The sequence below is a fragment of the Hyaena hyaena genome, unplaced genomic scaffold (assembly GCF_003009895.1).
Source record: "Hyaena hyaena isolate Hyena2069 unplaced genomic scaffold, ASM300989v1 scaffold_175, whole genome shotgun sequence".
NCBI lineage: Eukaryota > Metazoa > Chordata > Mammalia > Carnivora > Hyaenidae > Hyaena > Hyaena hyaena.
In genome coordinates, this window is record NW_024080808.1 from 24,944 (window position 1) to 97,032 (window position 72,089).

The following is a 72,089-nucleotide window of genomic DNA, read 5'->3' on the forward strand; positions in this document are numbered from 1 at the left end:
GACATGAACAGACACTTCTCCAAAGAGGACATCCAGATGGCCAACAGACACATGAAACGATGCTCAGCATCCCTCCTCATCAGGGAAATACAAATCAAAACCACACTGAGATACCACCTCACGCCAGTCAGAGTGGCTAAAATGAGCAAATCAGAGAACTCTAGATGCTGGCGAGGATGTGGAGAAACGGGCACCCTCCTACACTGTTGGTGGGAATGTAAACTGGTACAGCCCCTCTGGAAAACAGTGTGGAGGTTCCTCAGGAAACTAACAATAGAACTCCCTTATGACCCAGCAATAGCACTGCTAGGAATTTACCCAAGGGATACAGAAATGCTGAGGCATAGGAGCACATGTACCCCAATGTTCATAGCAGCACTCTCCACAATAGCTAAAACATGGAAAGAGCCTAAGTGTCCATCAACTGATGAATGGGTCAAGAAGCTGTGGTTTATCTATACCATGGAATACTACATGGCAATGAGAAACAATGAAATCTGGCCATGTGTAGTAACATGGATGAACCTTGAGGGGGTTATGCTGAGCGAAATAAGTCAGGCAGGGAAGGACAAATATCATATGTTTGCACATATAGGAGGATTAGGAGGAACTTGACGGAGGAACAAGGTGGAGAAGAAGGAGAGAAATGGTGGGGGAAAGGGAGAAAGGCAAACCATGAAAGACTCTTGAATGCTGACAAAAACTGAGGACTGATGGATGTGGGGGGGAGGAGGGATGGGCATGGAGGAGGGCACTTGTGGGGATGAGCACTGAGTGTTATGTGGAAACTAATATGACAATAAACTATTTGTAAATAATAATAATAATAATAAAGTCCAATTAAAACAGACCAGAAGTTTTGAGTTCGCCCCTGGCCTCACCCTTCTTTGCTGAGCACCAGGGACAGAAAGCTCAGACATGCAGACAGGTATGCTTTGCCATTTCATTCACAAACAGGGGATCCTGGAATAGGCCCACACCCTTTGGTTAGATTGTCCCAATCCATTCAGTGAAATATTTCCTTTGTGTTTCATTCAACTTTGTATCCACTTGGAATGCTGCACTGAATCCATCTTGGAAAGTTATTGTGGGATATAGCCATTAGAAGTATTCTTGGGTCTTTGTCTCTGAAATTCCATTCCAATTTAGTTCAAACAGAACCAACTCTGCCCAGCCTTCTGGATGCAATATGCAAGGTATTCTTTCTGTGACCTTGACGGAGGGTAGAAACCCTGCAAATGTTTTAGAGGCTTTCTTCCAAAAGATGATGCTTTTCTTTCTGCTCCGTATGAAACATTTTTTACCTACCTCACTGAGTTCCTATGAAGACTAGGATTTAAATAAAAGTTAAGCACTTTGAGCTTTGGATCAAAGAAGTTTTGATAAGTGTGTTATTATTGACTGCTGTCTTAATGGAAATCTACTTTTGTCTTCTAGGAACTTTTAGTACCTTTCACTAGACTCTAAATATGATTAAATGCTACCGTCTGTCATTTTATAGACCAGCCTCCCTGGCCACAGTGATTGTCTAGAGATGGCTCCTGACCCAAGTGAGAACAGTCATCGTAACCTGCCCCCTGGACCATAATAGCAAGAGTCTAAGTTTTGAGGCTGCATATTTCAGAAAGGCCTTTACAAATAAAATAAGTCTGAGCTGCACAGGATGTTCTACCTGGAAGCAACCAGGTATGAGTTCTAGTCTGGATATATAGAATACTTTTTGTAACAACTCAGATCTTCTTCTCACCTCTTAAGCATCCGCAGCCGTTGCAAGCAGTTATGCATAGGTTCTGAATAGCTCACACAAGTACTGTTTGACAGCAGCACCTCAACACAAGCTTCTCACATCCCACCCTGGGGTTTGTCTGACCAGGAAACACGGGCTCAGACAAGAATAACCTGGAAGTGCAAGAGAATTAATACCCATGGAGCAACACCTGACCACAGGGAAATAAGACAAAAGACAGATGTTTCCTCTTTCCCAGGAAGCTAGGTCTCTATCTCTGATGGGCTTCTGAGCTAAAGCACTCAGTTACCCCTAGAAGTGGCCAATCAGCTTTGTGATCTTAGGGAAGTTACCCGAAGTCTCTAAGCCTCTATCACCCTTTCAAAAACAGTGATACTATTACTTGCCTTGAAGGTCTTTAAAGCCACCAATTTCACACATGGTTACCTCTTGTGAATATCAGCTATAACCCTTTATAACCCACTTGCCATAACAATAAGCAAAGATACCCTTTGATCTAATTCTTCCTTTAGAATGCCTAACAGGCCATGCTCACTTTATGTTGTTACTTCCAACTCTCTTATTTAATTTTGTTCAATGTTTATTTTTGAGAGAAAGAGACTCAGAGACAGAGTGTGAGCAGGGGAGGGGCAAAGAGAGAGAGAGAGAAAGAGAGAATCCAAAGAGGTTCCAGGCTCTGTGCTGTCAGCACAGAGCCTGAATTGGGGCTCAAACCCATGGACTGTTACATTGGGACCTGAGCCGAAGTCAGACACTTAACCGACTGAGCCACCCAGGCACCTGGTTAATTCCAACTCTTAATGATGATCGTGATCACTCACACTTGGTTCTTCTCTTGTCTAAATAATTTCTGCTTTTTTCTTCCCTCAAAGCTCTCACTTTCCCACCTCTACATGAACATGTTTAAGTAAAATTTTTCCAAATCCATCACACTCCTCTAAGACTTTGAGACAGTGTTTAGTGGAAGAGTAGAAAGAGCTCTGGACAAAGAATCAGGAATCCTGGGTTCTAGGCCTGACCTGCCAGTGTCGGCCTCAGTGACTTTGGGCAAGAAACTCTACCTTTTGGTACAGTGCCCCCAAAGGTAAAAGGACGTGGCCATTTCTGAAGTTCATTTCTGAAGTTCCTTCTTGTCCTAACTTATAATGTCTGAGCCAGATGTCAAAGGTTGGTGAGGTGATCTCAGGTCGGCCATTTAAACCTGGGTGTCATCATCTGCCTCCTCATCCCCATCTTGCCCACTCAGTGGGATGCCAAAACAACATCAGACAACTGTTCATATGACCACTCTACATGCAAAATGGTGTGGAGGAAAACTGTTCAATAACATGAAATATATTATATATATCAGAATGTATACAGAATACGATCTTTTTTTTTTTTTTATCTTATTTTGTTTTTGAGAGAGACAGAGTGTGAGTGGGGGAGGGACAGCGAGAGAGGGAGACACAGAATCCGAAGCAGGCTCCAGGCTCCAAGGTGTCAGCACAGAGCCTGATGTGGGGCTCAAACCCATGGACTATGAGATCATGACCTGAGTGGAAGTTGGATGCTCAACTGACTCAGCCACCCAGACAGCTGCAATCTTATTTTTATAAAAGGAAAAATGCGCAGGGGAGAGGTATATTCATAGAAAAATGTTTTAAGGTGCATACACCACAACAGGATTAAAAGTGATATTTTCTTCTTGTGGTTGCCCAATTTTTAAGTATCCTACAATTAGCATGTATTCGTTTTTAGAATAAATTTAAATAGGATTATGAATTGAACCTGCTCTGTTCAGAGCAAATAGCCTCTGACACTGCCTGAGCCTCCAACATCCTCAAATATCTAAGCAGCAGCTTCTTTGTAGCCTTAAACCTTCCTCCCCATTCCCATCATTCATCTTACCCCTCTGTACAGAACAACTAAGTGGTGACCCCTGGAGATCCCCAGTGTTCTTTTGGAGGAAAGCAAGAGACCTGAGAGCCTTGTCTGGACCTTTCCTTTGGTACATAGGAGATTTCCTTCTCAGATTAGTTCATTCTCACCTTAGATGCCAATAACAAGTGACTCTTCAATGGCCTGAGGATGCTCGGGACTACTTGAGGGATGAGGCATCGTGAATCAAAAAGCGTAGGCCCCAATGGTGAGCTGCTCAAAACCAGCCTCTGGGCAAAGAGTTAAAGAGGAGAGACATCAAGGGAGGTCAAGGATAGTGAGGAAGATATGTGATCCCAAAAAATTATTAGGAGGAAAAAGTTGCCTCCAAATGAATGGAAAAAAAAGGCTGAATTCTAAAGTAAAATAATACTGGTTCTAATCCTACCTACTATCTACTGCTCTTAAGAAAAGTTACTCCAAGGGTACCTGGGTGGCTCAGTTGATTAAGAGTCCAACTCTTGGTTTCAGTTCAGGTCACAATCTCATGGTTCATGAGATCAGGCCCCACAACAGGCTCTGCACTGACAGCACAGAACCTGCTTGGGATTCTCTCTCTCCCTTTCTCTGGTCCTCCCCCACTCATCACATGCTCTCTCTGTCTCTCTCAAAATAAATAAATAAACATTTTTTAAAAATTACTCAATCTCTTTCAATCTTTGCTTCCTCCATCATAAGATGGCTAGAGAAAAGCCTATCTTGATAGGTTCCTTTTAAGACTAGCATAAAAAATGCCTTTTGAAGGGCCTATAATAATATCTAAATAAAGCAAGTCTTCTATAACTTCTACCAGTAATAATTTGAATTTATTGTTTTAATGTATATTAAAAATAAGCAAGCTTGCCCTGGGCTGCATTCTAAATGGAATCTGCAGGTAACCACAAGTAGTCACAAACCACCACTCACAGTATCTTTCATGAGTTTATCCAACAAATATTTATGAGGCATCTGCTAAGTACCAGGCTCTGGGGAAGTAAGTCCATGCCCTTAATAAGTGACCAGTTGGGAGAGTGAAGGAGACATGTACACAGAAAGGGAATCACGGTGTGATGAGTGGGTGAAAGGTGGGAAGGGGGCGCTGCAGGTGCACAGCAAAGGGGATTCACTGCCTGGGAGAATCAGGGAAGGCTTTACAAAGGAAGTGAGACTTTATCTCAGTGTCTGAGGGGGCTGCTTTTGGTTTAAAAAAGAGAGAACAGAAAGGGCATTTTAGTGAGCGCAGTCTGTGCAGAGTTAGAGTTGTGGAAGCATCCTGGTATACTTGGGAGATGGAATGACTTTCACCATGACTGGGGGCACTTGTATCAGAGGAGGTGAGAACTTCAACAGGAGGACAGAACCAGGTTGGGATGGCCTTGTATAGCATGGTTAAGGGGGTTGGCAAGGTAGTACCAGCACAAACCTTTAAGCAGATGAATAACAAGATCAGGTTTATGTTTTCGCTCTAACAGAAGAATGGAGGCTGATGGAAGTAAGGAAGGCCTTGAGACAGAATGACCAGAAAGGAAGCCACTTAATAATCCAGAAAAGAGATTCATAAGGTCCCTAATACAGAAAAGCCAGTGGCAATAAGAAGTGGGATTGTATTTAGAAACTATTGCAGTGATAAAATTGAAAAGATTTGGAGAGCGATGGAGGCAATGAGGGAGAGGGATAAGTTCTAGATCAGGGATGAATTCCAAATTATAGCTCAAAAGACTAGATGGCTGACTTCATGAGAAAACAAGCAAGGAGGACTCAGTTATGAAGGGAGGCTGAATCCAACTTGAGTTTGACATGACTGTGGGGCCTGTGGATGATGTATTGGGCATAGGGCTAGAAATACAGATCAAGAACTCAAGATAGAAGTTGGATGAAAATTTGGGAATCATTAACATAGAGATTGCAGTGGATAAAATGGCAATATATAAGATCACAAAGGGGAAAAAATTGCAAATTGGAAAGGGCCAATGACTAGGGAGACCATATAGCCCAGTTTGCCCATAACAGTACTGGTTTACACCTGTTGTCCTAGCGTAATTATCCATAGCAACCTGCTTAATCGCAAAAGTGTCCTAATTTAAACAATAAATTCTATAGTACCCCTAACTAATAACCCAACTCTGGGGACCATCAAACAAAGAATAAAGGAGACAAAGAGGACTATTGAGAAGTAGAGGGAAACCAAAAAAGTGGGCATCTTTAACCATACACAGAATAGACCACTAATTAAATGTATAAATTTCATGCTATCAAATAAAAAACAACAAAATTTTTATTGGAACTTGATCATTTGAACTAAAGTTGTCTATTAAAAAATAAATGTTAAGAGATAAACCATGAAAATTCCCAAATAAAGGCAAGAGGAAAAAGAATGAATTTTACCATGCTCTTCTTTGTTTGTTTATTTTTGATTCTTTTAGGTAGGCTCTACACCCAACATGGGGCTTGATCTCACAACCCTGAGAGCAAGAATTGGATGCTCTACCAACTTAGCCACCCAGGCACCCCCTAACTATATGGTGTTTTAAACTGATTATAAAGCTACAACAATAAAAGAGGTTGATGAATGAAGTGACAGAAACATCAGTGGAACAGAGTAAAGGGTATAAACCTAGAATAAAACACATATGGGCATTTAATACATGATAGAAGTGACTTTGCCATAGATGAAGTGAAAATATATTAATTATTAAATGATGTTGGGACAGTTGGCCAACCATCTAAAGAAAACAGACTAGATTTTTATACATTATTCTCAGTCCAAACAGATAAAACATTAAACACTTTTTTAAATTTATCTTTATGCTGAGAGAGAAAGATAGAAAGCAAGTGGGAGTGGGGTAGACAGAGAGGAAGTCAGAATCCCAAGCAGGCTCCCTGCTGTCAGCATTAGAACCCAAACCGGGGCTCGAACTCACAAACCATGAGATTATGACCTCAGCTGAAATCTAAAGCCAGATGCTTAACTGACTGAGCCACTCAGGCGCCCCAAAACATTAAACATTTTTTGAATGAATCATAAATATACTAGAAGAAAGTATGATGCCTTTTAAAACATCATCTTGAGGGAGATTTTAGGATTAAAATGGCCTTTATAGCCATAATGTAAAACCCCAAACAAATAAAGAAAAGATTGATAAACTTCTCTCGATCAAAATTAGCATTTTCTGCTGGACAAAAGAACATGAATAAATTCAAAAGTCAAACAGCAATGTGGAAAAACATTTGCAACGTATGTGACAGACCAAACTTGACCTCTTATGAATCAGTAAGTAAAAGACCAATAACTCCATTTTTAAGTGAATGAAAGACACGAAAAGAAAAATAAGAATTTCCACTCTGCGAAAGAAAAGATGCTTAACTTCATTAATAATTTTAATTGCTTCTGCCTCAGGTCGATAAAAAAGATTAACAGCTTTATTGAGATATAATTCACATACCATAAAATTCTCCCATTTAAAAGTTATAATTCAGTGGTTTTTAGTGTATTCACAGAGTTGTGAAGCCATCATAGGATATCTTTCTGAGCGCTGGTAAGTCTGGAGGTGATTATGGTCCTGTCCTCATGAAGTTGTTTTAAGAGGTGATTAGAAATATGCATATGGCAGACTTGGCACAGTGCTTAGCCAATAGGAAGTCATTGGACCAGAAGGAACAGTTATGGTTATTACCTAGGGTGATACAGAGAATCTGGGGTGAAGCTCATGGTGGCACAAGACCCACTCTTCATACCTCTGCCATAGATACTTCCTGACAGTCATGTAAGGAAATATAGGTGAAAGAGAATCAATGACTGTAATTGTTTAAAAAGCTCTGAGATAGCTAATATAATTGAGTCAGCCACAACAACTTCCATCAGTAAGCCACTGATTCTCAAAGTTAAGATTGAACACCATTTGGTACACTTTTAGGAATATTATCCTACAAGTATATTTCCGTAAGTACTCAAAGACATGTCTAACATAATATTAAAATAAATATTCTGATGATGACAAGATTCAATTAGACACTGCTTTTCAAAATAGGATACTAAACAGAATATAGCAGTTTTCAAAGTAGGTGGCTGATAACCACTTAATCAACTAATTAACCCCTTGTGAACACTGAGAGTATAAAAGGAGTTTAGAACTGGGAGATTCTACTGAAAGATTTCAAGAAAGAGCTGTTGGTATACCAAGTCTCCTTTCTTACTAAGGGTTGGTATGGACCCCACTTGCCCCTCACCTCAGAAAGCTCAGTTTGTATCCCCTGCAGCAGCGGACTGGCTTTTGGCACATATCACTAGGTACACAAATCCTCAAGTCAGCCATCTCATTTGAGGAAAGGATCTGTTTGGAAAACTTTCCTACACAGCTACAGAGGAAGTTCACATCAGCCTCCTTTAATACAAGCTAGTCCTGCATTCATAAATGAAAGGGACGTCCAAAACGCTAGAACTTTTTAGGAAAATCAGCATATGAGACAGAAGAACCAAAATAAACCAACTGAACCATTCAGGAAGCAGAAAATTCAAGGAATAGAAAAAAACTTCAGAGAAAAATTCTAAACTGATATCCTAAGATTCAAGAGGATATTGCATTCATAAAATAAGAACACTGTTATGAAAAGGAAACATCAGAAAAAAATAGAGCACATGGAAATTTAACATGATTGGCAACATAAAATTACTTAACAGAGGAGGTGGAATATTCACACAGATGTGGCCAAGGCTGAATTGGTAATGTATAATATAGAGCCAAGGAAATTTCCCAGAACTTCAACCGAAAGACAAAGAGAAAGTTTGAGCAGAATACTGTCAAGACAGAAATGACCATCCAAGAGGCACAACACTTGCTTAGTAGGAGTTCAAAAGAGAGAGAGAACAGAAATTGACATGAGGGAATAATAATAAGATAACCAAATATAAGAATTTTCTAAGCTGCATACTCTGGTCTTTAGGTTAGAGGAGCCACAGAGTCTCAAACAGGCAAATCAGAAAAAAAGTTGACATACAGACACACTCTGATGAAATTTCAGAATTCCAAAAATAAAAAGAAAATTCCTTACAGAAAGGAAGAAACAGGTCACCCACAAAGGAACAATGGTTAGGATAGCATCAAACTTCTCATGTGCACCCCAATGAGTGGCAATGGAGCAAAGCCTTCAACACTCTGATGGCATGTCTGAACCTAGTCGTGCCAGTTACTGATTTATTTCCTCCTGGCTCCAAATTCTCCTCTTTTGCTTGCTCTGTGAAAATGGATCTGGACCCTTTATTTTTCTTTGCCTGCCATCACCAAAGCTTTGCCAGCAGATGATACCAAAGAGAGCCGGGTGGGCAGGTTCTGTGTCCTGGATTTGGTGTGCTTACTCAGCAGGTCGCTGCAGCACAAGCAGCCGCTCTAGCAGCTACCTCCTGGAGGACAACACTGGCAACAGCACCCAGCGGTCAGAACGACTTCTGGAGTCCTCTGAGCAGTGTTACAGGGTGGCATCCCTGGCGAGACACTCACCCATGAACAGTTTTCCCTAGCACCTTACAGGGTAGATTTCTAGCAAGTTCCAGGGGGTGGATTCCCAACTGGCATGGCACCACAGCACCCTCTCTGCTATTCAGTGAGTCACGGCTGGGCTTTCTCCAAAAAGATCTGGATTTCAGCTCTGGGCTCAGGGTGGCTCTTCCTGGGCACTATGTCTCCGCTGTGGGGGTGGAACTGCTCTGTATACCTGCTATTTCCATATTCTTTAAAGAGTTTTCTTTACTTCTTACTAGATAATTCCTCATTGCTCCAATATACCATTAGAATTAACAAGTCTTTATGTTATTTTCCTGTTTAAGTTACTGTGTAGTTTCCATCTCCTGATTGGACCCAGAGTGATACACTAGATGGGATCTTGATGAGCATCAATTGTGTACGAGAGTGAAAGAAAGACATTTGCAGATACCTAGCAATACGGAGAATTATTCTGTGCATTATTTGACAATGGCCTTTAGCAAAACAACGGAAGAATTTAAGAAAGAATAATAAATGGTTTCTGGGAGCGGGGGGAAGAAACTATCACAGGAACCCAATGAGTAGAAAACTGAAGAAGACAACTTTGTAAGCAACTGAGTCCAAATTAAAACAAAAGGTCAGAGGGTTCCATGAAGGTCTTTAAGAACAAGATGGTTCCATTTATGATTAAGAACCTGGACGCTCTTATGGGCATGTTTTTCAGTCAATGAATAGAAAGAAAAATAATTAGCATCTCCAGGGGAGGAAAAACAAAGCCTGTGGAGGGGACAAAATGACTTCAGATATAATGCAAACTAAAATGTGAAAAAAAAAAATGACCCATTATTACAAGGTAAAAAATAATAATAATTCATTTATTTCACTTGAAACATTCTCCAGATGATGGCATAGCATGGCATATCCATCTCTAAAGGTTCATTTATGCTAGTTGGTTCTACTGGGACTAACAGTTACATAATTATAATATTATAAATGTTATTCACTGCATTTAAACTTTTAGGATCTACCTCCAGACAAAGCAGAAAGCGTGACTGCAGTTATGCAACAGAACATACGTGCAACTAACAAATGTAAATCTTGACAATGTGAAAGTAACATTACGACTGACCAAAGCGAGGAGGGAGGAAAGGTGATGGAAGTGGAGGAAATACTATACGTGGAGGATATTCCATTTGTCTCATTTTACACAGTAGGGAATTATTATGTACTGTCTAAAGTTAGTAACTCAAGAAATAATGTATAAGTGTGTATACAAATATGTGTGTATTGTTTAAATGATGGTAGTAGCCAAAATGATTTACCAACTGTGAGATTTCTTCTACTTACCCACTTCTCCCACTCATGAGTAGAGAAACCATATAATTTATCATCCAAATAGGACACCTAGGAGAGTGGGACTAGGAGCTAAAAATAATTAACAATCATTAATCCATCAACAAGCATTAGCCAGGACTGTCTGCAAACCAAAACGTATGGTCATTCTATTCATAAATCTGTAGAACCTCTTCCATGAGGCTAGCTCAGGGTACAAAAAGGGAAATTACTTTTAAAGCTCGCCAAGTTCTTCATTATCTGGCTGGCAAACACAATAAGGATAGATGTGAGTAAAATCTGGGAAGATAAATACAGCCAAATTTAAATGGGTATTCAAGTTGTTATAATGTACACTTTCTCTAATCCCACATGTAGGCAAGGGGATTTGCATTTGAATTCATCTGCTTTTCCAATCAGTGTAAGATATCTTCCCTTCTCCAAGCACAAAGCAGAAATAATCTCTCACTGGTGTGCCTGGTTATTATGATTCTGTGATGTCCTTTAAATTTTTTGGCTAGTTCCAGATCCATGTAGAACAAACCAAAATAATACTTTTAGCAAAACACTGGTAGTTGCGATTTTGGTGATCCTGGGTTAGGATGTGTACAGTTTGCATGAATCACAAAGTTGAATAAACAAAATAAAATAATAAGTTTATCTAGATTTAGAGGGGATAACCCATGGGACCTCAATATGTAGGTGAGTGGGAGGCTTCGCAGCTCCCTTCCTGATCTACGGACTCCTGGGAAACCTGCTCATCTTCAGCTTTCTAGATGCAGTAACGGTCTACAAAACACATTCTCAAATTCCACTCTGAACTGGACACTAAGCTGGCCCCTTCATCAGCTGCGGCCAGTGGAGCATAAATCTGTGCCAGAGAGGACAGGACCAACTTGGGAGCCGGATCCTTTCACCCATTAGGGCCACAAGGAGATTTGCGGTCCATCAGTCTGAACAGAATCTCCTTAGTCCTTCACAAACTTCCCTTGGTCTTATAGAGACTCTAGTAAGGTTCATGGGAAAGCAACAGAGAAGCACAGAATATCCTTTTGGTTTGTTCGTTTGCTTGTTGGTGAGGGAGGAGGTGGGGCATAGACATTTCTCCATATTTGCAAGACTCATGTCAAAGAAGTCATCAGATATTTTCTGGATGACTCCTTATTGCTAATGAACTTAAAACCTGTGGATTTTTAAGAATAAATTCCTTCCTCTACTACCTCTTCTTATTATCTTTTTTGAAAAACAGCACCAAAAATTTTTGGCTCTCCAGGGACCATTTTGGTTATTGATGCTTGAAAAATCCCACCCATGGAGAATAACAGGGATAAGTGGCTGTTAAACCCCAATTATCCATCCAAGAAGATGTCCTTCCACATGCTAAATGCTTTGTGCACCCTCAAATATTTCATCACCGCTTATAGAAAAGTATGCTGTTTCCTTCACCAAGGAGGCCATGACTCCACTAGGAAGTCAAGGCAGTTGGCTGACATTAATGCTAGTCCCCCAGTTGATAAAACAATGACATGTTTCCAGAGCAATCCTCTCCTGAATGAAAATCTAGCATATGAAACATGGATCATTTAAAACAGTGTTACATGTGTTCACAGAACATTAGTCCTCTTAGATGTTTCCATGACCATATACATTTGGGAAACTCTGCTCACCTCAATTACCTCTCAGAGATTCGTAATCCACATCACATATGAAATGCTCTTAGAAATACTACTATTCAAAGAAATCTGTTTAAACCAGCATTTCCCAAACTTATTTTACCACTGAACCCTTGTTTTACATATCAGCTATCAATTTCCCAGGAGACATGTGGAGAAGTGCTCTAAGAGAAAGAAAAAAAGAAGGGAGAGGGAGAAGGTATACAGAAGGGAAATATGAGAAACAATTTTGTATGACAAGGACTCACACAATAACTGCTTTCTGGGAATTAGAAACAGGTAATCTGCTAGAAGAACCTATTTTTAAAATGTGTCCCTCCTTTGGGCTGACACAGCTGTATACCAGGTTTTGTCAACAGTGCTGGCTGGATTTTGGCCCCCACGTGTACCCCTTGCCAAGCATCTTTGTGCAGGATACAACCTGCATCACTGTGCATGAAGGCCCTACTTGACCTTATACAAATCTGTGACACGTTCTCTGTCCTTTCCGTCATCAGAAACATGAACACTAAGAAAGCCCATTCCACTGACACCCTAACTCCCTCCCAGACTGCACTGGCTTTGTCAGAACGTCAACTCTTACTTGAGCATAAAGTCAAGTCCAAGCTTATGCTGTGACTGGTGTGAACGTAACGATTGTCGGGACCCACTTTTAAAGTACCCAAGGCAGATGAGGTTTGGTTAACAGCTCTTCACATTCCCTCCACCCCCAGGTATGTCCCTCACTTTTCTCGGGCATTTGTTTTTCTAAATAATTCACCCACTTCTTTCTGCCTCTTCTGGAACAGGTGTCCCATCTAAGCACCCTGGATATTGTTGACTTAACTTGCCACACATTCCCACCCTCCACAGCATGGAATTCTAGCTCAGGACCTGGACAGTAAGCTCTGCCTTGGCTGTGCAATCTATATACACCATCAGAAGTATCTTTCTTAATGTGTGAAAAGTGCTGCTTGTAATGGCTGCAAACCCCCTCCTCAAGCAGCTTGCTTCACTATGACTGGTACCTCGGCAGTTCAGAAGCTTTGGCCCCAAAGATCACAGGGAGGAGAAGGGTTAGAGAGTGAAAAGAAATAAGCATACGGCATGTGGAATTCATCCAGAACTACCCAGATGTAGTTACAGACTTAGTGCTCTCCTGCTTGCTCGGGCTCTCTCACCTGCGGGATTAATTTGCCCTTCTGTTATTATTATTATTTGTTCTGGGAGGTTTTCCTTTCAATACAACATCTGGCACTACAGTTTCATACCCTACGGTTTCCTGGAAACATTCTCAGAGGAGTTTGAACCCTCGCTATTAAAACTGGCCCAGGCCTGAAATGTTGTGAGCTGTAATCTCGGCCCACGTCATGTTCTCTCCCTGGCTTCCTTTGCAAAACATCACTGCAATCAGTCCCACTGTTTTTCAATAAGAGGTGTTGGCACCAACCCCAGAGGTGGCTGCACAGGCCTTGTCCTGCCAGGGAAGGGAGATAGTGCCGACCTGACGCAAAGCCCTCCCACCGCGTCTCTGGGGGGCTCCCACCCTACAGCACTGCCTAGCTTCCGGGATGAGGTCAGAGTGCACACAGCCCGGATGCAGGCTGGGTGTGCCTGCAGCTCCCACTCTGGTCCTAGGCACATTGTTACCCGTATGGCTGGCATTATGAGCTGAAAAGGCCCCCTTGGACCTCTAATTCCCACAGGGGAGCCACAGAGCCCCTCTGAGTTTTGAAAGACCTGATCCAATGAAGAATGGCAACTAGGAGGCTCCAGAAGGGGTCCTCCTGCCTCTCCTTCCTCTCACAGACATTACTCTTCTTCCTCTCCTTTCTGTTCTTGTCTTGACTATTTTGTCACCCCCAGCTGTTTACCTGCAGAACTTTTCTTCCCCATAGTCTTTGGAGTCTGGCTCCTTGTCCTTCAGATAGCAGCTTAAACATCACCTCCTCTAAGAAACCTTCCCTGACCACCCAGGTTAAAGTGGCCACCCAGTAGCTCCACCATATCAGCTTATTTTATTTTAATTCTCTGCATGGAACTAATGACTCAGAGTCTATGGAAGGAGATCAGGGGTGTTGCCTGTCTCATTCACCTGGAATAAGTAGCTGGTACATAGTAGGTGCTAAATAAATACATGTTTGAAACATGGAGTTTGTCTACTGGCCCCAGTACTTACTGATTTCATGACCTTGGGAAGATTACTTAACCTAGTTATGTCTTGGTTTCTTATCTTAAAAACAGGGATGATTAGTGCCTCGTTTCTGAGATTGGTAAAAGGATTAGACAAGATAATCCTTGTACTGCCCTTAGCAGAGTGCCTGGCACAGAGTGGGCACTCAGGAAACACTAGCTATTATCATTATCAGTATGTTATCCCATTCGCTCTCTGGTCACCTCCCAGTATTCACTAGCTTCCCAGCTTAGCCAGGGCCTGAAAGAATGCAGAGGAGTCATGGCCACAGAGAAGGACAGATGTAGGGAGACACTACAGGAAAGTATGCCAGGAAAAGAAATGTCACAGAAGAGCTCATGGGATCAGGCCAAGAAAGTAACACCTTCTATTTCCCAAATAAGAACTATTCCTTTCAGAAGGGCTCTTTCCTTCCCCCTCGTCTTCTCCCCCTATCCCTGCCAACTCCAAAAGAACTGAGCCTGGCTTTATACTTGTTACCAAGCACCAGGGGCCAGAGGTCAAAGTGATGATCTACAGACAGGGCAGCTTCAACCCAGGCTGTTTCACTACCTTGCCTGAGGCTAAGGGACAAGTGACCATCCCCTCCGAGCTGTGCCACCTAAAAATAAGGCAATCAGAAACATCTGATAAGTCACAATAATGTTAGCTATGACACTAAGAGGAAAAAGGTGAGTCTCTGGTTGTGACCACAGTTTGGTATGGGCTCAAGCCTATGACACCATCAACATTCTTTGCACTAGAGAAACAATGCAACTGTGCACTGGGATTTGGCATTTCCTGGGTTAATCTGGTACCCAAAGGGAATGAAGACACGTATTGTCACAAGGAAAAGGGATTGTGTACTCCTGGTCTGGACCAGAGTTATCTCTATCATACCCACCACACCCCACCTCTTAGCACTGCAGGCACCTCACCTTCCCAAACCCAGCCACTTTGAACCTGCCATCAAAACCCAGCTGATGCTCTCAGGCTATGATCCACAGACAGTGCCTGGTATTTCAGTGAACAGCATGGGGTCATTCCCATGGCCTGAGACCCAGCACTTTCATTAGTGCCAAGTCATATGCTGTGCCTAGTAATAATGTAATTTCTCCAGATCATTCTGATTTCCCCAAAGTGATTCTTACTTTGTTTACATTGTGGTGTTGTGTCTCACCATAGAGAAGACAAACCCCCAGCTGGACAAACATTCATCTACCTGCCAACAGAGGTAGAGAACCGCAGAAGAGGCTGCATCTTCAGTAAGCTCTTGCAGCTCAGCCAGAATAACCAGTTATAGACCCCCACCCCCTCCACCTTCTAGATATTCCTCAAGATGTTCCTACTCAAGCAACAAAAGACACGGAGGTCTGTCAGATCTTATTTGGGTTTCCTCATAAGCCCGAGACCAGGATTTGGGGACAAGTGTTTATTTGGAGGTAGCCAGACTCATGGTGACAAAGCTAGAAATTGAGACAGTGAAAAGAGGCAAGCCAGTGAAGGGGCATCAATGACAGACTTCTGGCTACAGATAGATGGGGCTCTGTCCCATTGAGATGTCTTAGGAACCATGAGGAACCCACCTCAGAACTGATCGTTGTGGGGGAAGGAAGCTAGAGGATTTACCCACCAACTTCTGTCCCTTATTGGCTGAGAGTTGCTCCTGGGGTGTTAACTCCCCAGCTCTCTGCCCAGGAAGCACTGCCAGAGAATGTTCTCAGGCAGAGAGCTTTTTCTGAGCTCTCTGAGCTCACTGGGCTCATACAGGATCTGTCTGCAGGTGATGTTCAGGGTAGGCTAAAGGGATTTGAGCCAGGCCGGACAAATCCTGCTACATCAGGCTTTCTAATAAGATTCTTAAAAACAGTGCCCCATGGGGGCACCTCAGTGCGTCAGTTGGTTAAGTGTCCAACTTCAGCTCAGGTCATGATCTCACAGTTTGTGGGTTCAAGCCCTGTGTCAGTCTCTGTGCTGATAGCTCAGAACCTGGAACCTGCTTTGGATTCTGTGTCTCCCCTTCTCTCTGCCCCTCTCCTGCTCATGCTCTGTGTCTCTCTGTTTCTAAATAATAAACAAAAACAAAAATAAAAACAGCGCCCCATGGATAGAGGCATTTTAGAACATCTATTTCAGATTTGTCTTAACTTCCTAGAAATCCCTTCAACAATGCTTAAATAGACACAGTTATATAAATCAGCCTATGATTTCTTTGCAAGAAAGATTCATGGGCAAACAAAGCCTCCCCCACTAGTGGCCTGAGTTCTGTCTCCCTGGAATTGCAATAAGAGCCCGCAGAGTTCTGAGTAGACACTTTGCTTTGGACATTTTGGGAGGAGGTCAGATCTCACCAGTTTTCCATGGAAACCAAGCAGGAAAAGAGACAGAGTAGCCTGTTTTGAAACAGTTTGAAGTTCAGATTAAAATCATAGCAGGGATGCACACACCCCTTCCCTAAGTACAGGGTAAAGTGAGCTCAGGAACTGGTGAAATAAACTGGATCCTAATGAAAAAATAATAATAATAATCTCTTCCCAAGTACCTCTCCACCCACCCCTCTGAACATGCCTACTCTCATAAGCTCTGGGCAGGAACAGCTTACTTTGAACAACAGAGCCATATCAGGGATCATTTTCCTGGAATTCAGCCATGGAAAAATTCACCGAACTACCATTTGATACTTTTCAAGTCCATGGAGCTCCCAGCCCCCTCGGGCACTCTGTAACCACTATAGGGTCTTTGGATAATATCCTGCTTTAACTAAATACCACACTGATAACTGCCAACAGAGAAGAATTTTCCACAGGCATTGCTGCCTCTGTTATATTCTCAAAAGGGGCAGGTGATTCCACATGGAAGTTTCCAAGAAAGAAGGAAACGTCTCCTTACTCCTGGGCTGCAGTCCAAGTTGAAGGCCAACCCTTTATCAAAGAGATGTTAAGGTCAAGAATTTTTCGACAACTCTAAGTTGCTTAGAATGAAAATACTTATAATTAGCTTACCCATTTAACGGTGAGAGGGTCATAGGATGGATGATTAGGAAGTCAAGAGCCCTATGTTCTGGTTGACACTCTTCTGACTAGTTTTGTGGCCCCAGATGAATCATTTGACTTATCTAGACCTGTAAAATAAGGGGACAATCAGGGTTACAAAGAGTCAGCTCCTAGAACAGTGCACCTACACTTACAATAGAGACTACAAACATACACAATGCCCTCACCCCCTAGAACAGTGCCAGGCATGTAACAGGCATTCCTTCGTCAGTGGCTCAGTGAATGGATGTGGCAAACATGTCATTGCTTCTGATTTCTGTATCACTGGCAGGCCCTGCTAATCAACTATGAAAACTTTTCATACTGAAACTGGATACAGAATCAAATTCTCAGCATAACTCTCCAGACAGGTACAACCAATCCATTGGTGCCCACATGTGAAATGATACCTCACTGCCATACGTAGATAAACTAAGACTCTCCCAATATTCAACTTCTATGATAAGAGAAATACTAAAAGGTAGACTGTCACTCAGGAAAGATAAATATAATCATGACTGAATCTTTCCATCTACTCTACATAAGGATCTGGATTTTTATCATTCTGACTAGGGCAAGAAATACTTTTGATTACTGAAGACTCCATAACACCAGTCCACTTAGAGTCCTTCCAGGTAAATCTATATTTCTAGACCCCTATGGAAGTCATTACATTTCTAATCCCAACCATGTAGAAGAGGTTCATCCAGCTCTGAGGCACATCCCCACCCCAGCAAGTAGACACCTTTCATCAGTGCTAACTCAAGGCGTGTCCAGCGTCTGGAATCTGGTTCATCATCTGGGGGGTCATGCTTTCCCCACACAGGTGAAATATTATATTACAAAGGTTTCCCAAGGGAAACAGATCCAAATGGGACATTAAATATCATGAGAGATTATTTTTTTCTTTTCTTTTATATCTTTAATAGTTTAAGAAAGATTTATTATATAGAACTGACTCACATGATTATAGAGGCTGAGATGTCCCATGATTTGCTATCTGCAAGCAGGAAACCCAGCAGAGCCAGTCACACAGTTCAATGGCCTGAGAACTCTCCAGTAGTAGTAGTAGTTGTTGTTGTTGTTGTCGTCGTATAATAGTAGTAGATGGTGTAGATTCCAGTCAGACCCTGAAGGCCTGAGAACCGGGAGCCCCACAGCAGGAAAAGACTGCCAGCTCAGACAGACAGTGCCGGTTCAAACTTCCTCCACCTTTTTGTTCTATGTAAGCCCTCAACGGGCTGGATGAGGCCCACCTGATATACTGGGGGAAGGCAACCAACTTTACTCAGTCTATTGATTCAAATGCTAACCTCTGCCAGAAACACTCTCACAGACATATCCAGAGAACTGTTTAATCAGATATCTGAGCATCCTGTGACCTGGTCAGGTTGACATATAAAATTAACCATCACAAAATATCAAGGACAACAATGAAAAGAAAGAAAGAAAAAAAATAAAAAGCCACAGGAAGACAAAAGAGAGTGAAACAGAAAGAGTGGGTTTCCAGGACGGAAACCTTCAACGTTTTTACCTCCACTGCCTGAGCTCCCTGTAAATACACATCATGGCACTAATCTATGATCTCCCTTTGGGAAGCCTAAAAGACTGTCTCAATGCACAAAGATTAAAGCTTACCAAATGGCTTTCAGAATATCATCAAAGGAACCTGTAGGGTGCGAAGTTACTTATCTTCACATTTGAATACAGAGCTACTGACCTTCTTGGGCAGCTCAAGAGTCCTGTCCACCCCAACTGTCTCATGCTAAATTAACTCTCTGCTTTTCTGTAAAATGTAAACACGTGAAGTGGATCACGTTCCACTATATATGCAAAGCACTGGGGCACAGATGTTCTCTCTGGCCAAAAAAAAAGCCAGTTTTCAATGTTTCAATGTGTTCATCTACTGTTCATTGTCTCTTAAAGTATGAACCTAGAGAAATAAATTTTCTAGAAATATCTGGGTATGAAAAGAAATGGTTAAGGTTTGAATTCTTAGTAAGTAGCTTTAGTTGTTGGAATGGTTACTTTATTGGCCCCAATAATTACCATGAGACTTTAACTGTTACTCATGTTGGCTTCAATTAAAATCCCCAGGGCAGTAAATTAGTAAATTGGTGGATTTAACAAGAGCTAGCCTAGGGATCAAAGAAGAAGAAGTTGCTAAAGCAGAAAGGGCAGGAGGCCTTCATTTAATGGCTCCCCCAGGGCTGAAAGGTCACGCCTTCAAGAACTGTAGCACTTGGGGGAACACAGACCAAATACATTGCTTGGTGCCCTATCAGCCTAACATCGTACCATGCTTGCTTAAATAATACAAGTTTCCTATGGAAAGGAAACACAGGAGACAAAATGCTAACATGCCTAATCTGCAAGTAAAGATACTCTTAACAAAAGGACATTCTTGGTCAGCACAACTTTGACCACAGAATTGTTCCTGCCTCTGGCAAACAGAACATGCTGCCCACCAAAGATTTTGCTCCCCTCCACAATACACAGTGGTTCTTGAGCAGTAGAAGCCCAGCCAGGACCTACTCAGTGATCTAAAAATCAAAGAACTTATCATAAAGGCAGAGAGTCTTGAATAAATGCTCACCTAGTTCCAGATACTGTTTCTAATGTAAAGGGGGCTCATCAAAGAATGAGAGCGGAATGGATGTGGTTGAAAAGCAAATATGCTTTGTCTATTTATTTGTCCTTCTCCCGTTTCCTGGCTGGGTTCTGATAGCAGGGAAACTCTAGGAGCCATGCACTGACAAGAGAGCAGAGCCTCTCCCAGGCTGAACTCATGAATGCCTGTGAGAGGTAGAGCCAACCTACTTTCAGCCAACCAGAAGAAAGTCCTAAGAAATAGCATGCTTGTATTAAATCACCGGAGTTTGCTACAGCAGTTAGGTTGCTCTAACTGACCCACTGTCCCTCATTAGAAGAGTACGAACCCAGCCATTACTCTCACACCAAAAAACAGCATACTCCCCGCACCAACACGGAGCATCCCATAAACTCTAAACAGCCCCAGAATTCAAGATTATTTCCGTAATCACCTTCATCAATATTGCTTTGCTTCCAGGAATATATTAATCAGGAACCTGCTACCCAATAGGGGATGGGTCACCCCCTGGAGGAGTGGGGGTTTCATTAGTTGGGTTTGCATAGCTTCTGTTTGTAAGGCTGCCAACTTGCCAGATACCTTTGCCTTTCTCCTTAACATGCACCCTATAATCCTGAGACGTCAGTTGTGTGACTCTGACCTTGTCAAATACGCATGCACTCAATTCCGTCAGGCTACCAGTGCTAGTGTATGAGGCTTTCTGAGCGGCCCGGATGTGCTGACTCCAAAACAACTTCACACATGGTCAAAAAAGTACACCTTCCAGACAGACTTCATCTGGACTCCTTACCACCCCAACCCCAACTCTGCAGTAAGTTCCTGTGCAGATTCCTAACTGTCCCTTCAAGCTCACGGTGTTGTCCCTTACAAGCTGAGTCCTCAGGAGGCAGGAGGCACCACAGACGTGTCATGCTGTGAATATTCATGGGAGGAAACCCCTTCCCTCCTGGGAGGTCATGTGGAGAAGCTGCCTGGAGCCGCGATGGTGGAACTGCCCTGTAAAGGCAGTGATACCCTGGAGCCCATCCCCCCAACCTCAGCACACTGATGAGGTGCCTCTCCTCCCAATTCCACATTCACTGATAGCACATTGGTAGCTTGAAGTCATTCCTGAAGAAAGTATTTACACCACGGAAATGGGCACACACTACAATTCGGTACTTTTGTATGTCCCAGAGAACCGATGGCTAACATTTACCAGCCCCCCTGCGTGAAGGGGAGATGCTGGCAAACCACCAGGCAAATAGGAATCCGTGTGGAATGAGCTCTGTCTCCCTGCCTCTTTCCTTCTCAGAAAGGACAGGGACAGCACCTATCTCCAGAGCAGTGAAGAGGCCCTGTTGGGAATGCTCACTGACACTGACAGAACTTTTGCTCTGAATTTGATGAGAAAAGAGACTGAGGGACAGTGATTTTCCAGGGCACATAATGTGCATAACAATGCTGAACCCACCACAGACAAATGGGTTTCAAAAGGCAGATTCATCATTTTGGATGCGACAAAATGGATCCTATCTCAGTAATCAGATTCTAATTACTTGCTCTGCCACTCACCTGGGCACTTTGAAGGACTTCTGAGGGAGGAGAAAGGAAAAAGAACCAAGCTCATTGTCAGGCTGTCAAGGCCAGTGCTGGACATTTTTCATGGGTTAATGCAGTTGACCTTCACACAGTCCTATGTCTGTGTGTTAGTATACCCACTTTTCAAAGAAGGGAAATGAGGCTACAGAGGTCAGAACAGTAACTCACCTAAGGTTATACAGTGGTAAGTAGTCAGACACTGATCTGGGTGTGTCTGACTCCCATATCCACACCATTTGTATCACACTGCACTGTTCATTAGTCTTGTTTTATTTATCTGTGGAAATGCAATAAAAGAACAGCCACCCCTGCCTCATGGGAAATTAATTTTTTAAACAGCAGCTTTGCTGAGATAAAACTCCCATGCCACTTTTAAAGTGTACAATTTGGTGGGTTTCAGTATATTCACAAAGTTGTATAACTATAACCACTATCTAATTCCAGAACATTTTTATCACCGTAAAAGAGAAACCCCACACCCATTAACACTCACTCCCTGTTGTCTCCTCCCTGCAGCCCCTGGCAGCCGCTAAGCTACTTTCTGTCTCTGTGGACTTCCCTACCCTGGACATTTCACATAAATGGAATCATGCACTGTGTGGCCTTTTGTGTCTGGCTTCTTTCAGTTGGCATGATATTGGTAGATCTGCATTAAAGTTCACGGAGTTCGACAGATAAAATCCACTAAGTTGAAAGGCAAACACATGCAGTTTTTATTTAAATACCACTACGCAATAGAAGCAAGGCAGAGAACATGAAGTACTAGCATCGCTGTGTTTTTGTATTCAATTCTACTACATTTACTGAGTGCTTGTACATGCCAGACACAAAACAAACAAGATCCCTGCCCTCACAGAGCTTACATTATGGTGGAAAGAAACATACCAAATAATAATGATGGTGATGATGATGATGATGATGATGATGATGATATCATACTAGAATATCTTAATTAACATGTGTGAAAAAGAGCAGATTTGGGGGATCATGTATGCTAGAGGAGGCCTCCGAGTAGTCTCCAGAATACATTTCTACAATCGTACATCTCTCTCTCTCTCTTTCTCTCTCTCTCTCTCTCTCTCTCACTAAATGCCTATTCATGCCCCAGGTGCTGTCCTAATGGGCTTCTGGGTGGCTGACAGCAGTGGTAACACTGGATCCCCATGAGATTGCCTACCTCAGATTATTGGGCATCTTTGGGTATCAGACCAGCAGAGGACTCTCACTCATTCTGTGATAGGTTCACCTCCCCCAGGCCTCCCTTCCTCTCTGAATTCCTGAGCTCAGAAGAGGGAAGACGTTCCCTTCTTCTCTTCACACCAGAGCAGCAGTGAGAACACTTAGCCCCCAGCCTAAGGGGAAAGTGCCCTGCTCCATCCTCCACACGCCCCTTCACCCTGCCCCTACATTTCATGCATTTGCCAAAGACCTGCAGGGTTTCTTGCCAGACATTTAAGGCATAATACTGGCCTTGGTCTGAAGCTTCCTGGAGCCTGGTGAGGCTTCCCCCTAGCCTCCACATCCTGCCACTTCACAAACAAATTATTGTCCACTTGAGTTCTCCTGCCACTGCTGTTTCTAAAACACTAAACTTTTTTTCAATACTACATTTATTCTTATAAATATAACTAGAAACATTTTCCTCCCAGGTAACTTCACCATCTCAAACATCAACAAGATTTATTAGGCCATAAGAATCCATACTATGAGTATGGATGGGCCTATAGAAATCCCAGTTTTCTTCCACCAAGAAATACACTTCTTCCACCAGTAGTACATACTGCTGCATATATAATTCATCACATTTTTCAAATAGTGTTTTCTTATTATAAAAATACTAATGCCCTTAGAGAGAAAATAGAAAATAGCAAAAGGGAAAGCAAAGTCACCCCTTGCAAGGGAGGAGTCTCTAAGATGGTCCCCAATGATCTTTCCCCCTGATAGTCATGTCTGTGTGAAATCCCCTCCTTTTGCCTGTGGGCTAGACTTAGGGACTCACACCCATTGAACAAAATACAGAAAAGTCATGGATATCACTTCTGAGATTAGGTGTGCAAAAAAGAGTTATCATAGCAGGGTTGAGACTTAGGAAGGCCTGCTTATAAAGGTTGTCCCTTGGCTGGCATCTGGGAACTTGGATTTCAGGAGTTTTCCAATCATTCCCTGATAAGAAGGGCTCACTGTGCCTAAACTGTTTGTGCAAACAACATGGCTTATGCTAAGCACCAGCCTCCCCTCTAGGAGTCTGGAATTTTGATTCGAGGGTGCCTATGCCACCAGCCCCTGCTAAAATCTCTGAGTCATTAATGAGGGTCCCTGGTCGACAATACTTCATACATGTTATCACAACTCACTGCTGGGGGAATTTAGTTTTCCCTGATGACTCTGCTAGGAGAGGACTCTTGGAAGCTTGTACCTGGTTTCCTCCAGACTCCACCTCATACACCTTTTCCCTTTGCTGGTTTTGCTTTGCATCCTTTCACTATAATAAATCATAGTCTATATGCTATGACTATAAAGAATACAACTATGTGCTGAGTTCTGTGAGCCCTCCTAGTGAATCATCAAACCTAGGGATGGGATGGGGTCTTAGGGACCCTTGACATATTAAGCTACCAAAAGACTATGACTTCTTCTCTCTCTCTCTCTCTCTCTCGTTCTCTTGCACATCCTTCTCCAGTTGAGCCTTGAGATAATTAAGGCCCTGCCATCACCTAGACTGTAGCCTTGTGAGAGACCCTGAACCAGAAGACACCCAACAAAATCACATCTAGATTCCTAATCCACAGAAATGGTGAGATAATAAGTGTTTGCTGTTTAAAGCTAAGTTTTATAGTACTTTGTAACACAGCAATAGATAATTAATATACCCTTACCTAAAGATCATTACTGTTTATATTTTAGGTTAATCATTTCAAGGGCTTTCTATACATATACATATATATATATATATATATATATATATATATATATTCTAAATTATATATGTATTCTCGTAGAAACTGAATTTCTTTTTTTAAGCACTGCTGGTAAAAAGCAAAGGCATAAGGCAGAAGTACAATATTTCCTTTTATTACTATAAGAAATGTTTCCATTCCAGAGTGACAGCTGGTATTTTTTGAGCCAAACTGTCCCCTTTTTGGTGGGGGGTGGGGGGAAGAAGGGAGAATAGAGGGAAGGGTCCCTTTCATAGCATTTTCAGTCATGCAATTATAAGAGCCCATCTGACATGGGAGGCTTCAGACACTAAGTTAAATCACTAAGCATAATAATTTAAATGTTATTATGCTCCATGTGAGTGGAATTAATTGTACAAATTATGTTTCCTTTTAGGAAAATAGTTTTCCCCTCTCCAGAGTCTCAGAGGTATTGGTGGCAAAAGTTCCTGGGAGGGGACATAAGTTTAAGAACACAAACTGAAGAACACTCTGGAGAGAGGAATGAAAGTTAATCCTTGCAAAATGGTGACTAGCAGGACAAGGAGAGACAAAACCAATATAGGACACAAGACAACCTGGGTGAGACTGACCCAAGAGTAAGTTTTCTGGAAGCAAACATACTTTTAAGCACTCAGGAAAATTGTACTGAGCATCATAGCTTAGTCTTACCTGTGTTTGGGGAATTACAGGGAACTCATTGTTGTCCACGATTCTGCAAAGCTTCATAAGGAGAGAGATATTAACCTGGAGAAGCTGGCTTCAAGAGAGCAACAGGTAACCTGCAAAGGAGTGAAATGCCAGACAAAGTGATGAGAGAACAAACAGGGGAATCTTCTAGAAGAAAGAACAACCTCTTGCAGTCAAGCTGGATGGGGGCTTCAGACACAGGATATAAATATTAAAAGCAAGTATAGCCTCTGGGTACCTGCATGGCTCAGTCAGCTATGCACCTGACTTCAGCTCAGGTCATGATCTCAGAGTTCATGAGTTTGAGTCCCATATTGGGTGAGCACAAGCCCCACTTCCGGGTGAGCCCCCTTCTCTCTATCTCCCTCTCCTCTCTCTCTCTTTGTCCCTCATGGCATTCTTTCTCTCTCTCTCCTTCTCTCTCTCTGTCCTCGCTCATTTGCTCCCCCCCTCTCTCTCAATTAAAAAAAAAAGCAAGTGTAGCTTCTTGATGCAAGAAGAAGCTCAGAAATCAAAGTTACACACATTTTTTATAAAAAATTGTAATCAAACTGAACGTATTGTTTACAGCCTGCTTAATTCACTTAGCAATATGTCGTATCTTAAAAATTCATCTACAATTCAACTTGTACTGGCCTCTATTTCATCATATGGGAAAACCATAATTTGTTTTACCCATTTCCTATTATTGGACACGCAGGTCATTTCCAAATTTTTATCACTAGTATAAACAATGCTGCAATGAACATACTTGTATTAAATCTTTGTCCAAAACTGAAATAATATCTTTAGAATACATTGCTAAGAATGGAATTGTTAGATCAAAGGATATGCACATTTTATGAGCTTCTGATCCATTTTGCCAAACTGCTTTCCAGAAACATTATACAAATCCAAATTCCTGCCAACAGGAGATGAGGGCATAATTTGTTCCACCACTTAGCCAAAACTGAGTATTATTTTATTATTTTTATATGATACTTATGTATGTTCTTATACTTGCTTAAACATACTATAAGAGATGGTTGAAAATTACCTTTTTGTCTGGTTTTTATGTGCACTGCAAGTATAAACAATAAATGTCATTCTAGACAGCCTTCAGAACTACTGAAGTAGACAGAAAAGAAAGCCATATGACAAGCGGTCACACACTGCTCACCGCAGTAGCCATTTCTTAGATGAGTCTAAACATAAGTTCTATTGACTACAAAAGTTCATTCCTTTTGCACTTAACATTTGCAACTTATTCATACCCAGTTAAAGAAAAGCTTTTCTTTTGCCAAAAAAAAAAAAAATAATAAGAAAGCTAAAAATGGATGAAATATATATGAGACTTAGAGAACTGGGAAAAAAAGGAAAGAAAACTATTTTCTAGTTAAGGGAAGTGACTATTGCTATTGGCAAGTAGGGAAACACTGCTCTTAAACCAGGTTTTTGTAACAAAGGACCAGAATGGAAAATATTCCATTTCTATTCCGCTGTCCCATCTGAGACCCTGTGCCCTGCCCTTCTGCCATGTTCAGGCACTGTGAAAACTTACCTACTAACGGTTCTGGGGAGAAAGAGGGAGGTCTCAGATTAGAAACAGCATTCTAACTGCTGGATTTTATCATTTCCTCCCTTACTAATGATTTCCAATTTTTGTACAGGAAATGTAGACCATGCTCAAATATAAAATGTCATTAATTTGAGAATTTTGAAATAACAAGTCAATACTGGAAAAAATGTATCGAACAAATATTAAGTGCCTTACTGGAATAGAGGAGGGGAGATGTGGGTGACCAAGAATGAGGGACAGTCACTGGCTCCATCCTCAGGGATCTTCCCAGCTAGTACAGGGTGGAGACATACACACACACACACACACAAACATACACAGAGCCAACAACAACACCTGTCCGAGTGGAGAAGCTGAACAGTGATGTGAAAAACCACATGAGTGAGAGTACAGGAGGAGTCACACATGACTGAGTGACTGAAGATACAGACAGACTCAGGGAGGAGATGAGATTGACCTCACCTTGGAGAGAAGGGAAGAGCTGCAGGAGAGTGAACCATGAGAAGGGGCTCTGTCAACAGAGAAGACAGCCAAAGCCAAGGAACCAAGTGTGTAAATGGATGCCTGGGGCATAGGCTGCACTGGCACAGAGGGAAACAGTGAAGACAAGGTTGAAAAAAAGGTCGAAGGCTACATACTATGCCACTCTGACTCCATGACATTCTGGAAAAAGTGAAACTGTGGCGACAGTAAAAGGAGCAGTGGTTGTCAGGGGTTGAAAGGAGTGAGGAATGATTAAGTGAAGCACAGAGGATTTTAGGGCAGTGACATTACTCTGTACCATTTGGAAATCGTAGAGACGTGCCACTACGCATTAGTGCAAACCCACAGAGCACGTACGACAGCGCGCTAAGGTAAACTGTGGGCTCTGGTTGATAATAAGGTGGGTCAGTGCAGGTTCAGCAGTTGCAATAAATGTACCATTGTGGTGTGGGATGTTGATGAGGGGGGAATATATGCATGTGTATGGGCAGAGTCTGAAGGAAATCTGTTACCTTTCTCTCAGTTCTGCTATGAATCTAAAACTGCTCCAAAAAAAAAAAAATCGTGCAAAAAAAAAAAAATAATATAGCAGCTGTAACTGAAGGTCTTGCTAAGGAAAATGAACCCAACTCTGCTGACTGTTGTTGCCCAAACCCTTGATCACATACTCCATTCATTAAAAAAATCTCTGAGCACACACTCTAACACAGGTATATGCATTTAACTACTTGTAAATTATATACCTGATCTGCTATATTAATGCATTATACCATATATATAATATATATTATATATAACTGCACATATATATGCATTGATACTCATATAAAATGAAATGTACAGGAAAATATTAACTAAAAAGGATGAGATTATAATATCCAAATGTCTTACAATGTGTGATAGCTTCATACTGGTAGAAACACAACCTCAAAGCACAATGTGCATTTACTTCAAAATTGCATGTAAAATTTAAATTTCAAGTTTTTCTTGATAACATTGGATTTATTTGGCCACTTCTTGCCAGAGCTCCTTAGAGGACTGGTAAGGTGATGACCTCATTTTTTGACATGTTAAGTCAAAGACCCCAGTGGTACATCCACAAAGAAATGTCTAAAAGAGAAGTGACAATATGGAACTACAGCAGTGTACCAGACTGAACAGTGTCCTCCCCCAGTGCATGTTCACCTGGTACCCTGGTATGTGACCTTATTTGGAAATACAGTCTTTACAGATATATTTATCAAGTTAAGGTCAAGTCATACCGGGTTAAGGTGGGCTCTATTCCAATGTCTGGTGACCTTACAAAAAGAGAGAAATTTGGACACAGACACACGAAGAGGAGACCGTGTGAAGGCAGAGGAGTCCTGCAGGTACAAACCAAGAAACACCAAGGACTGCCAGCAAGCACCAAAAACCAGAAGAGGCAAGGAAGGATTTCTCCCCTAGAGCCATCAAAGAAAATATAAGCCTGCTGACACTTGATTTCAGACTTCTGGCCCCCAGAACTAATAACAAGTAAGTTTTTGTGGCTTTAAACTATCTGGTTTGTGGTACTCTATTACAAGAGTCCTACAAAATGAATATAAGCAGATTCCTCATTAGGGATCATTATAAGAGCTGTAATTGGAGGAGGTATGCAGTCATCCTTCTAGAAGCCTCAGAGATGGTAGGAAAAAACTAAACCAGAATGAGGGCAAAGAGAAGGGGAGAAGCAAACTGAGAAGCCAGAGTGGGACACTGGATGAGAGATCGGGAAACGGGATGGATCTTTCAGTTCAAAGAGAGTGTGTGCAGAATGGAGGGAGTTGGCTAGTTCGGTGACAGGATGGATGGCAGTGTCATGACGTCAAAGCAGGAGAATTTTGGGGGCATCTGGGTGGCTCAGTCAGTTAGGTGTCTGACTTCAGCCCAGGTCATGATCTCATGTTCGTGAGTTCGAGTCCCCGAGTGGGGCTTGTGTTGACAGTTCAGGGCTTTTAGCCTGCTTCAGTTTCTGTGTCTCTCCCTCTCTCTACTGCTCCCCTGCTCACGTTCTCTGTCTCTCAAAAATAAATAAATGTTAAAAAAAAATTTTTTTTAAAGGAGAATTTTAAAGAGGGTTGGAGTAATCAGTGGAGACATATGCCTCCAAAATATTGTACAAGATGCAAAATGAAAGAAATGCTTACAAAACAGGTGATCAATGAACATCTTTGACCTCAATAATCCAAAGAAAAGAAACTTTGTATATCAAAAAGGTCATGACCCCACTAACATCAGTTAGAAAGTTACTCAGTCCAAGATACATTAAGTGAAAACACTAGATTCCAAGACAGTATAGAGAAAATCAGACAGAGCATACACCGAACTATTAAAATGGTGTTCCCTGGAGACTTCCACATCCTGCCTCACATATTCTGAAGCATTTGCATCTCTTTTTACATAAGAATTTAATAATTTTAAGCATAAAAAGAGACTAAAAAAGAACAGGATATAAATCAGCATGGGCAGTATCTCATCTTCATAGGATAACATACCTCTAAGTGGGTATATGGATAAAAAAGAGATCTTAAATGATGCCAAATGCTGCAAAGTGTTTGATCCAGAAATTTCTCACCTCCTTTTTTCTGTATATTTTATCCTTTTCTCTCTTATTTTATTCTCTTAAATAGACAAATATGATCTTCTCTAAAAACAAGGTCATTGACATTAAAGTGTAAAAACAAAGGCCTATTTTCTGGGTACTTTTCTTCTCCATTCAGGCCAACAGCACCAAATGGACAAACAAGTACTCAACTGAAGTTCATCCTTGGGGCACCTGGGTGGCTCAGTCGATTAAGTGTCTAGCTCTTGATTTTGGCGCAGGTCATAATTTCATGATTGTCTCTCTCAAAAATAATATATATATATAACATAAACTAAAGTATATAGTTATAAATATATATATATAACATAAACTAAAGTATATAGTTATATATATATAACATAAACTGAAGTTCATTCCTGATGTTCTTAATACTTTACTTCTGTTAAAGCTCTTAATTTATTCCAAAAGGACCCAAGCAAGGCAAAAATAGATCAATGTTCACAAGCAAACAAGCACATTCTGGATATTGTCACCCTAGCAAAGGTCATCCTAAAATTATATGACCTCTAGCCGGACAGGGTAGGCAAAAAAAATATCGCTCTCACTCGTGATTCTACTCAGCTTCCTCTCTCTCTACCTATAGTACTTGGAAATATTTCTCTCCAACACCCCCCCCCCCCGGCCACTGGAACACGAGCTATTTTTGTACCAACAATTATATTTTCTGCAGTTTAATTTTTTCCTTACTGGCAAATCTTGTGCACATACAAGCACAAATATCTGTTTCTTTAACCACATTCATTTCTTTTTATTACATCCAATTTTCTTCCCAAAGAAAACTTTGCTTAACTAGAGGTATTAGCTACATTTTTATGACTTTGGGACCTATTTTCATAAGATATTGTATGAATCTTTCTCAAAGAATTTTGCCTCGCTAAGAGGAGGCCTCACACACCAGGAGGACAAGCTGGAGGAAGGAAGCGTCTGGAAGGAGATGCTGGTAAGGAGGTGATGCAGGGCAGCAGAAAAGGGTCCCATAAAGTACCAGTTCAGGATGGAGCTTCACCTCATCTTTGTTATCACAAAATAGATGGTTAACTGCTAAATAGGTATCTTTTCTTCTAACATGCTTTTCTGGGGGAAAAATACAAAAGCAAACAAATGAAACAAAACAAAACAAAAAAACCTTGCACCACCTCTTATAATACCCTAAAGGAAAAATATCATCTTTTGTGATATTCTTACCAAAATTAATAACCTTAATTTAATCATGAAAAGGCACCAGACAAATCCAAACGGGTGGGACATTCTACAAAATAATTCTTTTTTTTTTTTTCACTCTTCAAAAGCAGTCACGAAAGACAAAGACAGACTGAGGAACTATTCTGTGCTCAAGGAGGCTAAGGAAATGCAACTAAATCAATGGGATCCTGGATTAGATCCCAGTCCAGAAAAAGGACATCTGTACGATGGTTAGAGAAATCTGAATGATTTCATTTGAATTTAATTCCACAGAATTAAACTGTAGTAATAACAGCACCATAACAATGTGAACATCCTGGTTTTGATCATTTGACTAGAGTTTTTAAGAAGTTAATATTTGAAGATGCTGAGTAAAGGGTATAGGGAATCTTTGTACTATTTTTTCACCTTCTTTTGTTAAGTCTGAAATTATATCAAAATAAAAAGGTTTTAAAAAATTAATGATATAAATATTTATTAAGCGAGGCGTGACTGTCTTTCTTCCCCATTCCCTTTTTCTTCCTCAAGACACCACCTCTCGCTGGCTCTCCTCTGGCTGCTCAGGGCCATGTCTGGTCTCCTAAACAGGATTCCCAGCTTTGGAGCCATTCTCATCCTATTGCTCATCAGAAGGAATGCCAGTCCCATTCCTCAGGGACCTGTGAGGATGATGGGGGCTAATCTAATAAACCAGTCTGTGCTGGAGTGTTAGCAGCCCATCAGGGCTCTCTGCAACCACCTTTTGAAGTTACTTAGCCTTTTAGGCAAAGGTGAGAACCTCATGGGAACTTCATGCATTTGTTAGAAACAAGTAATATTTAAACAACGGGTAGGTGGCACCCTGGTCAAACTATCCAGAAGGCAATAACAATCAGAATTTTCACCTAGGTAGCTCAGTAGGTTAAGCATCTGACTCTTGATTTCGACTCAGGTCATGATCTCACGGTTCATGGGTTCAAGCCCCACGCTGGGCTCTGCACTGGTGGCACACAGCCTCCTTGGGATCGTCTCTCTCTGCCCCTCCCCTGCTTGTGCTCTCTCTCTCTCTCTCTCAAAATAAATAAACTTAACCAAAAAAAGAAAAGAAATTTTCAAGTATAGCCTGACACAGGAGCGCTCATACCTGGCTATGAATCAGAATTACCCAGGAAGCTTTTAAAACTTCTGAAGTCCACTTCCACACTAGGCTACTGGGTGAGCAGTGCCTTGAGTGGGCTTACAACACTCCTGAAGACTCTTATAATCATCAGCCCAGAAAGAGAGGGCTATAATCCACAGGACAGGGTGTCCAGGGGATTCCTCAGGACAGAACAGACTCAGAGAAAGGAGGCAAGAGAAATGATGAAAGAAAGGTCACAGGAAACAGACTCCACACCACATTCTGTGTGTCCCAAGTGAGCCAGGCCTGTGAGACGCAGCCTGTGCTGGTCTCAGTGAAGCTTCACAAATTCTTGGTGGGAGGAGGAGGTGGCAAGTCCTGTGTCCATTTTGTAGATGGCAACAGTGAGGACACAGCGGATGTCAACAACTTGCTTAACGTCTCTAAGTTAAGGTTTTTTGTTTTGCAGCTTTTGTTTTTACCTGCCCAGATAACTTTTAAGAATGAACGAAGAAGAAAAGCTTTAAGGATATTTTTACTACCCTCCAAGGGCTGCAGAGAACAAGACAGGATGGGAGCTGCTCCCTTCTTTTTCCAGGGACTCTGCCCCACAATCCCAGTGTCACTGGCACCAGAACTTTAGCGGGCCTTCTGTCTTCAGAACTGTCTTGGCCCATGTGAGAATCAGTCTTAATATCCGCATTTGCTCAACTTCAGGGGACCCAGTTGGCCTTTCCAAGAAGTCCCTCAACGTTCTGAACTTTGATGACAGCACAGGGTAAACCTGTGGGTTCTGTAGATCAGCAAACCTCCAGCAGCTAGTTTCCCTGTTCATGGGTCCCCGATCTTTGCACACTGAAGGAATGGAAGCACCCCTTCCTTATGGTGAGATACTAGCCCTTTATCACACACATGGCCTGAGTGCTGGGAAGACCACCTTCCCAACCCTCTTCCCATAGGACCTGGGGAGGAGCTGAGGGGATGACAGCGGGTGGAGGCAGACCCTGTCCTGCCTTGAGAAGCCTGGCTAGAGCATCCAGCTGAGATCCACAGGATAGGTTGCTTAGCTTCCTGTTGTAGACTTGGGCCTTAGCCACCATTCAAGACCACAGCACAGGATCCCCCCCAAAAAAGAACAAATGCATGAGTCAGCTTTGGCATCAGATAAACCTAGGTTCAAATCCTAGCTCCTCTACCTACTATATAAGTTGTTTAACTTTTCTAACTATAAATTGTTATTCCTTCTGTCTTGGCTTCTAAATTTATGGCCTGGCTACCTCTAACTCTCTACTAGTGTGGTGTGCATTTCTGGGTGGCTTATTATCCCTTCCATGCATTGCCTTCATTCCACCTCTCTGCATCAAGTCTTTACTGTTTTCCTTTTGACTTCCAAGTGCTTTTGTTAACTACCTCAAATCCTTCAAAGAACAGTAGGGAGCAAAATGAATAATAAGTCTAACTTCTCTGAGACTGTGTCTCCTCATCTAAAACAGAAGATGATAATAATTCATACTTCACAGGATGGCAGGGAGGATAGAGTAAGTCAGCTTGCATAATGGCCCAGCGGAGGGAGTGGGCGGGGAGGGGTTTGCCAGGCACTGGGACCCTCCCCACCAACCTTGTCTCCCTGTGCCAAGCCTAATAAGGACCTCAGGGAACTCAGATCACATTTCACAAAGAAACATTTCTTACTGGTTACTTTTGCCCAGAATAGACCTTGGGGGTATGGGCTTGCTGGACAACACTAGGCCAATGGTCCCTGAAAGACAGGAACTGGTGGGAGAGGGGAGAGGAGACCCAGGAGGAGAGGCCCATGCTGGGACTGTGGAGCTAGGGTGAGCTCCATGGGAGTGCACAACTTCTCAGTAGAGATCTTCCCATTTAGTCAAGTCATGAAAAGCTGTCACATATCTTACTTATTCTTGTTTACTGACCGGGTCCCCCACCCCATTTGCAATAATAGTTAACCTTTTTACCATAGGCCTGTGGGCACAAGGCCCAAAATTTCTTCCAATACAGGTCACAAGGCCCTGTAAAGCATGTTGCCCTGGAATTCTTGAAGCTGGCCTTCGCATTCTTTCCGGAAAGTGCTCTAGTGATGATGTGGAGGGAGGTGGTGGGAAAGAATTTCTGCTGGGTTTTGCTTATAAGTAAATTGGGGCCATTCGGGGTAGGGGTGGTGGTGGTGTGCAGGGCATGGGGCAGGGTAGAGGGGGGGAGGGGAGGAAACAGAGCCACCTTCATTCTAGGCCAGCGGTGTGGTTTGGGAGTCAGAAGATTTCCCTGACTTCCTTTTCTCATAAAGCTGCACAAAGCCTTGAAATGAAAACATTCCTTCCTCTCCATGACTCTGAGCTAAGGGACATTGTCTTAAAACACAGTGGCACACACGTCACCTACGAGGCCCTTACATCACACCCAACCATGTCAGTTGTCATTCCAGCTTCAGGAAAAGCCTGAATAAACAGGTGGACCAAGCCTCACGGTAACAGGAAAGCTTTATAGGTTTTTCACTAGGCTTGTTTAGGTGGGCAGGGGTAAGATAAGTTTTTCTTTCATCTATAATGGAGCTAAACTCCTTCCCTTTATGATGTCATCTCCTTATTCTTGTCACACTACAAATACAAACTAGAGGGGTCGTCAATGACATGAGCAACAAGAGGCCCCCAAAGACGTGATTCAGCTGCCAGTGGTTTTCCCATATGTTCATCAAGTCCCTTCTGGGCTTCATGGTAGAAAAACATTCCTCACATTTAAAGAATTATCACTTAATCATGTCAGCATATTGAGGCTTTATAAATGTGTAGGGTCAGTTCTGGGCAATTCTAAACTGTCTCAACATGGAGAGTAAGCCAAAACACGTGTTGGCCCTGAGGACTGGCCATCCAGGAGATAGCCTCATAGGAGCACACTCCATGTAACTGACAGAGGAGAATTCCTAGGCAGATGTGTGCTATAACACTGGTAGGGGTCCTGGTAACATTATAAAACTTAGACAGGTCTCAAATGGCTTGTGGAGTCAGCAGAAGGGTCAAGGAGAGTTACGGCCCTTCATTCAAAGCCCAGCAGGGTGGCAGTTTGTTATTGCCCTTAGCCACAGGGGGCCCAAAGGCTGAGATTTTTAAAAATCGCATTCACCTAGGTCTTCCATTTTGCACATAATCTTTTTAGCACTTGGCATTTTTTAAAACCACGAGGCAGTTTAACATTCCCATGGGCTCTGCTTTCACGTGAAGGAAACCTAAAAGCTAAAAAGAGCTAGCCACTTTGCTGGGCTTATATCGTAACCATCAAATTCTAGTTCTATGCCTAGAATATAGGAAGCTCCGAGTCTTTGGAGAAATCTAAGAGCAATGAAAATAAGCCTAGGGCAGGCTTACAGGACAGGAAAGGCAACCTCTAAGAGATATGCTGAATCACTATGGAAGGAAGTTGAGACCAACTCATTTGGTGGATGTACAAGTGCTACTGATATGAAGAACAGGTGGCAAGGGCTGTTAGGCCCAATCAGGTGATTGAAGGAGTCAAAAGGACCTTTAAGAAAGATAGGGAGGGGGCACCTGGGTGGCTCAGTTGGTTAAGCACCCAACTCTTGATTTCAGTTCAGGTCATGATTTCATGGTTCTGACAGGGCAGAGCCTGCATGGGATTCTCACTCTCTCTCTCTTCTCTGCCCCTCCCCTGTGTGTACACTCTCTCTCTCCAAAAATGAATAAACACTTAAAAATAAATTAATTGATTAATCAAAAAGAGGAGTGGAGTGATGATACACACTACGATATGAATGAAGCTTGAAAAAAATTATACTAAGTATAAGAATCCAAACACAAAAGGCTGCGTATTACATGATTCCTTTTATATGAGATATCCAGACTAGGTAAATCCATAGACACGGAAACCAGATTAATGGCTGCCAGGGGCTGGGAGGTAGGGGCAGAAGGGAGAATGAGGAGTAACTGCTGGATGTAAGGTAAGGGGTTCTGTTCAGGTGATGAAAATGTTTTGGAACTCGACAGAAGTAATGGTTGTACAACAGTGCAAATGTATAAATGCCACTGAATTGTTCACTTTAAAGTGGGTTTCACCTTAATTTTTAACAAAGTCATGGCATCACTCAAATGGATGCTCTCCATGCTCGTATGGTGGGTAGAGAGAGGGGTAGTGAGAGCAGAAGCAGGTAAAGCAACTGTTGCCCCTTAAATGCATCAGAGGGTGGACTTCTGGGAAGAGGGGAGCTCAGGACAAATTTTCCGGACTCTATAGTTCAGAAGAGGGCCTGGCAAAAGCCCATGAAAAGATCTTTAGCAAGTCTATGCTCACTGGGGAAGGGCTTGAGAAAACATATTTTTGCTGAAGTCCAGATCCCTTCTTGGTGATCCAGACAAAGAAGGGTGGCCTTGTCAGTCACCTAGGACAGTATGGCTAAATAGAGACCTCATCTGCATAACATCACTGAGGAGAGAGAAAGACTGCATTGGCTGCAGTGCAGTCCCATGGCTTCAGATGAAGCTCAAATTCATGATGTGGGGGGCAGAGCCCTGCATGAATTGGGCCTCTCCCAGTATATAAAAGCACACAGCTCAGTGGAGCCAGCCTCCTCTGACCCACCACATGTCTTCTCTTATTGGGTTAGACATGAGCCACGTGTCTTCTCCCCACAGTTCATGAGCACCCATCAGAAAGCACTATAGAACAGCCATGTTGACCAAAAAATTATTACAATAACTTCAAAATAATTCTATCTCAGTGTGCTTTATGATCTTTGATACCTTTTAATGATGTCCTTTTACAGATTTTAGGTAGAAAATGTCATGCTCATCTTCTGGGAAGTGTACTTTCCATTGAAAGAAAAAGTTGGAGGGGTACCTGGATGGCTCAGTCAGTTAAGCATCTGACTTCAGCTCAGCTCACCATCTCATGGTTTGTGAGTTCAAGCCCTGCATCAAGCTCTCTGCTGACAGCTCAGAGACTGGAGCCTGCTTTGGATTCTCTGTCTCTCTCTGTCCCTCCCCTGCTCATGCTCTCTGTCTCTCTCTCAAATATGGATGATAAACATTAAAAAAAAAAAACTTTTTAAAAAAAAATGAAAAAGTCAAACTAAGTGGATTCAGTTACTTTAAGAATGTTATATAACATTTATAGCTCTAAAAGGTATCTTAAATATTTATAAAATTTGACATAAACATAGTCCCAAAATGTCTAAAATGAGTAACCTGACTTTTCTATGTGTTCTCCATGGCCAAATCTGGGGGGGGAATGTTTAAATAATGAATACAAATTTGTAAAATCAATTTTATGACTCCAGTAGACTAAATTTCATAAATGATTAGAGTTACTTAACAATCCCCATGAGTATGGAGTTTAGTAACTATATGGTGTTACTGCCGCTTAGATTTCTGTCTGAGGGCTTTCCCAATATTTGCCGGTTGAGTGGCTGTGGTTTTCTTTCTACTGCTATTACAGCAAGGAAAGAGGTAGACGCATAAATGGATGGATTGATGATGATGTTAATGATGGTGATGATTTTTAATTTTTTTATGTTCTTTGAAGCTTCCAGTTTGTCCCCTTTTCTACTCATTTGCTTTTCTTAAATTATTATTCTTATTCTCTAACATTGAAAGGATACAAGTTCTCTTTGGACTGAATTAAATGCTAAATGCAAACAAGAAAGCAGAGTAGCTAAGGTTGTCATGTTCCAGTCAGCCCAGCCACTTGACTTCACAGGGTTCAAGAATTAGGCTGAATTGTGTCCCCACCACCACCAAAATTCTTAGGTTGAAGTCTTAAACCTTAGTGTACCAGAAAGTGACCTTATTTGGGAATAGGATCATCACTGATATAATTAATTAATATGCAGCCATATTAAAGTAGAGGGGCTCCTAATCCACTATGACTAGGGTCCTTATAAAAAGGAGAAATTTGGACAAAAACATGCACACAGAAAAAACAGCATTTGAAAATGAAAGCAGAAATTGAGATGATGCCCCTACAAGCTGAGGAATGCCTAAGATTGCTAACAAACCCAGAAACAATGAGAAAGATGTGGAACAGACTCTTCTCACAGATCTCAGAAGGCGCTGACCTTACCCACACCTTTACCTCAGACTCTTGGCCTCCAGAATTGCAAGGCAATAAATTTCTATTATTTAAGCCACCTAGTTTGTGATACCATTCATAACCGCTCTGGGAAGTTATTACAAGGGCCTACCAGACAGTCATTCCTCTCTTCTTTCTTAGCAAGTTGAGTCTTGACAGCATTCATGCAGCTACAGGCTCAGAAATGGGAGTCCTCCTCTAGACGTGGGAAAGAGGCCATGATAGGTCTAAACCAAGATGGTAACCCCCTAGGCACTGGCTAATGATCAGCCTGAAGAGAGCACATGATTTGGTTCTAGTCAAAGAGAGGTAAGGTAAATCTTTTGGAAGCTCTGAGAAGGATTTCTATCCTAGATAAAAGAGAGAGAGAGGGAGAAAGGAGAAAAAGAAAGGGAGAAAGGGAAGAGAGGAGGGAAGAATGGGGAAAGAGGGAGAGAAAGAAAAAAGGTGAGAGAGAACAAGGAAAAGGAGACAGACAAAGGGAAGAGAGGGGGTGGGGAGAAAATACCTTTTCCTTCCCTTTTGGAGCTCTGTTGTGTGGAATAAACCTCAGAGTTGTGATGACCATCTTGTGATCTCAACAAAAAAGCCAAAAGAATGAAAAAATCACCAACCCAGAGGATTGATCTTCCGAATAAACTCTGAAACTGCAGGCCACCAACCCCTTGTTAAGAATGAGTTCTTCCTGGGATGCCTGGGTGGCTCAGTCGGTTAAGCATCCAACTTCAGCTCAGGTCATGATTTCACGGTTCATGAGTTTCAGCCCTGTGTAGCCTGCTCCAGATTCTGTCTCCCTCTCTCTCTCTGCCCCTCCCCTGCTCACACTGTCTCTGTCTCTCAAAAATGAATAAGTTTTAAACAATAAAAATTAAATAAAAATAAAGTTCTCCTTCGTTTTCAGCCACTCTTAGCCTAGTTGACTGGTGATTTGCAGACTAATGCAGACTAGTTTGTGTCCCTGGAATGCCCCTAAAAGAGTTTACAATTCACAGAGGCAAAAATATCCACAATATATACAGAGCATGTGTTATATAGCCTGAGCTATGTCAAGAAATTTAAATTCATCATCTCATTTATACACCTAAGCCCATATGACTAACATCATTCAATGTCTTGTACAAACACTCAGCACAAGTGCCTTGAAAGGTCACCTCAACCAAACTAAGAAGCATAAGGCACTCCAGCCACCAGTGAATTTGTACAATCCCAAAGTAAGACCAAGGGGTGTGATCCAATTATGCTTCTCTCAGGTGGCTCCAGAGGAACAGCAAGACTCTAATCTGCAGGGGCATCTGGGTGGCTCAGCTGGTTAAACGTCTGACTTTTGGCTTCAGCTCAGGTCATGATCTTGTGGTTTGTGAGTTGGAGCCCCACGTTGGGCTCTGGGCTGACAGTGCAGAGCCTGCTTGGGATTCTCTGTCTCCATCTCTCTCTACCTCTTCCTCACTTGTTCATTCTCTCTCTGTCTCTCTCTGTCTCTGTCTCTGTCTCTCTCTCTCTCAAAATAAAACAAATAAATAAACACTAAAAAGAAAAGACTCTGATCTGTAGCAAAGTGGACTCTGCAATGGTCAGGAAGTGGAAGACCAGGCAATGGCACCTGGACAGATGGCCTGAGCAACATCTTGGGAGAAAGGGAGTTGTCATCACGAGGATCTCCAGAGGAGGCCATGGGAATGGATGGAAACGAGAAGTAGCCTAAGCTGGTCTGAAGACACTTTTCCTCTAAAGGTCTGAAATGCCATATCCCCCCAAGCAGTTTCTTCTGCAATGTGTGAGGTCCACAGGCAAGCTGCCTCCAAATTCACCTGGATATTTGTTAAAAATATTGTCTTTTGCAACCTTCCTCTGACCTACCAGATCCTAACTTGAGGCAGGAGCTTGGAATGACTCTGTTAATAAGCTGTCTTGGTGAGCCTCATGCACGCTAAGTTGACAGCCACCACTCCCAGACAATGTCCCAAGCACCAAGCCAAACATTTATTCATTCAACATTTACTGCACACCCCCATGTGTTAGGCCCAGCGCCAGGAAGAAAACTACCCTCATTACCATCAGCAATGAGAAAGAGAATCATGAATGTATCTATTTCTAGAATACCCTATATTTCCAAGGTCACCAAAGCATCCATGAAAAAGTATTCTACTAATTATGGCTTAATTGACAGAAGAACTGGGAACCTCGTGGGCTCAGATGTGAACACTGAGGAGGCCTGAATAAGTAGCTCTGGAGGGCTATTCTAAGCTTCATTAAAAGATGCCCCTGCTGCAGGGAGTTTTGTCTCTTTTTCTCTCTCCTGTAAAAGTGTGAAAACAAAGAAATATCAAGGAAATGCAACTGGGAAAACTAGACTTTTAAAAAGTCATTTGCAGAAATGGACAAAAACAAGAGGTATTCTGTGGCCAAGTCAACCCCTGTATTCTTGCCTTCTGATTTCTTCTTCAAAAGTAATACTGCAAGGTAAGGACAGAGTAAGGTTCTGGCGTCAGCCCTGGATAACACACCCCAGCAAACAAGAAGCATTCAGACAGGCACGAATGAATCCCAAGAGGCAGCCTTCACAATTGGGAACAAGTCTGACTAATCTAGTAAAAAGAAATATCTAACCCAAAACATATGCATTTAGATATAACTCTATAAAGCCAACACTAATTAATCCTCCTGCTCATATAAAATGGCAAAGGAATTAACAATATTGCCAAGTCTCAGAAAGTCTTTTAATTGCACTGCAATTCTTTCCAAACAGCAGGCATCAGCACCATATGTGGCCGCAACTCTACACGAGCATGGATTTGCCCTTCACGCAAAGAACTTGGCACTTGGCCTCACAACGGTGTTTTGTTGAAGCCTGGTACACATCCCTCCACAAACTTCTCAGAAACCAGCAAGGTAAGTCCTGTTTACCTTTGTAAAAGCTCAACTACAGAGCACTGAAAGTACCCTGAGAATGCTTTGGAGTCCCCCAAGTTCACCTTCCTGGGAAGTTATTTCTGTCTGTTTTTCAAGCTAGGAAAGGAATTGATTTAAATTCAAATTATGGGCTATGGGCACCTTGCCTTCCACTTGGGAAAGGTCATTAAGGACATTCTTGTTTATAATAAAATAGGTTTTATTTTTGACTCAAAGGCTAAAAATAAAAAGAAAGAGAGGAGCGCCTGGGTGGCTCAGTCGGTTAAGCGTCCAACTTAGGCTCAGGGCAAGATCTCACGGTTCATGGGTTTGAGCCCAGCATTGGGCTCTGTGCTGACAGCTCAGAGCTTGGAGCCTGCTTCAGATTCTGTGTCTCCCTCTCTCTCTCTGACCCTCCCCTTCTCACGTTCTCTCTCTCAGAAATAAAACATTTAAAAAAGTTTTTTTTTTAAAAAGGAAGAGAAAATAAGATTCCCTTTAAATACAAATCCTGAGGGGCGCCTGGGTGGCTTAGTCGGTTAAGCGTCCGACTTTCGCTTAGGTCATGATCTCGCGGTTCGTGGGTTTGAGCCCCGCGTCGGGCTCTGTGCTGACTGCCAGTTCAGAGCCTGGAGTCTATTTCAGTCTGTGACTCCCTCTCTCTGACCCTCCCCTGCTCACACTGTCTCTCTCTCTCTCTCTCTGAAATAAATAAAACATTTAAAAAAAAAAAGAATTATAAATACAAATCCTGAGACAGAATCCTGGACATACTGGATGGATGATGCTGGTGCAGTCCTCTGCCCACTGAGGGGAAGAGGGGTCCCAAGGAGCCCCGATCCCTGTCTAGCACTCCTACTCAGGCAAAGGGTTTGGGAATCTCACTGAGATGTGAGTTCTGAGGGCATCCTGTCCCCTCACCTATCTTAACCCTGATACTGGATTTTCCATGTTCCCCAGCTGAGAGTCTCCAGATGGTTCCCCGCTCCCAAAAATAGAATTATTCTGCTGCAGGACTAGAAGCCAAATCTTTCTGGGAGGACCCAGATGAAAAAGCTCTGACTCATGATCACAGAAGCTCTGTGAAGCTCCAGGTTAATTCATGGAATAAACAGTTAGTGGACACCAACTACACATAAAGCAGTGCTGTCCTAGGGGCTCTGGGAAGCATGAAGGAATCAATGATTCTGTTCTCATGCAGTTTAAATGTGGGGATAAGAGAGAGGCAGGGGAAAAGGCATGTGAATAAATATATATTATCACTATGTTGGGGGCAGGAGGGTAGTGCTATGATACCTGAGCTTTCCAAGTTATTCATTATATTTAGAAGTTTTGTCAACAGTAGCAAGTTTCTGGAATTCTTTCCTGGGACAAAAAACTAGTTAAGAGCCCCTCAAGGCTTTTGGACTCCATGTTCTGCAGTGATGACTCTGTTTGGAAACACATAGGGCTAAAATTCACAAAACTTGATTGTCCAGGCCACCACCATGGAGTTTATCAAGAGAAGCAGAGAGTAGATTAAACCAAATCCACTGACTAAATTCCAGACTATTTCATACAATAAATTGAAGGGGGAAACCACGTTAAATCTTTGTCTCGATCAAAGCCACCATGTACAGTTGTGTTCAATTCAGTCGATGTGAATGATGACCCTACAGCTATATAAGACACAACCTGGCATCTGTACACACATCCCCCAAAATAGCCAGCTGGTTCTTATGCCCTTCTGTATTACAGCCTCCATAAACTGGGCTATGTAGATCTGGATAGCTCCGAGCAGCTTAGGGAATCTTTAACCTGAGGGTAGTCAGACAACAACAGCTATAGGATCACCTCAAGTGTCCAGACCTGAACTATCCTTAGTGGCTAGAGGTGAACGAGGCCTGCTGGAATTTTCTCAGATTACCTTGAGTTAAAGTTTTTGAATTATTCCCTTCTTCTGAGAATTCATCCTTGATCTTCTTAGCTAAAGTAGCCCCCTGTTTTTCACTAGTTTATAGCGTCCTTTTGTTTTCTTTATAATATCACAATCTAAATAATGCACTTGACTATTGAGTTTTTTTTTCTGTCTCTTCCCTCTATATGTCTGTCTTGTTAATTAGTATATTCTCAACTAAGAACAGTTCCAGACATGTAATAGGTACTCAGAGAAAATTTTTCTAATTAATGGATGACCAACAAGAAAAGACAAAGGATGTATATACCAAAAGCGCCTAATTTCCCTTCATTTGGACATGGACTCAGCAGAAATAGCAAATTAAGAGGGCAGTCACACAGTCTGCATGGAGTGGTTAAATAAGTCTTTGAATGTATATGTAACTTTATATCTAGAACTCTACTTAAGCCTTTTCCTCCCTATCATCTAATTAAAGGATTGGACTGAACAGCCTCTGAGATCCTTTTCAGCTCTAACATAGCATGACCTATGATGCACATTTGATGAAACCGGTCCATTTCCCATCTCTGATCTCTGATCTCTTTAAACCAGAAGCACGGCTAATATTGCCATCAATTACAGAGAGGAATGGCCTGTTTCTAAGATGACTGAAAACAGGTCAACGTATGATTTCTGAGAAGCTTCTGTCCCTTAAGCACAAGAGGCTCTGACTTACACATACATTACCATTTTCCCATTAACACCTGAAGGCAAGGTATGCTTCAACCTAAGTGTGTATCCTTGGAGGTATCTAACTGTAAGTGAGCTCAAAATAGATTGTTACATCATGTTCTCCCATGGACTACAGATTCCCTAAAGTGCATTTTTTAATTTTAAATTTGTTTTTTAATGTTTATTTATTTTTGAGAGAAAAACAGACAGACAGAGCATGAATAGGGGAGGGGCAGAGAGAGAGGGAGACAAAGAATCCAAAGCAGCCTCCAGGCTCTGAGCTGTCAGCACAGAGCCTGACATGGGGCTTGAACTCACAAACCGCGAGATCATGCCCTGAGCCAAAGTCAGACGTTAACTGACTGAGCCACTCAGGCGCTCCCAAAGTGCTTTTTTCCTCCATTTGTTGCCTGAGCATGCTGTTTCTCTTCCCTTAGGTAGCAGACATTTTCTTTTTGGGCCATTCAGTATATATTTCTCCTACCTCTTAGAAAGTTTATCATTCAAGTATCTACCTCCACCGTATGCACTAGGAAAAACTGACTCTAATCCTGGCTCCATTGGTGAATCTTGAATAGCTTGAACTACAGATGGCTAAGTGTGCTCAGAGTGGCTAGGATACCCCTCATTATGTTGTCCTACAGTGCCAGTGAGAGGACAAGGTGCCTTCCCTGGTGAGTTACTTTACCCCTGAAAGCTAGATCTCAGCTATGAATTCTTCTGGTCAAAGCAAAGGTCCAGAGCCTAGTCCTGGAGACCAGGGATCTCTATCCTCAGATGTTCAGCTTGGTAGTAAGGCATGGATCTAGTCTTAAGATCCATAGGCCAAGATCAAGACGATCTTGGATGATCTAGGAATCAAGATGATTCCTAGAAGAGAACAAAAACAAAAAACAGACAAAATCCCTGTCTTACCACACTCACATAAAAATTAACTCAAAGTAAATTAAATACTTAAATATAAGACCTGACTAAACATAAGACCTGATACTATAAATTCCTTGAAGAAAACATACAGGAAAAGCTCTTTGCCATTGGTATTGGCAATGATTTTTTTTGAATATGACACAAAAAGCACAAGCAACAGAAGCAAAACTCAAGTAGGACAAAATCACACTAAAAAGTTTCTGCATAGCAAACTCAACAATTAACAGAATGAAAAGGTAGCCTATGGAATGAGAGAAAATATTTACAAACCATGTATCAGATAAGAGGCTAATAGCCAAAATATATAAAAATCTCATACAACTAAGTAACAACAAAATCTGATTTTAAAAATAGGCAGAAGAACTGAATAGACAATTTTTCAAAAGAAGACACACACACACACACACACACACACACACACAAAGAAGAATACAACCAAATGACCAATGGGTACATGAAAAGATGTTCAACATCACTCATCATCAGGAAAATGCAAATCAAAACCACAAGGAGATATCACCTCACACCTGTTACAATGATTCTCATCAAGCAGATGAGAGATAATAATCACTGGCAACAATGTAGAGAAAAAGGAATACTTATGTACTGTTAGTGGGAATGTAAAGTGGTATAGCCACTATGGGAAACAGTATGGAGGTTCCTCAAAAACTGAAACATATGATCTGTGTACATATCCAAAGGAAATGAAAACAATATAAAAATGTATCTGCATTCCAATTTTCATTGCAATATTATTCACAAAAGCAAGATATGGAAACAACAAGTATGCACCAATCAATGAATGGTTAAATGTGTGGTATATATACACAAACAATGGAATATTATTAGGTCATGAAAAGAGTAACATCCTGACATTTGCAACACCATGGATGGAACTTTAGGACATTATACTAAGTGAAATAAGTCAGAGAAAGGCAAATACTATATGATATCACCTCTATGTGGAATCTAAAACAAAAAACAAAGCAACAAACAAACAAACAAACAACTGAACTTGTAGAAACAGAGAGTCAAATAGTAATTTTCAGGGGAGATGTTTTAAGGGTACAAACTTACAACTAATAGTTAAATAAGTTCTGGAGACTTAATGCACAGTATAGTGACTATAGCCAACCATACTGTATCATAAACTTCTAAATTGCTAAGAGATTAGATCTGAATTGTTCTCACCACAAAAAAAAGTGATAATTATGTGATGTGATAGAGGTGTTAGCTAATCCTATGGTGGTAATCATATTGCAATATATAAGTGTATCAAATCAACACCTGGTACACCTTAAAATTACACAATGTTATATGTCATATTTCAATTTTTAAAAAAATACTAAATTCTACCCCACTCCACCCCTGCCAAAAAACAAAAACAAAACAAAACAAAACAAAAAAAACCACAATGTCAGAAAGAGAGGCTTGGCCAAAGCTAACAAAGCAATGAACTAGCATGTAAAGGGAAAGCAGTAAACCTTTCCTGGCCACACTCCACACCACAACTAATTTAGGTACCCAGCCCTATTTTCCCATTGACTTCATTTTTCTACTGCATTGGAAAAGCAAAACTTTTTCTCCATTCCTTCAGTTCCTAATGATTTTGGACTCATTATCAGCTCCTGTCTTTCCCTCACCCCATACAGATAATCCATCAATAAACCCTGTTTCCAGGGTTCATTGGTGGCTCAGTTGGTTAAGTGTCTGAATACTGATTTCAGTTCAGGTCATGATCTCCTGGTTCATGAGTTTGAGCCCCATGTTGGGCTCTGCACTGGCCATTTGGAGACTTGCATGGGATTCTCTGTCTCCCTCTCTCGAAGCACCCCCCTCAAAACAAACATTACAAAAATAAACACTATTACCTGTATTTTAAATATAACTAACCTCTAATATCCTAGTCCAAACCACTATCTTGCCTGAACAAATATAATACCTTCCTTTTTTTTTCTTTTAATGTTTGTTTATTTTTCAGAGAGAGAGAAAGAGGGAGCATGAGCAGGAGAAGGGCAGAGAGAGAGGAAAACAGAAGATGTGAAGCAGGCTCCACACCGACAGTAGGAGCCCAACATGGGGCTCAAACTCGCGAACGTGGGCTCAAACTCATGAACAGCAAGATCATAACCTGAGCCGAAGTTGGACACTTAACCAACTGAGCCACCCAGGTGCTACAATAAAATACCTTCTTAAATAGCGTCCCTGATTCCACTCTTAGTACACTTTATTTTCCACACAGTACTCAAAGGAATTATTTGAAAACTTAGGTCAGACCCTGTTACTTCTCTGCTCAAAGTCCTCCAAAGCAGTCAACGTGAAAGTAAAGTGTGATGTCCTCATCAGAGCTTCATGTCCCAGCCTCATTCTCCCCACCACTCTTTCTGTTCCAATCATGCTGGTCTGGTTGCCTGAAGCCTAGAATGTTCTCCCAAATATTTATGTGGCTTTCTCCCTCACTTCATTTAGATCTGTTCAACTACCACCCTCTAAGAAGAGGCTCCCAACCAGTTCATTAAAAAAGGTAATTTCTGGGGCACCTGGATGGCTCAGTTGGTTGAGGGTCCAACTATGGCTCAGGTCATGAACTCATGGTTAATGTGTTTGAGCCCCACATTTGTCACCACAGAGACCACTTCAGATCCTGTCCCCCTCTCTCTGCCCTTCCCCAACTTGTGCTCTCCCAAAAATAAATATTTTTTTAAAAAAATAATTTCTTTCCTTTCTACCCTCTCACCTGCTTCATTTTCCTTCAGAGTGCTCATCATTTGTTTGGTTGCTGTCTACCTCCTACCATTAGAATGTAAGCCCTATTTGGACAGGGACCAATGTCAAATTCTGCCTCTTCCCAATAATAGCTGAGGTGTTGAAGGGATCAATTTTTAAAAACCAAAACATCTTTTAAAATTTTTTTCTTACATGTTTACTTATCTATTTTAAAACAGAAAGCACAAGTGAGAGAGGATCAGAAAGAGAAGAGAGAGAGAATCCCAAGCAGGCTCCACACTGTCAGCATAGAGCCCAACGTGGGGCTTGATCTCACAAACCAATAGATCAAGACATGAGCTGAAACCAAGAGTCTGTCACTTAACCGACTGAGCCACCCAGGTTTTGGCCCCAAAACCAAAATGTTTTTTAAGTATTGTGTTTTCCCCTGAATAAAATAATTTCTTGAGGAACATCACCTGATTGGAATAAAATAATTGTATTTTTTATGTAGGGCCCATGAAAATTCTCCACTGGCAGCAAAGAGTTTTCCTGGAATAGAAAGCACCTCTAAAAGTTTACCTTTATAAAAGTTTACCTTTATTCATGTGTTCTTTTTCAGGAGAAAAACAAAACATAACCCTTTAGTGTATGGGGTGGGGCAGTTGGGGAGTTGCCACATAAGAAACACGTTATCAGAAAAATTCCATCAGAAACAAAACTACTGCTCCAAAACTATTGTATTTCACATCTTACTTTCTCTAAAGAATTTATGTGGGGCTCATTTTCCTGTTCTTGTTTTTGGTTTAACAGCCTCATTTTGTGTTTCTTTCGAAAGATCACATTTGGTCTCCAACCCTGGGACTATTATCTCCATTGTCACACCAGTACTCTGCCACTTGTATTGTGCTTCTTTTCAAATTGCCTGAGCCCTTTTACTACTTATTAAGGTGCAGTTCTTTTTAAAGCTGGGAACACAACATGGCCATCCAACCTCATGAATCTGCTTTCTAGGTGTCCTGAATGTGAAGATGTCTGATAAGAATAAGGGGTGAAGGCTGTCACCAGCACAGGATAAGAGAGCAGGCTTTTGCCCATCCCCCTGGGGAGAGGAGCACTGGGCCCCTTTCACCTCCTTCTCACAGCTCTGGTTTGCCCTGCAGCTTTCCCAAGCTCCCTCTACAAGCTCTTTGAGAGGAAGTGGACACTGGGGGATCTAGCAGAAACTCCTCTATGGTGTTTGTGAATTTTTATATTCACTGATAGTCTAATTTTACTGGCCTGTAAATACTCATTAGGCCATAGGTCACCAAAGAGAGAAAACCAGATTCTCATATGGGCATCTTGACTGGGTATCTGTTAAATAGTGTGGAAGCTATTAAATGTGTTACATTCTGGTACCCTAATAGGTACCCATTACCATCTCATTCTAGGATAATCTTTTAGGGCCCTCCCCTTTGAGGTTAAAACTTCAGTGACTAAAACAGGAAATACTCATTACCCAATTTGTCCCCCTCTCAACCAAAAACTAAAAAAGCACTTGGAAACACTGTCTTAGAGCTAAAGAGCCCCAACATAGTCAGTTGGTCCCCAAAGGTGGACTGACTTGCCCAAAGCCATGCTATATATAGTTTAGAGGCTGAGTCTAGAGTAAAAGCATTAATGCCCTCTGGCAAAGTGTTCTTTCCTCTGAGCCATATGTCCACTGACTTACTCAAAACCCATGACAAGACACAGAGAAATTCATTCACTCAACAGTTTAAGTACCTAATGTGTGCCAGACTCAGTGCTAACAGGCTGGGATACAGTAGTGAACTCAGTGGAGCCACCTTACAAAATAACCTATTCAACAAGCATTTCAGATAGCAATAAGTGCTATGAAGAAAATAAAACAGGAGTATATAATATGGAGTGAAGGAGTAGGGCCTCACTATGTGCTGATCAGAGAGCTCCCTGTGGAGAAGATGTGAATGACAACAGAGCCAGTCATGCAAAATCTGGGGGTCAAAGCATTCCAGGCAGAGGTATCAAGTGCAAAATCCTCAGGCTGGAAGCAATGTGCATCAGGAGAGTGTAGCACATAAAGGGACAGTGGTAAGGAATTATCAGACAGACAGAAGTCAAGAATGTCGAGTCTTACAGGCCACTGAAAAACTTTTGTGTATTACTCCATCTTTCCTTCTACCTGCTCCCATATCTGAATAGCATGTACATGACATTGTGGTCAGAATTTATCCCTCAGTCCTCATTAATTAAAAGATAATAGTGATGTACTAGAACACTGTCACCAAGTAATCACTTTCAGCAACAATAAAATGCATTTATGTTTCCAAAACAAAGCACTTGATCCCCCTGGCAATATTCAAGGGCACTGACTGCACTTGCACTGGGCCCTGTGATTATTGCAGATTTAATCAGTTTATCCAATGGGTATCAGTGTAGAGCTGTGGCAGTGCCCCTGCGGACCCCAACACACTGATTGGTACACATAACAGAGCTATTGTGTGGCTGAAACCAATCAGGGACTAGACCAGTTCATCCCAGAGGAACTCAACTGTTATGACTGGCTCAAGTCACGGTGATTGTTTATTAATTTTGCCAATGAATAAAGCTTATCCACATTCAATGGATCCAACTGGTTGGCCCAGATCCCACAGCACATAACTAATGCTGCACTGCATTGGGATATTTCTGAACTGACATGTGGCAGCCCAAGAAAATCTAAATGAGGTCATCAACACCTGGGTTCTGACCAAAAAAAAGGTCAAATTAATGCAAAACAATGAACTGGTCAAACAACCAGCTGCTATCTTCCTGCCCTAGCACATTCATTTCTGGAAACTATGTCCAACTGGTTATGACAAGAAGGTTCTTCAACTATCCCACTGTGTGTAAGAACAAGAAATCTTAACTCCAGCACCTTGGCCACCTTCCATTTTGGGTAATTATATTCTGTATGTTAAGAACTTCCTCTGCATTAGGCCTTCAGAAACATGACTGGATGGAGTTTCAGTGCCCCCAATCTCAATGCCTTATCCCAGAAGAACCTTTACTTACAGTCGTGTTCGAGAAGCTTACACACACACACACACACACACACACACAATCAGAGCCAAATATGTTTTTCACACACACGATAATTTTATGCCTACCATTGGAAAGGTATGAGCATATTAAATAAAACAATACTCAACTGAGAGAAATGTGTAATTTGGTTCACTAATAGGCCTTCATGCCAGAGGTTTATTGGTTTCTGCATCACAAGGGAGCTCATTACGACAGAAGCTTCGCCTGGAGTGTATTACAAATAGGGGATTGCCCCATTTTCTAGGTGTTTGAGGAGAATAGTAGAGAAAGGAGAGCTGTGATGTTGTAGGAATCAAGGCACCTGGAGCCAAAAGCAAACTGAAGAGAGAGAGGTGGTCTAGCTAGCTGCTATTGTAAAGACCTGAGTGGCTCATTAAAAATATATATATATATATAGTATAAACACATGCATACACACACACACAGATACATTATGCATATGTACACATAATATATATACGTATTCAGCATGAGAGGGCCCCTCCCTAAAACACCACACCTCCTCACTGGTCAGACTGACCTTTTGCAGCCTCTTCTGGGTCTTTTTACCTTTCAGAGTAAAGTTTTGACTACCCCTTTCAGTCACATGACTTTGGAGATATTGATTCCACCACCCATACAGTATGATGGCTTTGCCATGGGAGTTCAGAAGATATGGCACCTATATTTTATCAGCAAAGACAAATCACCAGGGCAGGAAGTAAACATGCATGATTCATATTCTTCTTCATGTCTCACCCTATGCCACAAGAGTCAGCCCAGGTTACTAAAGGTTAATGCTTCACCTTTAGAATCCAGGTGACCAGCAAGGTACTATTTAAAACACCTGAGCACTCTTTATCATCATCATGATTCTGCACCATAGTTGTATAGCAACAGAGTAAAATTGTGCAATGCTTTCATCAAAGCCTTGAAAAGATGTTAGTTAAGATCAATCTCATGGCTTAGGGTTTGGAGTTTTGTTTTTTCTTTTCTTTTTCTCTCACATGCTCTCTTTCTAGCATCCATCTAATCTAGCTCCCCTGAAATTTTGAACATTCCTCCAAAGACGAAACAGAGTTAGGAAACCTGGATGATGAGGCTCTCTCCTGTACAAGAGAGACTTTCCTGGACAAACAAGGGCCAGGAGAGAAATAGGACTTCCCTGGGTCATGACACAAGCCTTGGGAGTCTTAAGGAATAATGTTGGGTATAAAGAGAAATGTATAGGGAAAACTTCCATAAACAGGAAAAAATCCTGATATATATCCTGGCAAGTGAGTGGAATAAATCTGAAATAAAAACAAATTGGCACTAGAAGTTCCATAAGTGAGCAGACATTAAGGGGAAAAGGGCAGACACAGACAGAAGGCGGCCCGTGGCATTTTGGAGGTTGCCTGTAAGGGGGACTCGAAGACTGGGATGAAGAAGACCCTGGGGTATGTGACATACACATGATGTCCAGGTCAGCACAATGTTTTTGTGTGAAATGCAAACCTTCCCAAATTTCAAGAAGCCAAATGGCTCTATTTTACTTGGTTAGGTAAAATAACAGTAGAGTGGGTCTTGCACTCTGTGAATTCCACAGAGCACTCAGGGATAGAAAATGCTAACTACAGTAGGTAATTATCTGTTATGGAACATGGTTAATGATTATGTTCAGAAGATGTTAACAATCACGCTTAGGGAAAAGATTACAAGGGCTTCAAAGGGGCCCCTCTGGGACACGTGACTGTAATGTGGTCTGAGGAGCCTGCTGTAATGCAAATGCTTGTTGTCATGGTGACAGGATAGCACCCGCCTGCTCACCAGCACCACAAAAAAGCCCCCTATTCTGGCATGATAAGCTTTTAGTTCCAGATAGACTTTATAAGTAACCAAATATGGAAAGTAATATCCCAAATGATTTTATCTATGCATTGTTCTGTGAGGACCTAAAGCTCCAAAAGTGAATCTCATCCTAGGAAGGTTTGGAACAGAAATGGAGGAAACTGAGAAGCCCCTAAGAATCCTCACTACACACACACACACACACACACACACACACACTCACGCACACACTCTCACACTCATACACAATACACATATAAACACACAGAGGATCTCTCATTTTTCTGAAATTTAAGTTACTGCTTGCAGAACTGTCCTTGTATGAAGATATACATCACTGAGAGTTTCACTCCTTACTTCTATTTCATTCATAATAAGGAAGATAGCATTTTAAATACTTAGAGATGCCTTAGAGATAAGTGCTCACCCAGAGTGAATGATGATTTATGAGGGTCAAGTAATAAAGAATAGGAATTTCATTTATTTTATTGCCTGTTTACCTCCTAGGGGAAGACACAGCTGGTAAATCATTTGGGTAAGTTAGTAAATTGGGGGTCCTTTGTTTGCTGGGTCCAAAAAGAAATCACAGGATAAAAAAGGATCCAAATGGTGCCTCTTTCACCCGCCCCTTTCTGAGCAGGATTGCTTGCAGAGCCTATCAGCCAGAAAGCTGTTAACTCTTCCTTTTAGAAACTCCAGATTAGCAAACAAACTTGGAGCTTCTTTCTGTTGTTCTAGTGACTTTAAGTCTTCTTACTCTTTAAGTACTTCCTGTGTCTAACCTAAATAGCCCTTGCTTTCCCATCTTTACCAGGTAAGATAATTATTTCTCTTTTACTCGTGTAGATTAACCTGGATGTGAGCACAGATATTTTTATTACTGTCTCAGTTCAAGAACTGAGCCTGGGTGGCTCAGTCGGTTGGGCGGCCGACTTCGGCTCAGGTCATGATCTCGCAGTTTGTGGGTTGGAGCCCCGCGTAGGGCTCTGTGCTGACAGCTAGATCAGAGCCTGGAGCCTGTTTCAGATTCTGTGTCTCCCTCTCTCTAGGACCCTCCCCTGCTCACGCTGTCTCTCTCGGTCTCTCAGAAATAAATAAAACAAGGGGCGCCTGGGTGGCTTAGTCGGTTAAGCGTCCGACTTTCGCTTAGGTCATGATCTCGCGGTTCGTGGGTTCGAGCCCTGCGTGGGGCTCTGTGCNGTTCGTGGGTTCGAGCCCTGCGTGGGGCTCTGTGCTGACTGCCAGCTCAGAGCCTGGAGCCTGTTTCAGAGTCTGCATCTCCCTCTCTCTCTGACCCTCCCCTGCTCATGCTCTCTCTCTCTCTCCTAGAAATAAATAAAAATTAAAAAAAAGAAAAAAAAAGAAAAGGTGTCTTGAAAAACAAAAAGAAAGAAATAAAACACTAAAAAAAATTTAAAAAAAAGAACTGGATATCTTTGGGATTTCTGTTTGCAAAGAACCTCAGTGAATGTCTATTTCCTCCTCTTTAAAACAGGAAGAACACCCTTACCCTCAAACAGCCAGTTGAGAAGACCTGGCCATTTGTTTGCTCTTCTATGTAAAGCTCATCAAAACTTAGTTTTGTCATTTCCTGAGACGTCGGTACTCACACAAGGAAATATTGTTATGCTTGTGACTAAATAAGTAAGGATAAAAGTGTATAGTATTTTTTTAGAACTATTTTGCCCCATATCATTCCATAATACCCAATGTCTCCCCATCCTTCTAGTTCTTCTGTGATATGGCTCTCAAGCTAAACCAATGAGGAGAAATGTCACTCAGGAAAAGTGCATCTCTTACAAATCCTCTGCCAGAGGCACTTTGCCCACATGTGCATGTCTGTCTATGTGTTTCAATGGGCCATCAAAGTGCCTTTAAAAGTTTTCAATTAATTGCCAACATTTTGTAAATGGGAAGTTTCAATTAGAAGTCTAGACTTCAGTATTTTCTTTAAAAATGGGAAGATATAGCAACAATTACCAATTTGACCACAACTGAGGACGCAGTGTGGCTGCCCCCAGTAATGGAGCCTTCACTTTCCATTTTGCCCTAGTCCTTACCAGTCCCTACTGCATTCATCCTGCCCCTTTAACTCATGTTACTTTGCCCAAACCCTTTTTTACAGCTATTTACTTTCCAAATACAACTCTCTTTTTCTCTGGTTGTAAAATTTGGGGGCTGCTCATTCTCCAAAGGACATGTCCTAGTGGTTACCAAATAATCAGCACTGCTCTGTGCCCTCTCCTCACTGGCTCCTAACAAGGGGACAGATTCCATAGGGGGCTCCAGTAAGGAAGATTGGTAGGAGTGGCACTTCTTTCTGAAGTTCTTTTTTTTTTTTAATTTATGTATTTATTTTGAGAGAGAGCGCACACGCACAAGCGAGTAAGTGCCAATGGGGGATGGACAGAGAGAGAGAATCCCAAGTAGGCCGTGGGCTGTCAGTACAGAGCCTGACATGAGGCTTGATCTCATGACACTGAAATTGTGACCTGAACCAAATGCTTAACCAACTGAGCCACCAGGTGCCCCTCTCTGAAGTTCTCTTTAACCCTCTGTCAACCCACAGGCTGCATCCTTTTCTGTGGCTAAGAATCCCTATCTCAGCAGCTTCAAGGGGACAAGACCCTTGAGCCAATCAAAGCACCCTGGAGCATCCTCCTAGACCTTCCCACCTCTTTTCTTCCTAGCTTGTTGAAAGGCACATTGCTCATGACCACAGAGTTCTAGGCCTGCAGACCTCTGGAAACTTAAAGAGTTGTGAGAACTGAGTAGAAAACAAACCAAATCATTGAAGAGTATACAGAGGAGAGGAATCCTAATTGTGACCATCCAGAAACAACCAGGAAGCCCTCAAAAACCACTGGTTAAGCAATAAAAGATGAGTGACAAGCAGTAAGTCCTCACGGGCAGGACACAAAGAGCAAGGCAAGAGAGTTTCTGCTTTCTAATACAATAACTTAATATTTATTGTCTTCTGTAGCCCAGGCTCCATGACAAGCACCTCTTGTGATTAATTTCATTTACTCCTAGAGTGGCTGTGAATTGCTGTCCTTCTACTCTTGAAACAGAGATGGTCTTATGATTTGCTGCCGAAGTGATGCTGTGTAGCTTCTGAGATCTGTATGCACTTGGAATGTTCCCCCTTGGAATCCAGCCACCATGCTATGCTGTGAGAACACCAAGCCCCAGCAAGAGGCTACATGGAAGACAACCAAGATACTCCAGTGACAGCCCCAAAGGAACTTCCATCCAACATCCAGCACCAACTGGCAGCCGTGTGAGTGACAGAGGAAACTCTGTCTTGGCTGTACCCTAATCCAGCATACAGATGACTGTAGCCCCAAATGACGCCAATGGAGCAAAAGACCTGCCTATCTGTTGTTTTAAGCTACTAAATTTGTGGGGAGTTTATAGTAGGTAATCAAAGCAACTCCATTCAAAAATGGTATGGTGTGCGTGCTATTATTGTCCTGTTTCACAGATGGGAAAACCAAGGCACAGAGAGGCAAAGTAACTTACCATGTTCATAGTGCAAGTAGAATCAGATTTCAAATGCACATCTGTCTGATTCCAAAGCTCATGTTCCTAAACTCTATCTTATATTATCTCAAAGACTTTGTGGTTTACTGAGGAGCTGTAAAAAATAGGATCAGAAGACTCAAGCATATGCACGTTTTATTGTGAGTATTGGTAATAACTCAGGAACTGGAGAAACAGTATTACTTCAGACTAGCCTAGAAGGAAGGAGAGAAAACAGTGTTGCCTGATAAAAACAGAAACATGGAAATAACTCCCTCCACTTCTGATCACACAGAATGTCTCTGCTACTCTAAGGCATGGGTGGACAAATTACAGCCTGGGAAGCCAAATCCCACCCACGGCCTGTGCTGTGAACTAAATGTTTGTGCGCTTCCCAAATTCACGTGCTGAAACCCTAATCCCCAACGTGATGGCCCTTTCAGAGGTAACTAGGGTTATATTAGGTCACAATGGTGGGGTCTTATAAGAAAGGGAAGACACCAGATCTCTCTCCCTTTACCACATGAGAACATGAGAAGGTGGGCGTCTGCAGTCAGGAAGAGGACCCTTACCAGGAACTGAATCAACCAGTACCTTGATACTGGACTCCTCAGACTGCAGAACTGTGAGAAATAAATTTTTGTTTAAGTCACCTAGTCTATGGTTTGTTTGTTAAAGCAGCCTAAACAAAGACAGTTTTTGTTAAAAAACAAAACAAAAAAAAAAAAAAAACCTTTACTGGAACATAACCACATCCATTTATTTACATATTTCCTATGACTACCTTCCTACTACATGGTCAGTCTGAGACACTGGGACAGATACAGCAGCAACCACAAATGTATCAGAATCACCTGGAAGGCTCATTAAAACACATACTCTTAGGGAGCTTGGGTAGCTCAGTCAGTTAAGTGTATGACTCAAGTCATGATCTTGCAGTTTATGGGTTCGAGCCCTGCATCAGGCTCTGTGCTGACAGTGTGCAGCCTGCTTGGGATTCTCTCTCCCTCTCTGCCTCTCCCCCACTTGTTCATGCACTCTTTCTCGCTCGCTCTCTCTCTCAAGATAAATAAACTTAAAAAAAAAAAAAAAAACCATACTCTTGGGGCCCTACACTCTGAGTTTCTGATTCAGTAGGTCTAAAATGGAGCCTGACAATTTTTTTTTCTACAAGTTCCCAGGGGTAGCAGACAGCCTCTCAGATGGCATGCAATCCATCTCCACTGAGTGTAAGCTGAACTTACCTACTCACCTTCTACAGCATAGAATATGGCAGAAGTGAAGGGATGACAATTCCAAGCTCAGGTTATATAAAGACTTTCATCTTGGGTGATCTCTCTCTGTTGGACTGCTTGCCCTGGGGGAAGCCAGCTGTCATGTTATGAAAAGGCCTATGAGGAGGTTTACATGGAGAAAGGCTAAGGCCCAACAATATCATGAGTGAGTTGTGTAAGTGGATTTCCTCCCAAACTGAGACAAGCCTTCAGAAGAGACCATAGCCCATGTTGACAGCTTTGCTGCAGCCTCATCAGAGACCTTGAACTTGGGACTCCCAGCTAAGCCACACCCAGATTCCAGACCCACAGAATCTAGGATAATACATGCTTGCTGTTTTAAGCCACTAAGTTTGGGGGTAATTTGTTAAGCAACAATGTACAACTAACACACTAGTTGATGCTTCTGGTCCAAAGACCATACTTTAAAAATCTTGCCTCTAATGGAACCAAGCTTCCATTCTAATGGAAGCATCTTCTGTCTTCTGACTAGATTAAGCAGAGAAATGTTGGTCGTTAATACTTCTGAGTTCTAGAATGCTATAGGAGCATACTTCTAGACTCTTTTCATCATACTGATGGCAGAAACAAGTTTGACACATTGACCCCAGTCACCAAAGAGCCCCATCAATAGGTGGAATGATGAAGGTAAGGTGCTATGGGTGGGCAGGCCCTCCCTCTTGCTGCTCTAGCAGATTATTGGGAGCTGAGAGTTCTGAATTAAAAGGCAAGACACTGTCAAGTCATGCTTATGTTTAGAGCACAGCAAAGTCAGGGCCCAGAAAAAAATGGGGAGGTGAATAAAGTATTCCTTGAAAACCCTCACTGGCCCTCCCTTACTCCATCCTGGTAAGCGACCTCAGGGGCTGATCCTATGCCTCATTTTTCCTCAGGACTGAGTTATTAATAACCCCACACCAAGCTGCCACGTAACATTCCACACTTATATGAACATTCCACGTTCATGTATACGCTCCACGTTCATGTGAGCATTCCACACTTATATGTATATTCCATGTTCATGTGGATGTCCTAAGTTCATGTGTACATTCTGCAGGTGTATGTATATTGCACATTCAAGTGAACATTCCACACTTGTATGTACATTCCATGTTCATATGAAAATTCCACAAGGGCAGAGATCTTTGCCTATTTTATTCATGGCTTTATGCAAACACCTAGACTTGTGACTGGCATAGAAAAGGTACTCAGGAAATAATTGTTGAATTTAAGTCTTAACACCCCCAGGGCAGGACCTGAGCCCAGGGTATTGACCACTCACAAGCCAGAGCATGTGCCTTCTTTCCCTTGCCCTCCTCCTGGCATCAGTCTGCTTACCTCTGGGAGTCTGGAAAGATTTGGTGGACACGCACACTCAACTCAGCCAGGTCCTTCACACTGTGGAGATGGCCGGGGGGGGGGGGGGGGGGGGGGGGGGGCGGGTAATGGCACAAGGGTACCACCCTCAGACCAGCCCATACTTCCCCAATCTTTAAGGAAGAAGACCAACCCTTGTCCTCTGCAAGGAAAGACTCTGCAGGAAGGGCTCTGTGAAGCTCCATGCCTGAGGTCTCAGACATGAACCAACATCGTTCAGGGGATACCAAGGGGCTAGAAACACCAGTGGGGTTCTTTAGTGATGGGGGCTAAAGTATCTGGTGCCAGGAAACCAAAAATTACAAAATAGCATTTTTTTGTGTGCATACAACTGGCCTAGGGCCTCATTCTACCAGCTTCAGAGGGGAATAAATCATGTTTGTTTAACAGACACAGTGGAAGAATGTCCTGGCACAATGCCTGACACCCAGTAAGCACTTAAATAAATATTTATTGAGTGAATGAGAAAGACCTTAAAGCCCAGCAATATATTTCTTGGCTGCAAATGGGAAAGGTAAAAATCAGATTTGTGAAGCCATATGCCCTCTCTCCTCCCCACAATCCACACACACAAAAGAGCAGGAAGGAAAGCAAAGAAAGATATCATTAGAGCAGGAGGAAGAAGCTGTATCTGCTGTGTGACTTGGGTCAAAACACTTAACCTCTCTGGACCATAACTGCTTCATTTGTAAGATGGGAAGTCTGGGCTTGATGATGATCCAGCACTGAGATCCTATGGCTCAGTGCTTCTCTCAGGAACTGTCCCTCAAACCTAATTACCCAACTAGCCTGCAAACGGAGTGTGGCCTGCCTCCATGAGGGAAGAAACAATAAGAAAGGACCGTTGTCATTCAAATCCTGGAATGACCTTTTTCTCAACTTCAGCTTTGGGTGAAGAGCCGGGTTACTCATTTCCTGAGTGGAGCAGTATTCTTCCGTCAGTTTTTAGGAGCATTAGGGGGAGTTTGAAGAAAAGGTTCTGGTCAAAATACACCCTCCTTTTCAAGTTTAATTTTTCATGCTCACTAGTGGGAAATCTGCTTCCAAGGATGGTCCAAAAAAAAAAAAAAGGGGGGGGGGGACAAGTTTTTCTCCATGTAGAACTCTTTCTTGATCTGCTGCTGTGGTAGAAGCAACTGATCTTCAAGAAGCAGGAGTCGCTTTACAGGTGAGAGAAGGGGGCAGAGCAGGTCCAGAAAGAGCAGGTCCAGAGAGAGCAGATCCAGAAAGAGCAGGCTCAGAGAGAGCAGGCTCTTTTGCCTTCCCTTCCACATCTTTCCAGTTTTGCAGACACTGTAAGATGTCCTTCTAAAAAGAGCAAAAGGTCCTATGCCTCACAGGAAAAGAAGTTTTTAACTGCAAAATTTCATGAAATTATTTTTTGTGAAAATAAAGGACTTATTTTCAGTATCTGTAGCACTGATGCCCAATACCAAAAGCCTTGTAGCAAAGAGGTCAAACAAATCAAAATCTGTGCCAGGAAATTTCAGGGATACTAATAAATATCACATGGCAGAAAGATTCCATGACAACTGAATTTGGGGAAAAATTTACTGGACTTCTCAGAGGCTTTAAAAGTGTGAATGGGCATTGTGACTTGAAGGAGAGGCTTCTTCCTTTGGAGGGTAGAGTTTTCAGAAGACATTTTGGGAAATACTGACTTAGGAGTGGTAATGTACTTCTCTCATTTGACAGCAAATCATGAAAATGAAAAAGAATTACCCTCTCTAGTTTGAGAAGGCAAAACAAGATCAAGGCGTGTTTAAAAATCATTCCTTTTGGAGAATGAAATTTATAAAATAGTTTCAATACTGTACCTTTGCATGGAAGTTATAGGACAAAAGACCCAGATTTGATATATTGAAGTACTTGCTGACAACAGCAGCTGCTCCCAGATGAAGAAGTCCACCTTCAAGGAGACCAAATAACTAATCTATTTCTGGATTACAATAATAATCACCCCAATAAAGTGTTTGCTATTTGCAGGCACTGTGCTAAATATCATTATTTGTATAGGTACAGATATAGATATATAATATATGTGTCTATATGTTATGTGTATATGTATTTATACTTATATCCATTTTTTTCCATTTAATCTGTACAACCCTATGTAAGGAGACACTACCATTATTCCCACTGTGTAGATAAGAACACTAAGGCTCCAGAACATTACCTAATTTGGCCAAGGCCACATACAGAGTTAAAGGCTCAGTCAGGATTCAAAAGCAGGCAGGCTGACTGTAGAACCCTATTCCACCATCCCCCACCAAACTGGTCCCCATAAGTCAGGATAATAGCTGTGTCTACTAGCTGTGACAGGGAGGCTATAGAAGGGGTTCTGGCGTAGAACAGGTGTGTTCTATGTGGCTTACAGGGTCCTGCCACATGGTTATTATTCTAGTTTTCCATCAAGCTATACAGACTGATAACAATAACATTTACAAAAACACTTATTTGTGGCTGCTAACGCCTAGCATTGTAAAGAATGCAACTGGTAAGAGAAACGGGATTTAAAAAATGTCCAAGATGGTATCTGCCCTCAAAAAGCTTAAGGTTGTGCAAGAGACAGAATGACAAGTGAGAAGCCAGGAGACACGAAAGCCTGCACTGGCCACATTTCTAACAAGTGGGCTGGGGGCACCCAGACAACCCAGGTCTGTGTGGGTGGTAGGGCCCCCACAGGGCACAGTGTGGCTGCCTATCTGACATGATTCCTCAAGGACCCCATGACAGATACTGTGTCGGGTGCCTAGCTTCTTAACTTTTTTCCTGTGTTTGTGGAAATAAACGTTGGCGAGAGATAGCAAGTGCCAGGCACTGGGGCACCGTCAGATTCCAAATACCAGGCACTTGTGCACCATCAGGTTCCAATCGCCAGCTCCTCAGGCTCGTTGCCGGAGGGCTTTCTCTGACCCCTGCCTTGCTCACACAGGATGCAGGAAAGCAAGGAGTGCCAGGGAATGTACACTGCACCTCCTCCCTGCCACAGCCCTCAACCAATGACTGTGGACAGTGGATGGTGAATACCTTAGTTCCTTTGTCCATCAGTGGGATAATTTTGAGGTGCCCGGTCTACACTGTCTCTCAGAACTCTCCAACAGGCTTAGCCTGAGCTGCCCACAGGGGTAACCTGCTTGGTAACATATCCTTTATTGATGCATTCTCTTCCCCACGTGACTTTGCCACTCACCTCCAATGTTTCCTTGGACTACCCCCAAATAAACCACTTGCACTTAACCCCTTGTTTTGGGGTTGCTTCCGGGGGAACCCCACCCAGGCTTGGATCCTAGCCTCTGGCAACCAGGACATACAATTTAAGTCTGTCTGACCTAAATGCTTGCATCTATAATTTTACCCTGGAGCAGGTGAAGAACCGAGAACAGTCTAGGAGTCATTCTGAGACCACAGGCGAGGTGGACCTCCTGTATCCAACGGGGTAGTAGCACGGTGCTGGCTGCAGAACCACTGGGCAGCCTTGGGGGTGGCAGTGACTTCCTCATAAGGGTATTCCAAGGGCATTAATTTGACCGTGATCCACCTGATATGTTACAACAAATTTCATTTTTGTTAATGTTATCTGGAGCTGGATTTTCCTGTCTGCATTTAAGAAGCCAGCAAAATATAAGCCTCCATTTTCGCACCATGGTGCCTGGACTGGGGACCAAGAATTTTAGAGCTAGAATTGTATTCCTAGAATTTTAGAGTTGGCAGGGGACACTTGAGGCCAACCAGTACTGTCTTTCTTCACAGATGAGAAAATTGTCAGCAAGGTTAAGGCACTTACTTAAGGACCCAGAGGAAGGTAGAAGCAGGCATCTAGATCTGAGGTGCCAGTTGCTGCTTGTGTGATTTGGAGAAAGTTCTCAGCTCTCTAAGCCACCATCTTCTCGTCAATATAAAGTGAGATTCAATTGAGATGGTCTGCCTAAAGCATTTAGCACAGCATCCATTAAGATGCTTTCAACTTTAATTAACTAAGACCAAAATAAAAGTATCATAATAAAACAATACGGAATTATAGAAGGTTCAGAAATGGGGTTGTTGCAAAGCTGAATGAGCATTTTTTTATGTCATCGAGGGTTCGCATTCTCCATCATTCTGCTGCGCCATGTGCAATGTGCCTCCCCAATGAATGCAACATGGCAGGAGATGCTCCAAGCAACACTACCTCTTGCAACAACAACCGGCAGAAGAGTAGGAAGAAAGATTCTCCCCTGAAAAACTCTTTATATCAAGGAATAAAACCTTTCCTAGAAGCCCCCTTATGTCTCGTTGACCAGGTGTGCACTGTATCTCCATGCCTAAATGAATCCCTGGCAATAAGAATGCAGGTAGCATGATTAGCTTAGACCTCAGGAACATGCACATCCTGATACTGGGGTAGTTACCTTCCTGCAACACACTGGGGTTGTGGGGAAACTGGACATTAAGGCTCTGCTAGCAAGGAGAGGATGGCGTGGAATGACTGATGAATTAGGAAATCACAATGTCGACCACAGTTGCCAGGTACACAGAAGGTGCTGAATACCAACTATTTTTATTGTGATGCAGTTCTTTATGATATATAATTGCAACTCTTTTTTTGGTTTAAAGGGTGTATGTCCCCGGGGCACCTGGGTGGCTCAGTTGGTTAAGCGTCCGACTTCAGCTTAGGTCATGATCTCACGGTTCGTGGGTTCGAGCCTCGCGTCGGGCTCTGTATTGACAGCTAGATCAGAGCCTGGAGCCTGTTTCAGATTCTGTGTCTCCCTCCCTCTCTGACCCTCCCCTGCTCACACTGTCTTTCTCTCAGAAATAAATAAAACATTAAAAAAAATTTTTAAAGTGTATGTCCCCAAAAGGTAAAATTATCTAGGAATATAAGTAACATCCTGTCTGAACAGTCATTTTGTTTGTTTCTGTCTGGTTTGGGTAATTTTTTTAAGACTTTTTTTTTTTTAACATTTATTTATTTTTGAGACAGAGAGAAACAGAGAATGAGCTGAGGAGGGGCAGAGAGAGAGAGAGGAAACACAGATTCTAAAACAGGCTCCAGGCTCTGAGCTGTCAGCACAGAGCCCGATGCAGGGCTCAAACCCACAGACCGTGAGATCATGACCTGAGCCGAAGTTGGATGCTTAACCGACTGAGCCACCCAAGTGCCCCTTTTTAAGACTTTTTAAAGGCAGTTTTAAGTTCATAGCAAAATTGAGAAGAAGGTACCGAGACTTCCCTTATCCTCACTCTCCCCCACGGGCATAGCCTCTCCTGTTACCAACATCCCTCACAGAATGGAACATTTGTTTCAACTGATGAGCCTACAGTGACACATCATTATCACCCAAAGTCCCTAGTTCACATTAGGATTCACTCTTGATGTTACACCTTCTACAAGCTTGGACAAACATATAATGACATGCATCTATCATTACAGTATCATCCAGCGTATCTTCACTGCCCTAAAAACCCTCTGTGTTCTGTTTACTTATCTCTCCCCTCTGCCCCCCAATCTGATCTTTTTCTCTCTCCAAAGTTTTGCCTTTCCCAGACTGTCACAGAGTGGGATCATATAGTATATAGCCTTCTCTGACTGGGTCTTTCACTTAGTAATATGTTAACAGTCACTTTTCACTTTCCCACATAGGGAAATTCTGTAAAGGAGAAAAGCAGTTGTGGAGCTAGGGTAATAGATGGAGAACAGGAGAAAAAAAGGCCTTCGCGGAACTAGAAAGCGACTTCACAGACATTACAACCTTGCCTAGGGCCTGCTGCAAGCTGGGCTTTAAAGAGTGGGTTTTACTCTTGCACTGTTCTTTGTGAAATCCAAATTCCACTTGTAGTAGGAGACTTTCAAGCAAAGAGCAAGTCAGAAAACAAATCCTGTTGGGGCCTTTTCTAATAGGTGTGCCTCTTAGTGCAAATTGCCAGGGCAGAGGCCCCTTTTTGTCTACCCCAAAGCAGCCAACACCATAGATGATCAAGGCAGGGAATGGCTCATCCAGACTTCCCGGGTTCCACCATGAATGCACATCTTAACCCTCATTGACAACCTTTCATCTTGCATTTCCTTCACCTGGAAAACAGACGACTACTTTTATGCTCACATCAGTTCCTTCGGCTGACAGATCTTTGAGCTGAGTGCCCCCTGTTCCCTGTGACTCCTGATTCAAATTCTCCCCAGAGAGGGAACCTTACTCCAACAGGCCTTGCTCACTGGACCATCTACTACTGAGGACTTCCCTCCAGGTGAGATATACCCCCACCAAAACTGTTAGCGGGTGTCAGGGGATACAGGGCCATGTCTCATGCCTGCCTGTGTGACAGGGCCTGGGAGTAGGGGCAGATTCTCATTCTCTGTGAAAGAGATATTGGGGGTAAGACCAAAGTCTTTGGGCAGGGAGTGGGAGGAGAAGAAAGGGCATTTACCCAGGGGTGTTTAGCCAAAAGAATCAGAGAAAGTTTCCTCTGGCCTTCTCCAAAAGAGAGATACTCTGGGGAGCAGCAAGCACAGAGTCAGATCTAGGAAACAGTGTTTTAAAGGGTTCCAGGAAAGGTCTGTCTCCTTCCTCTCTGTTCACATCCCACTTTCAGGGTTTTCTGTTAATCAATAAAGGGAGAACAGAATGGCAACGGTGAGAAGTTGCAGAGATCACAGAAGGTGAGAAGTTGCAGAGATCACAGAAGCTTACCGAAGCCTAACCATGGGAACCCTAGCCAGAGCTCTCTGCCTCCCTTCTGGTTTGGCAAATGAAAATCTCTCCAGACTTTTTCCCTCCACCTTTATTCCTCAGAATTGAACTCAAACTTCTCTCTGCCTTGAGCCACAGGATTGTAGAGATAGAAAAGTACAAAGAGTTGCAAAAAGCAGGTATCCTCATTTTCAGATGCAGATACTGAGCCCCAAAGAGGAAGTGTGGCCAGCCTACTTGCTGGAGCTGGTCCCAGAATCAAGTGTCTGCCCTCGCTACCCATGTACTCAGGACCCCAGGGGACCTTCCCATAGCTGTCCAAAGAGGTCTCAGAGTCAAAATGGCTGTGTGAGTGACAAATCTTCCCAGACACGGACAGCCTGGCGAGTCTCTGAGCTTCTACCTCCTCACAGCTTATGTAATAGGAGCAGTGTCATCCTGGCCAGATGAGGAACATCTAGAGGCATCCAGGGAAAGCCAAGGAACACTGCAGCCTACTTTCCTTAGCTAGCCTGTGTATGGAGAAATTCAAGCAAGTCACTCTGCCCATTGTGTGACGAGATTGCTATTACTTATGCAAGGGTACTGGACAAAATCACTACTCATAAAAAAGGAATCAAGGTAGAGTTAAAAAGCTACAAAGGTGAAGACTTAATCCCACTGCAGGTTACCTAAAGTAAGGAAAAACCAAGTCATGAGCAAAATCTATCCCAAAGCTGAATGAAAGAATCCAGATGCTTAACCATTGCTGTTCCTCTCAGTTTTCTCCAGAACAAGCGACCTCAGCTCTGGAGGAAAAAGACTTGGGTACAAACCCTGATTCCTTTACTTAGTAGTTGTATAGTCTCACCCAGGCAATTTCACTTATCTGAGGCTCTGCTCTCTCATCTGCATGATCCATGACTACGGTTGGAATTCAGTAAGATAATGTCTGTAAGAGGCCCAGCTCTGGACTGGCACAGAGTAGGTTATTAATGAAACAGTCATGAATATTGTTGTCACCATTACTGCTTGGCTACAGTGTGCCCGGATCTAACCATGACCACCACCAAGCTAAGCAAGCTGTTTCAGCAGGTGAGAGCTGGGCTTTGTTGGGACAGGGGCACCTGGACCTCACACCCCAGTACCAGCACAGAGCCAGCATTGGACACTGGTTTGTCTCAACACTGATGCTACTGACATTTTGAACTGGATAATTCCTGGTTAGAGAGGCCTCTTCTGTGCCTTGTAGGGTAGTTAGCAGCATCCATGGCCTCGACTCACTAGATGCCAGCAGCATCCTCCTCTAATGTGACAATCAAAAATGCTTCCAACCATTTCCAAATATTCCCTGAGGGACAAAATCACCCCTGATTGAGAACTACTGGTCTAGTAAAATGTCCTTAGTGGGTTTCTTAGGCAGGGTCAAAGAATCTACCCAGGGTTTCTGGTTACAAATCATTTGCCCAGGGTTACCTTTTCCTTGCAAACCACTGAAAAACACTCATCTCGTGTTTTTATAAGCAGTGCATTCCAAGGGAAAAGAATTAATGGGGTAAATAATGTGGTGAGGGTATAACTTTCATACTCATTTACAAGGCTACCTCAACTCCCTGCTAATACATCTGCGGTTACTAATTTCTTCCTGATAAAATGGTGGGGTTTTCTAAAAGTTCAGGCACAGGCAGGTTCACAGGGACCCCTGGCTCTTGGTTGAACATTGTGGCTGGTCAGTAGCTTCCAGGAGGGCTGACAGACATACACAAGAGCATTCTTTGCAAGGATGTTTGTCACTTTCTAGTTCAACATAACCAAGGCATTGTTCCAGTTCTGGGGGCCTGCACCTACAAGGGGTCCTTTAAAAAGGCAGTAACTTGAAAGGGTAAATGAATGAAAGAATAAATGGAACCTCTCCTTTCCACATCGCCATCTGCTGACCCCTGTGACTTAGACTTACCAAGTGCATAGGCTCTACCATAGCTCCCCACTTCCCCATTCAAAAACAAACAAAAAATAGCAGGTTGTCAATAAGACACACTCCTGGGCAGGAATGTGTTTCCTTGGTCCCACTTGGCAGCTCACTGCTGGCTCCTCTGATCGCCTTGTCTAGGAATACAGTGGAAAAGCCGTGGGAGCGCCGCCAGGGCCCAGTGCCTCCAACGTGTGCAGACGCTGCCTCTCTCCAGATGCAGGGAGCTAAAGTGGCTCCACAGTGAGTTGTGAGGTGACCTCACATCAGCCACATGGAGACACCAGACTGGCCCGAGATCTGGCTGGGAACCAGTGGGGAAAAGACCAGAAGAAAGGAAGTAGATCAGGGAAGGTAGGCCAGAAAGGAAAGAGCATTTATTGAGCACTTACTATGCACCTCACAATAAGACCTTCCTTAGAATGTCACCTCCTTTACTTGTTACCAAACAAGGAAGCTATTAATTACCCCCAGTTTCATCAACAATAAACTCAGAGAAATCTGGTCCACTGAGACTAAAGCCAGGCATGTCCCAAAGCCCAGGTTCTCTGCCACACCACAGGTTCCGAGCCCTGGCTGCACAGCTACATCACCCGATATGGGTGCCAGTCAGAATCCTGTCCATGGATCCAGGCATGTTATTTTTGGGAAAGCCTCCCAGCCGACTTTAGTGTATGTTACTGTACACTGCCATACACAAGGAACAGAGGAGGGGGTGTGGATAGAACGATGACACAGCAGGCAGACATCACCTGTATTGAGTTAACCACCTCTAGAACTCACTGTGCTTCAGGGACCTTCCACCTCCACCCCCTCCACCACAGTCAGTGAGGACTAATAGAGGTCAGGTGATTTTCATGTGTGCCAAATAGAAGACTTTGGGAAAATAAATCCACAAACCCTGCATGCTGTATGATATATTCCAGCACAAACTGCTTTCTGCATAATGGGCTCTTTTATACAGTCTGCAGTGTTGTGCCCCTTTACTCCTATAGAACAGCAGTTCACAGGCAGGGGCAATTCTGCCTCCTCAGAGGCACTGGACAATGTCAGGAAGCATCTTGATTTTCACCACTTGGGTCAGATGGGGAAGTGCTACTGGCATTTAGGAGGCCAGTGACTTCGTGAAACATCCTACATTGCACAGGATGGTCCACTACAAAGAATATCCAGCCCCAACTACAACAGTGCTGAAGTCGAAACATTGTGCTGAAAGAAGGAGTAGTCACCATAGGTAGGTAGACACACAGGCTGACTATAACCCTCCCCTTCAGATCAGAAGCCTGTCCCTAGCCAAGCATCTTTCAAAGAATCACAGACTCTGAACAGGAAGAGCTTTTGCAGAAACACTGGCCCAACTGAGACTCAGTTGGGTTTTTATGACAATCAGAACAAAGCTACAATACAGAATGTTTGCCAAACCACATCATAATGCTTTTCTGGCTTGACGTCCCACCCAGGTAGTGTATGTGTAGAAAATTAACTGAAACAGTATTCCTTACTGCAAATTTTTATTTGTTGGTTTAACAAATATTTGTTGGGTGCCCAGCGTGTTTGAGGGCACAGTGCGTAATTTCCCTGTTGAAACTGTCACCCACCCAGGGACAGCCCTCCTTGTGTTCAAGCCCAACATAAGATCCAGGCAAGGTACACAGACTCAGAACCTAACAAAATCACCCCCAGCTGGGTTTATGGTGGTTTTATTGTTTTCCGGCTCAGTGGGTAACTTGGCAAGCTGGGATCAGGTGTGCAGAGAATTGAAGCAGACTCCTCCAAGAATCAACTCCCTAGGGGCTGTGCAGGGGCGAGGCTCCACACAACCTGAAGCCTGAGGGCAAGTGTCCAACATTCCTCCCAAGCTGCCCCCAGCCCTGCCCCCAGCTCTCTCCTCCTTTGGGCAAGTTACAGGCAGCAGACTTCCGCCACCCAGCCACCAGGCGAAGTTCCTCCCCCTCCCCTCCAAGCTACACTGTTATCAACAAAAATAAGCGTTCTTTTGTAGCTTGCCACAGAAATGGAAACTGCTCAAGGGAAGAAATTGGGAACATTTTGTACTCCAGGGTCACAAAAGATTTACAAGTCATTCTCCCTACTGGAGGTCTCATTTATACTGGGCAGCAACAACAACAAAATAAAAACCTGTCGGATGGATTGTGCAATAAAGGGAAATGCTGCGGAGGCAAAACTAGCCATGGGGGCGAAGAGGAACAGAAGAGGAAGCAACAGAAGCCATCACCCCATGGAAGAAACTGAGGTCCTAGAGCCCACAGTGCTGGTCACTGCCTGCTGCTGGATGAGGGAGGCAAAGGCGCCCCCCTCCCACCCAGCTCCCTGACACGCCTCCAGTGCCTGTCCCGCTCCTCTCCCTTGCCAAAGAGTAGGTCCCCACATGTCTGTGCACCCCACAAAATGCTTGGGCATGGCTTGCCAGGAAACTGGGCCAGAGCTGACTATTCCTGACGTGAGGGAAGAACCTGCCAAAGCCTGTGAATTGTATAGCTGAAGCTCCCAATATTTCACTTCTCTCCTCATTCCTTGGAACTCTGTCTGGAAGTTATTTCCTCAGGGAAGCCTCCTTAAATCCCCAGATTCATTTCTTTCACTCAACAAATATTTACTGGATGAATAATATTTATTGCATGGTCCCCAAGGGTTAGGTGTCTGTAGTATATTCTTTCATAGCAAATCCCTTCTCTGATTTAAATAGTAATGATGGTAATTAATTAACTACTTAGGTAATTATTTCTTAGGGTCTGTTCTCACTCTCAACCCACCAGCCCTTTCAGGATATTGAGCTATATGAGAACAGATGCCAAATCTGTCTTGTTGGCTGCAATATCGCACTCTTCGTGCCTCATGGGTGCTAAGACATATGAACAATGAGTGAACAAATGAATAAGCAAAAGATCAAGGCCAGTGCTGTCCAATAGAAACACCAGTGACAAAGCCAGGCCATATGTGTTATTTTAAATTTTCTAGAAGTCATATTTTGAAAAGTGAACACAAATGGGTGAAATTAATTCTAACAGTAGGTTTTACTTAACCCAATATACCTAAATTATCATTTCAACATTTAATCAATATGAAATAATTACAAAAGACATGTTTTGCATTCTTTTTCTCATACGAAGTCCTCAAAATCCAGTATGTACTTTATTCTTATAGAACATCACAGTTTGGACCAGCCTCATTTCAAGCATTCAATAGCCATGTGTCATAACCAAATTGGACAGTACAAGTCTGATCTCCACTGGGGCCTTACCAGTGTGGTGTGCTTGTTCTCTGCTAGAGTAGGAGAAAATTATACTATGCTACACCAAGAGACATTGTAACAATTGTGTTTATGGTCTCTTGGATTAGAATATCTGTTTTGAATGCCTGCTAGTCAGTCAGGACTACCACTTATTACTTGTGTGACCCTGGACAAATTATATAACCTCTCTGTGCCTCAATTTCCCCTTCTATAAAGTGGGAGTACTAACAGTATCTACATTATGGGAAATATGTCAGGAACAATGACTTGAGACCCATAAAGCCCTTAAAATGATCCCGGTCAGACAATAAGTACTTGCTAATATTAGCCAGTTAATATTTTTTATGCTTGTATCACATACAGATATTTATGTCTACTTTCTGCCACAAGAGATGGGAGGCAGCTCTAGCCACAGCCCATTCTGCTGGTAGGACAAAAGAAAAATCAACATCCATTTCAGAACTGCATTCTGAACTATTCCTTCATGGACACTACAAGACAGATCTCAGAAAAAAAAAAAAAAAAAGACTGATCATGGACAAATTGTAGAGGCTAGAAAAAAACTTGAAAATGCACATAGAGAAGGGAATTTAGACTCTGACAGGACACACAGTATTAATGAGAATGGGAAGCACTGTTTTAAATGAAAGCCTTTTGCAACTTTGTATTGGATGTTTTAAAGTTTCTCTCATGTTAAATTCAAGTTCCATTGTACAGAACACGCAAGTTTTCTCTTTTCCAATCCAGCACAGAGAGCAAATGACATTTACATTTAATTTGCTGCCTGGGGCATAAAGCCTGCTGGGAAAGCTGCGTACTCAGCAGGTGCCAGCAACAGGGTGGATGGCTTCCTCTCCCCTGGTGGCTGTGATCAGGCCTTGTTACAGGGAGACACTACACTTGGAATGAGGTAGTAATACTTACCTTGCAGGAATGTTGTGAAATTTAATTGAAATAATATAAGTGACAGTGCTTGACCCAAAACAGGTACTCAATAAACGTTTCCTTAGGGGAACACAGTCTGGTGTCTGTGTCTTATAAACGATGTCACAATCTCTCTTTAGTTTGAGCTAAAAATGTGTTGTAGCTGCCCTTTTTAACGACACAGAATAAGTATAATTCCTCTTCCAAAAGCTGTCAAACATATGAGGGTGAGCTCTCATGTCCTCCCCCAACAAACTTTCTCTTTTCCAGCCAAACACCCCTAATTTCCTCCAACAAGACAATAATTTGTTGTCCTTAAAGTAACTGAAAGCATCTGCTCTCTAGTGGGTCCCAAAACACACCTCAGCACCAATAACATGCCGGTAGCACTGGAGTCACTTGGTCTTATGGGATATGGATAAAGCTAACCTCACAATGAGCCTAATGCTCTCTTCATTATATAAAATTCAAAGAACTTTCTCCATATGCCTTCCCCACCTCCAATACTGACTACAGATGCTGCTTGGTTTGAAGGAGACTGTCTCAGGATTAATACACTCTTCACAGATGAAGTCCAGTTCTGATCCTTTGAAGTGACATCAACTGTGGTCTTGGGAAAGGTTCAGTGGAGGTGAGAAGTGACAACTGAGGATACTCAATCAAATGCAGCACAGTTTTCATTTCAGGGCAAACTATCATCCAGTTAGCCTGGCTCAGTCATCAGCCAGCTCTGGCAGCTTGTGATTTCTTATGTAAATGGTCAACACAACATTGAATGGTGACAATTCCTTCAACTGCTAGGATCAGCCATCAGTTTCCGTTCTCTGCTTAAACTTGACATCTTAAGCTGCTGGTTAGAGGAGAGTCTTGTCAACAAAAATGTTCCAGGACTAATCATAATCATAAAGTCTCTCTTAGAA

General features: G+C 42.5%; 1 long non-coding RNA gene across 1 annotated transcript; it reads right to left on the reverse strand.

Moving 5' to 3' along the window:
- Window positions 1-17,288: 17,288 nt before the first annotated feature.
- On the reverse strand, window positions 17,289-45,088 carry LOC120237257. The gene is made up of 3 exons (XR_005529905.1): window positions 45,053-45,088; window positions 25,113-25,222; window positions 17,289-17,401 (listed from the first exon to the last, which is right to left on the reverse strand). It is a non-coding gene; the product is annotated as an uncharacterized LOC120237257 (long non-coding RNA).
- Window positions 45,089-72,089: the final 27,001 nt, after the last annotated feature.